The sequence below is a fragment of the Thamnophis sirtalis genome, unplaced genomic scaffold (assembly GCF_051295495.1).
Source record: "Thamnophis sirtalis isolate CommonGarterSnake01/CBP01778 unplaced genomic scaffold, rThaSir2_p1.2 scaffold_6, whole genome shotgun sequence".
NCBI lineage: Eukaryota > Metazoa > Chordata > Lepidosauria > Squamata > Natricidae > Thamnophis > Thamnophis sirtalis.
This window is the reverse complement of record NW_028261386.1, coordinates 85772770-85833717: the sequence shown is the minus strand read 5'-3', so window position 1 is coordinate 85833717 and position 60948 is coordinate 85772770. Positions and strand designations below refer to the sequence as shown.

Sequence of the window (60948 nt, the reverse complement as noted above, 5' to 3'; positions counted from 1 at the left end):
GAGAGAAGAATTCGAGATGTGTTTAAATTGCGTTATAGAGGAAGGAGGTATAAAAGGGACAAATCAAAGGTTTGGAAACAGACAGATATTTAGATAAAGAGATAAGGCCCCTAGCTAGAGAAGAATTCTACTTGATTAACTTACTTGGTTTTAATATAGTTTGAAATCCTGCAAGTAATTAATTAATTGAGATCAGGAATGATGTACATTGTTTAAGTTTTAATAATGATAAGAAGCGGAGCTCAATGTAGAGAGTTTATTGATTTTCCTTTTTTTTTTCTTTCCCCCTTTTTTTTCTTTTTCCTTTTTCTTTTTTCTTTTAACTTTTAATTTACTTGGTTTTAATATACTCCAGACTGTGTTTGATAAAAAGTTATGCCGGGTACGGGATCTGGGAAGTCGGAAGGGGGGTAGGGAGGGGGGATCTTAGGGGGGAGGGGGGGAGGGGGGAAACATAGTTTCAATTTTCAAAACAACAAGAAAGCACCTGTATACTGTTGCTTCCTTTTTATTTATTTATTTTCTTTTTTTTTCTTTTCTTTTAATTTTAGTATAAAATAACAAACCGAATATATTAATGAATAGTAGAAATACACCGAAGCGAGGAGTAGAGGGAAAGAAGAGGGAGGAGTAGAGAGGGAGTGAGAGCGGAATGGAAGGAGGGTGAGATGGAGGGAGGGGGAGAAAGGAACGTTAGAGGGGGAGGGGAAGTAGTAGAGGGGAATGCTGAAGGAGAGAAATGAAAGTTGGAGGGGGAGAAAGAAAGGGTGTATGGAGGGTTGAAGTGTCATGTTGGTTTTGTATTTTGGAATATAAGAAGAGTTGTGTTTATTGTTTCCTTAATCGCACAGTATATAAGTGATTGTATAAAATGAAAATTAAAATGAAATAAAACATATTAAAAAGAATAAAATGTTATCGGCTGATTTGTTCCTTAATGCTGCCCAAGGGACAGCACCCTCCATCATGTCTCAGCTATCTGAGGGGGTAGTACACAGCAATGTATTTAATAGAAATAAGCATCTGGAAAAAATAGAGAATAAACTACTGAAGCTGTTGCTCCTTTCTCCTCTAGCATATATCCAGGTATTAAAACCAGAGATAGCAGTCTCACTCTGCCTAACAGTAGGCCGGTCTTAAAAATAGTTACATTTATATGGCAAAGATATTCTGCTGACTGGAATTTGATTTCTAAGTGTAGATACTTTTAAAATATTGTATGACTCTTCCTCCCTTAACATTTCTTGTCTTCTATTTGAAGAAATGTATTCCCTTACTATTTGTATTCCAATCAACAAACCATGTAATAAATTTAATTTCACTTGCTCTCCTATAGTTAAAGAATTCCGTCTCATTTTGTTTTTTCCCCATATTGTGAGCAGTCGACAAACATTATGTGCTTTACAAGTCATTTTCCCCACTGATTTTTCACTGAGCTTAATAAGCCGCATTATAGAAACATTCCATTTTCCTTATCTTTACCTTTTTATCTGGTATCCTTATGTCAAGATTTGATCTTCTACATCTCAAAGAATTAAAAGCTCAGCACATTTAGTTAAAACACATTTTTATCAATCCTTCCGAGATGCAATTCATCCCAACCAGCAATTCTTCACTCATTTAACTCAAGTCATAGCTTCAGATGTCATATGATTTTAATTTATGCCATCTGCCTTCCCAGTTACACACTGGTGTTTATTCTTCTTTCCCTTTCTAGTTATCTTCTAGAACTGAATGGATGATAAGTCTGTCTGAGTCCTTGGTACTTGAATATCTTTCCTAGATCTTCCAAATAAATGATAAAATGGTAATTATTCTTTTTCATATTATATGCTCCTACGTGGGCTAGCAGGAAGAGAGGTATCATTGGTGACATCCCTGATCTTTGATCCTGACATGCAACACACTTCATAAATGATGGCTCCAATTAACACATATTTATTTGGCTCCTCATTGTAATGAGTGCCAGTTATAACAACTGTGCTTATTTTCTTATCTGGCAAGGTGTATCTCCTCTACTTTTCAGGGACCCATTATTAAGGCAGGAGAATCTGATCTAGCAGAAGTGAATTTTTTGCAAATAGATAAATATAGAGAATGTAACATTGTAAATGTCTTCAATAGATGAAATACATCTGTGCTCTTTTTGTTAGCTTTCCCCCATTAGGATGCATCTTCTCTATTTCTTATTTATTTAATTTATAAGCTTGTTTATTTATTTCTGTAAGTCTTCTCTGCAGCAGAAGGGAGAAGCACTGGAACTTTGAAGTAGAAGTCAGTACCATTTCCTGCCTGGTTAATGGAGACAGCCAATTTTCTGTTGTAGCTGCTGTTCAGAATGGCAATTAAGATATAGTTTCTTGTTGAATTCATCCAAGTTTCTGTGAAGCTATAGTCTAGTTTGGGTAAGCCTGACATTCATCATCCTGTCTCCTGTTTCACACTGTCTGTTTTTCTTCCCCTGAGGGCTTAAAACCGGTTTCTCCTAAGAAACAGCCGGGAAGCCATTCCAGCAGGACTCAAAATCAATGTTTTTTAAGGTCTACTACAAGCTTGCACTTGATTAGCCTGTCATGTCCATCTAGCCACTGTTGTCTGAAAACCTGGTTTATAATTACAAAACTGAATAGAGTAATCAGTTATTATGGAATTCATGGCTTAGCATGATAAATTTTATAAGATCAAATCGAGTATCAAGCTTGAACTTGCAATCTCACTTATATTAATTCCTTAATCAGCAGCAAACCATGATTACTTGAACTTGTCAAACCCCCATTATCCCTGCTTAGACATTTACTTGTTTGCATTTATGCCCTTCTTTCACAGAAGGAACTGCTCTGCCATATATATATATATATATATATATATATGTATGTATGTATGTATGTATGTATGTATGTATGTATGTATGTATGTATGTATGTATGTATGTATGTATGTATATATGTATATATGTATATATGTATATATGTATATATGTATATATGTATATATGTATATATGTATATATGTATATATGTGTATATGTGTATATGTGTATATGTGTATATGTGTGTATATGTGTGTATATGTGTGTATATGTGTGTATATGTGTGTATATGTGTGTATATGTGTGTATATGTGTGTATATATGTGTATATATGTGTATATATGTGTATATGTGTATATGTGTATATGTGTATATGTGTATATGTGTATATGTGTATATGTGTATATGTGTATATGTGTATATGTGTATATGTGTATATGTGTATATGTGTATATATGTATATATGTATATATGTATATATGTATATATGTATATATGTATATATGTATATATGTATATATGTATATATGATGTATATATGATGTATATATGATGTATATATGTTGTATATGTTGTATATGTTGTATATGTTGTATATGATGTATATATGTTGTATATGTTGTATATGTTGTATATGATGTATATGATGTATATGATGTATATATGTATATATGTATATATGTATATATGTATATATGTATATGTATATATATATATATATATATATATATATATATATATATATATATATATATATATATATATATATATATATATATATATATATATATTCGCAGCCCTATCTTTAATTTCTGCATTCTTCCTGTTTTAATATAGCATTTGTTTTTTTAAGACGTATTCCTAACTATGTTTTCTTTTGTGTGTTTTTATCCCACATGCAAACTTTTCTAAATTAGGACTGTGGTTTTTCTTGAGTATCTGATGCAAGCCTGGAATTTATTTGTTACATTTTTTCTACCATCTGGACGTTTCAAAGAATTATATAAACTCAGTATAAGGATAAAAGTTTGCAGAGGGAAAACCCAACATGACCATAGCTTTCAGTCTATAAACTGTAAAGGGTGTGCTACTTTTTTAAAGTTTGCAAAATCACAAATAAGAAAGAGGGAAGTCCGTTCAAGGCCAAAGTGAAAGGAGTAGGCACACACTACTCATTATACCACTTGCAGGAAATGAATAATTTCGCCACCACCGAAAGAAGAAAAAAAACCCTGCGTTTCCTAGAATTGCCAATATTTATTTTTACTATGTAAAAATAAAAGTCCACAGACTCTTAAATATGAGCAAGAAAATAATAACTGGAAAGATCCCTTAGCTAACCCTTTAATAAAACAAGTTTATGATGGGTCTAAAATTGATACTCTGATCTCTTCATGTACACAAGAAGTCTTGGTATATTTACTCAGAAATCTCACACTTTATTAGTGAAGATGATCTCTAAATAAATGGTCATAGAAATATAAGTTGATTGGGAAATAACTAGGTCACCCAATTGCATAAGCATACATAACTCAGCAGGGAATGTTTTAAAACAGGGGTGTCAAACTGAAGGCCCAGGATCTATATCCAGATCTCAGAGTCGTTATATCTGGCCCGCAGAGCTGCCCTAGAAACAGCGAAGGACCAACTCACAGTACCTCTGCCAGCGAAAACTGATCTTGGGAGGGTTACGGCAGAGGGTTGCAGGAGGCCACTGCATCCGAAAACGGAGCATGGGAGCCCATTTTTGCTGGCAGAGTGCTCGGGCCACAAACAGGAGCTCCCAAAACCAGTGACATTGAGGTGGCAACAAACACCCTGGCTATTCCCACCCCGGTCCCCAAGGTCAAACACAACCCTGATGCGGCCCTCAATGAAATTGAGTTTGACACCCATTTTAAAAGGTTAACACATAATTATTCAGTGGGAAAATGTAACTCTCCTAATCAAAGGTACAAAAACAATATATGGCAATGAATTTTTGATCATTGCATGACCTATTATGGTACTTGTAGAATATTGAGAATATTCCTAAAGGGCCAGCAACAGCCTATGCTGCGCCCCAATTGGCTGGGACGCAGCATAGCCTGTTGCTAGCCAGCTAACGCACTCTGATTGGCCGGGGTACTGCGTCAGCAGTTGCTGGACAGTACCCGGCTCCCTATTGGTTCCCCGTTTTACAAACCGCATATAAATGCCTTGGCGCGGATTCTGCTTCTTCGAATTCCTGTCATCTGTTCGTTCTTTGCAATAAACCCTTGCTGTTTCGAAGTCCTGGCTCTTGCGTCTTCTGTCCGCCTTCAATCCACAAAACTGGCAACGAGGATGGGATTCAGCGATTCCCGCAGAGCCTAGGACAACGAGCGAGAAAGAATTAGCCAGCCGCACAACCCGCCGGCGCACGAACGCTAGGAAATTTTTTTTCTCTCCGCTCCATCTTCTGCCATTGAACTGACTCAATCGGCGACCATGGCATCAGCCTTGCCACCTTTTGCACCGTTCGAATCTGCTGGTGAAACCTGGGAAGGTTTCATGGAGCGATTCGAATGTTACCTGATCGCGTCAAAAAATCATAACCAGCCTGAAGAAGAAAAATGTAGTTTCTTTTTAAGCTGCTGCGGCCCCGCAATGTTCGTGTCAGCCAGAGCCTTAGCCGCCCCTCGGCCAGCCTACACCACTGTTCCCTCTAAGGTGCGCGGCCGCGCGGCCGCGCACATGGCAAGAAACCCCCGCGCAGAGGTTTCTAACTCCCGCGCAGAGGTTTCTTTCAAAGCAAACGTGGGGGAGTCCTTTGCAGGCGGCTAGAACTGGCCGCCCGCAAAGGACCTTCCCAAACTTGTTTCAGCGGCAGCTCTCAGCCTGGCGGCAGCGTCACTCAAACTGTGGAAGGAGGGGGAGGAGGAGGGAACTAAAGAGAGCTTTTATCGAGTCTGCGCCCCACAGCCAGGACTGTCCTTGCGCCCCTCAAGCCGCGTTTCTTCCCCGCAAAGCCCTTCGGGCAACCCGAGAGTTCCTTTTGGCGCCAGAAGGGTTTTGCAGGAAGAAACGCGGCGTTTCTTCCTGCAAAGCCCTTCTGGCGCCAAAAGGAACTCTCGGGTTGCCCGAAGGGCTTTGCGGGGAAGAAACGCGGCTTGAGGCGCCAGGACGGTCCTGGCTGTGGGGCGCAGACTCGGTAAAAGCCTCTCTTTGGTTCCCTCCTCCTCCTCCTCCTCCTCCTTCTTTCTGGAGCCCCTTCCTCAAAGATTTGGTACCAAAGCAATGGCGGTGAGGAAGTTGTGTCTTTTGGATTTTGCACTGTTGTCTTTTCAATGGTTCTCAGACTGGTTGAACCTTTAGCAGCTGGGGTGATATTCTTTACTGTTAAGGTTACAATTGGATGTGTTGGACAAATCTTAAAAGATGAAACTTTTATTAAAACGTTTGACTTAACTAAAAACGTCTTCCTTTTTCTTCTTCTTCTTAAATATGATTTATTTATTTATTTTTACTTCAGAAGTTTGATGACCATTGTACAAACTAATCCAACCTAAATGTAGAGGAGGAGAAGAAGGGGGGGGATTTAAAAAGAGCAGAGGAAAAAGAAAAGAAAGCATGAAGAAAACATAAAGAAAGGGATGGGAGGGAAGGAAGGAAGGCACTTTATGTTGAAACAGAAAATATTATATAAGGAAGAAAATGGAAATAACTTAGGAAGGAAGGAAGGAAGGAATTGCACTTAATATTGAAGGAAAAGAGAATGAAGGAAAAAGTATTGGAAGGATTGAAAGAAGGAAGGAGGAACAAAGAATTACACTTAATATTGAAATGGAAAAGAAAATATAATGAATGAAAGAAGAAGTATAGGAAGGGAAGGAAGGAAGAAAGAAAGAAACAAAGACTGTTGAAACAGAAAAGATAATATAAGGAAGAAAATGGAAAGACGTATAGGAAGGAAGGAAGGAAAAAAGGAAGACAATGTTGAAATGGAAAAGAATATAAGGAAGAAAATGGAAAAAAGTATAGGAAGAAAGGAAGAAATGTACTTAATATTGAAACAGACAAGGGAATGAAGGAAAAAATATTGGAAGGATTGAAAGAAGGAAGAAAGAATGGAAGGAACAAAGACAATGTTGAAATGGAAAAGAATATAAGGGAAAAAATGGAAAAATGTTAGGAAGGAAGAATTACACTTAATATTGAAACAATTGAATATAATGAAGGAAAAGGAAACAGGAATAAGGGAGGGCTGAAGAATTCTGGGAACTGAAGTCCACCCCTCGTAAAGTGACCAAGGCTGGGAAAAGAATCCGCACTAGGGACAATGCAAGCTATGCTTCACCCCGTCAGTCCATCTTAGCGTGCAAGAAAGACATCAGACAACGCCATAGTTGCTATGGTAGCATTTGGCTATGCGCAGCGATGCTCTCCTGGTCTTTATGGGTGGGAGGGGGGCAGTTGAGCTATGATGCTAATCCCCTCGTGGGAACACAGAGGGTGGGAGAAGAGAACCAAAGAACTTCAAACTCCAAGGTTCTGGAGTGGAGAATAAGGGGATCAACTTTGTCTAAATGATATTGACATATAAAGAACGGTTGTAGGAACTGGGTATGTCCAGTTTGATGAAAAGAAGGACTAGGGGAGACATGATAGCAGTCTTCCAATATCTCAGGGCCCAGGGTTGCTCCAAAGAAGAGGGAGTCAAACTATTCTCCAAGGCACCTGAAGGCTGGACAAGAAGCAATGGATGGAAACTAATCAAGGAGAGAAGCAACCTAGAACTAAGGATAAATTTCCTGACAGTGAGAACAATTAACCAATGGACCAACTTGCCTCCAGAAGTTGGGAATGCTCCAACACTGGAAGTTTTAAAGAAGATTTTGGATAACCGTTTGTCTTAAGTAGTGTAGGGTTTCCTGCCTAGGCAGGGGGTTGGACTAGAAGACCTCCAAGGTCCCTTCCAATTCTATTTCTATTGTATTCTCTATATTCTATTCTTTCTCTGTTCTATTCTAATCTCTTCTGAACTAAATGTTTATCTAGAACTCAAATAAATAGCTGCTTTTTGGTTTTATTTTTTTTAATATTTATCAGTCTCTCTTTTATTCCATACTTCTGGTTGAAAGACTATTCTATGTCATGCTAAACAAATGCATATTCTAGTGGCGGCGGGAGCTCGTTGGCATCTTCAGCAGCAGCCCTGCCTCCTGTGAAAAAACCGAAGATGGAGCAGATCCACGCAGATGACGTTGCTGCAACATGACTGGAGGAGGAATTCTGGGAGTTGAAGTCCACAAGGCTTAAAGCTGTCAGGTTTGAAGACCCCTGGGGTTTTTTTCCTAAAGGGTTAGGGGTGCGAGGGTCTTGTAACTTGACAGCTTTAAGACTTGCACGCTTCAATGCCAGAGTTTCTGAGCCAACATTTTGGTTGCTAAGCAGGACCGTTGTTAAGTGATACTGATATTATATAACACTTTTAATTAAGCGGGTACCTTGAATAAACATAACTTTGAGTTTCAAATAATACTGATTTCGTTGTTGTCTTAGGTGACATCTGTGAAAAAAATTAAGGTGCTCAGGCATGAAAATGTGCCGCTCAAACACTATACTTTTCCGCTCACACTGAAAAAAAATTAGAGGGAACATTGGCCTACACCCTTGGCTGGGACACTCTGATGGCCAGGCTTAAGGGCCACTACGCCCCGGCACCTTCCCGCATCGCTCGCCGCTTCGCTTTTCGCCGCCGCGTCCAAAAGCCGACGGAAAGCATCAGCCAATTTCTGGAGTCGCTCCACGTAACAGCGGCTCAGTGCGACTTCCAGAATTTGGACGAGAATTTAGTTGAACAGTTTGTGTGCGGCGTGAGAGACATACATTTAAGAAGCCGCATGTTTAGGCACCACGACATCACCCTGCAGCAAGCCGTGGAGGCTGCCAGAGCAGCGGAGCTCTCTGAGCAGTCCACGGCCAACATTGAATGCCTGCAGCTGGCATCGCCTCTCCTTGCCCCGATGCCAGGGTGCCCTCCGTCTGCCTCGCAAGCCTGCCTGGTTGATGAACTGTTGCCGCCAGAAGACCCCTCCAATGAGGTTGTTGGCCAGCTTAGGGTGCAGCCTAGGCGCCCACCACCGCCACCACCACCTCCAGCTGCCTCTACTGCCTCCGGGTGCATTGGTTGTGGCGGCCGCCATGCCCACACGGCCTGCCCATTCAAAAACACCACCTGCCACCGCTGCAACAAAAAGGGGCACATTGCCCAGGTTTGCCGTGCTTCTCTGCCTGCGCCGTCCTTCTTGCAGCAACCTGACGCATCCCAAGCGCAGCCGCGCCGCCAGCCGCCGCGGCCCGCTCGGCGGGCTGAAGATTGCCACACCGTGTACCTGCCAGAAGTCACTGGGGAAACCGTGAGCCAGGCGTCCGCCAGAGCCCGGAAGGTTTTGGCATCGCTCCACCTGGAAGGTCAGCCTTGCCGCATGGAGGTGGACTTCGGCTCCTCCCGCTCCCTGATCTCCTGGGCCGCCTTCTCCCGTCTATGCCCCCACATCTCCTGTGCCCAGCTACTACCTGTGGACACATCCCTTAGAGACTACAAGGGGACTCTCATTCCCACCCTGGGGTCTTTTCCCATCCTTGTGGACTATGGGACTTTTCATGGGCGTCTGCCCATCCTAATTGTAAAGAATTCCCTCCCTGCATTGCTTGGCCTTCACTGGTTTCCTCCCTTGGGTCTCTCTATCGGGGGGGTGCATAGGGTGGTTCCCTCCTCCCTGGAGGACGTCCTCTTAGAGTTCTCTGACGTCTTCGACAGCCAGCTGGGCTCCTACAGGGGCACCCCTATCTCCCTCAACCTCAATCCCCAGGTTGCTCCAATTCGGCTCAAGGCTCGCCGGATGCCTTTTGCCTTAAGGGCTAAGGTTGACGCTGAGCTGGACAAGCTTTTGGCGCAGGGCGTACTCGAACCTGTCGACCATTCGCGCTGGGAGACCCCAATCGTGGTCCCAGTCAAACCAGACGGGTCGGTGCGGATCTGCGCCAAAAGAGCCAAGGTGGCGCAGTGGTTAAATGCAGCACTGCAGGCTACTGCTAGATCAGCAGGTCAGCGGTTCAAATCTCACCGGCTCAGGGTTGACTCAGCCTTCCATCCTTCCGAGGTGGGTAAAATGAGGACCCAGATTGTTGGGGGCAATATGCTGACTCTCTGTAAACCGCTTAGAGAGGCCTGAAAGGCCTATGAAGCGGTATATAAGTCTACTGCTATTGCTATTGCTATTGCTATTACAAGTCAACGATCAACCTTGCCCTTCAGGCAAACCCCTATCCAGTCCCTGTGGTGCAGCACCTGCTCCATTCCCTGGGGCAGGGCTGCACATTTGCCAAACTGGATATGGCGCAGGCCTACCAACAGCTCCCGGTGGATAACGATGCGGCGGCTGCCCAGACCATCGTCACCCATCGTGGGGCTTTTCGTTGCCGCTGCCTACAATTCGGCGTTTCCGTGGCCCCGGGGATCTTCCAGAGCCTCATGGAGCGGCTGCTCCATGGGCTCCCAGGCGTGGTTCCGTATTTCAATGACGTTCTGATTGCTGCTTCCAGACGCTCAGAACTCATCGAGATGCTCAGGAAGGTCCTCCTGCGTTTTAGGGGCACGGGCTTAAAATTGAAACGCAGCAAATGCTCATTCGCTGTTCCCAGGGTGGAGTTCTTGGGCTTCTTAATTGATGCCCAAGGAATCCACCCTACGCCTTCTAAGGTGTCTGCCATTAGGAACGCCCCTGCACCCACCTCTAAGGCGAAGCTGCAGGCGTTCCTAGGGCTTTTAAATTTCTACGCGCTGTTTGTGCCGCACAAGGCGTCACTAGTCGAGCCGCTGCATCAGTTGCTCGACCGATCAGCAGTCTGGTGCTGGGGCAGCTGCGAAGCGCATGCGTTCGCGGCTGTCAAAGCCACGCTTACGTCATCAGCTGTCTTAGTACAGTATAATGACAAGCTGCCGTTGACGCTAGTGTGTGACGCCTCCCCCTATGGTCTGGGGGCAGTTCTGAGCCATGTCCTCCCAAATGGCTCAGAAGCCCCTGTGGCTTTTTACTCCCAGACACTCTCCTCCGCGGAGCGCAACTATAGCCAGATAGACAAGGAGGCTCTGGCTGCAGTGTCCGGGGTTAAAAAGTTCCATGACTATCTGTATGGTCGGCACTTTACCCTTGTCACTGACCATAAGCCTCTCCTTGGACTTTTGGCAGGCGACAAGCCGACCCCCCCCCCCCATCCTATCTCCCAGAATGACACGCTGGACGGAGTTCCTCGCAGCGTATTCCTATATGCTGCTCTACCGTCCGGGCAAGCAGCTAGAGCACGCTGATGCCCTTAGCTGCTGCCCCCTGCCTGAGACCGACCCCGCCCCCGTGCCCTCCCTGTCGGTCCTCTTAATCGCCTCCTCAGGCCTGCCCATTACGGCCGCGGACGTCGCGGCCCACACCAAGGCCGATCCAGTCCTCGCCCAGGTCTGCTCTTGGGTGCTGAGGGGATGGCCCATGGACAAGGTGGCCGATTGCTTCCGGCCAGTCAAGGCCCGGCAAGCGGAGCTTTCCCTCCACGGGGGGTGCCTCATCTGGGGGGATCGGGTCGTGATCCCTACCGCGCTCCGGCCCCAAGTCCTGCCTCTGCTCCACAAGGACCACCCTGGCATAGCGCGAATGAAGGTGTTAGCCCGCAGCTATGTCTGGTGGCCTTTGCTGGACACAGAGATAGCGGCCTATGTAGGCCGCTGCACCATGTGCCAGCTCTCCCGGCCCAACCCTCCAGCCGGGCCTGCTTGAGAGTGGGAGGCTCCGAGAGGCCCGTGGTCACGCCTCCACATCGATTATGCCGGCCCCTTTCACGGCCAGAACTTCCTGATCATGGTAGATGCCTACTCTCGGTGGGTGGAACTGGTTATCATGACCTCCACCACAGCTGAAAGTACGGTCAGGGCCCTCCGCCAGTTGTTCGCAACCCACGGGTTGCTGGACGTCCTGGTCTCGGACAACGGGCCGCAATTCACCTCTACCACATTCCAGGAGTTCTTGGCCGAACAAGGGATCCAGCATGCGCCCACAGCCCCGTACCACCCGGCCTGCAGTGGCCGGGCGGAGCGGGCGGTCTGCTCAGCAAAGGAGGCACTGGGCCGTATGGACCAGGGCGATTGGCAGGCTAGGGTGGCGGCTTACTTACTAAGCCAACACTCCACCCCCTGCCCAACAACCAACAAAAGCCCCGCGGAACTCTTGATGGGTCGGCGCCTGCAGATCCCCCTGGATAGGCTTCACCCGCTCTATTCAGGGGACCAGCCGTGCAACTTGGGGGTCTCCCCTCCCCGTTCCTTCCGCCTGGGGGATTTGGTGTGGGCCCGATCTTTTGCGGGGGAGCCTAAGTGGGTAGCTGCTGTAATCAATTCCATGACCAGCCCGTGTTCCTACAGGGTCGGACTGGCCGATGGATCCGAGTGGAGACGCCACTTGGATCAATTAAGGAGGCGCCTCCCTATGGAGACCAGCGGGCCAAAGGATCCAGGGCCCAACAGCACAGCCGCCTTCCAGCCGGTGCCAACATCACAGGCCTTCCCACATCCAGGCCTTGCCTACCCCGTGTTGCCAGAATGTAATGCTCAAGCCGACCCAACGCACCTTGAATGGGCCTTCCCCAAGTCAGGCCCAGCCTACCCGAGCACCCCCTGTTGGCAAGCGCCCCTGCCGTCTCAAACCGCAACCGGAATCCCGCCAATCTACATCCCTCCGTTTGTTACCGCCCCCCGGCAACTTGACAACCCTATAACGGCCGCGCCCCATCGGCCCGGCCTACCTAGCTCGTTGAGCCCGCCTTCTGGGCAGTCCAAAGATGGCGACGCTCGGAGCTCCACTCCCTTCGGGGAGGAGCTTCCACGAGCAGGTCCTTCCCCTCCGATGACTGCAGGCGAACTGCGAAGATCGGGGCGGGTCCGGCGCCGCCCCGCCTACCTGGAGGACTACGCATGCTCCACCCTGGGGCATGCACAGAACTGGGGGGAAGGGGTGTAGAATATTGAGAATATTCCTAAAGGGCCAGCAACAGCCTATGCTGCGCCCCGATTGGCTGGGACGCAGCATTGCCTGTTGCTAGCCAGCTAACGCACTCTGATTGGCCGGGGTACTGCGTCAGCAGTTACTGGACAGTACCCGGCTCCCTATTGGTTCCCCGTTTTACAAACCGCATATAAATACCTTGGCGCGGATTCTGCTTCTTCGAATCGCTGTCATCTGTTCGTTCTTTGCAATAAACCCTTGCTGTTTCGAAGTCCTGGCTCTTGTGTCTTCTGTCCGCCTTCAATCCACAAAAGTACTATTCAATATATGTTAGGAAATAAGGATGTGCATTACAGGAAAAGCAAAATGTAATCTTGCGGGGATCCTGATACTTTTTAGAAAATATTATGTTATCTTTATGGAATTTGAGGAGAAAATACCTTTAATTTAGCTGACCTCATTCAACATTTTTTGAAGAATTTTACAGGTAATATATACAACACTCTCTTTAACCTTTATTACTTCTAAACATAGGAGTATTTATTCTATGTTTAGGAGGTCCTAAACATAGAATAACTGCACATTATCTTGTGGTTAGCAGCACCTGAAATTATATATAAAATATATATATTTATGTATACATTATATATAAAAGTATCTATATCTATATCGTATATATATGAATGTATGTATATGTATGTCTGTGTGTATATGTATGTATGTATGTATGTATGTATATACATACATACATATGTGTGTATGTATGTGTGTATATATATATATATAGATAGATAGAGATAGATAGATGATAGATAGATAGATAGATAGATAGATAGATAGATAGATAGATAGATAGATAGATAGATAGATAGATAGACTGAGACTGAAATGGACTCCAGAGGATGGTAAAGGACAGGAAGGCCTGGAGGAACGATGTCCATGGGGTAGCGATGGGTCGGACATGACTTCATAACTAACAGCAACAACAACGACAGGGAGAAATGGGAAATCAAAACAGAAACTAGTATATGCAGTTCTGATTTGTAAATAGTCCTTTTTAGGTTCCCAACAATAATGGTGACTTTTTCAAAAGGTTGGATAATTAACAGCGTTTTTATGTGAGATGGGTAGCCATATAAATGTGATTAATAAATATTATTCCAACAAAAAGAAAGGGTTGAGATACATGTACAGTACGCCTATTCTGATAATACTCCTTTCTCCTTTTAATGTTCCCACTTTTGTTTCCAAACAACTTAAGCATCTACCTAACCCAAGGAGTCTTCCAGAATAGAATCAATCCGTGAAATAAACTTTTGTCCTTCAGGGAGCTTTTTGCTGCACAAAAACAACCGTGGATTTTTTTTTAAAACCCAACCCAAAACTGAAGTAATCTTTACAGTTTTGTGTCCATCTTTCCTATATATCCTCTGCGGGTAATCGGGCAGTAATTTTGCCCGGCTTTTTGAAAGCGAAACTGAGTGGATGGGAGAATGGATGGATGGATAATGAGAGGAATAGAAGTAGCGCAGTTGTTGCCCTGATGCTGACACCCGGGCTTCAGGTTCACGCCTTTGCTGCGATGACGCCTCAGGAGATCCTCCCAAGAATTCCGCAGATCATCGATGCGGGCAACCCGGCATCTGCCGCGCCGCCGTCTTTCCAAGCAGCTTCCACCCACCCCGCTCGCCCTTCACAAGACGAAGACTCATCACTCCTCACATACGTACCAGAGCATCGCTCATCCTTGACACACTTAAAAAAAAAAAAGCAACTGGGGCAGCCAATAGGCTTCGCGCAGGCGGGACCAGGGGCGGGGATAAGACTCGCCGCGGGGAAACTCCCAGGATGGAAAGGCTTGACAGGTGCTGCTTCCACGAGGCAGCGTAGTCTTGACTGGATAGCGACCCGAAGGGAAGTCGATTACTCTCTACCAGGCTCCGGCGGTAAGTGTTTGCTTGATAGAATAGAACAGAATGACAGAATTGGAAGGAACCTTGGAGGTCATCTAATCCAACCCTACCCTGTTCAGGCAGGAGACCCTATACAATTTCAGACAAAGGGCTGTCCAGTCTCTTCTTTAAAAACCTTCCAGTGATGGATTTCACAGATGGGGGTTGTGGGAGATGTTCTCTGCTTGACAGGAGTTTTTTTTTTATTGCACAGTCCCAAACCATGACAATCGGGGGTTTTATCACCTGAACCGGGAGTCTATTTTGTATCTATGGACTAACTGCTGGCTGGTTTGATCAAAGTTTTGAGTCAAACGTTTGGAGTTCGGTTTGCGGAGGCATCAGCAACCTGAATCCTGATTTCTCAGGAGAATGGTGGAGAAATAGAGGATTCAAGTGCAATTTAATCATCACACCTATAGCTGGAGAAGAAAGGGCTACCAAAATTAGCAAAGAGGCTGAGATGGAAGTGAAGGCAGAGATATGTACAATTTGTTTTTTTGCTGGGAGTTGAGTAATAAAAATCACTCTGGCTGACCATGAGAAAGCTGAAAGCAAGCAAGAGGAAGTTTTAAAGGCAGCACAAAGTTCAGCTGTAGTAGCTGCTAGAGGGCTTTAAATTGTTGATAAAAATTCATGGAAAAATAAGATTATCTGTGGCTACTAATCATGCTAGTGATTACATAACTGAGTTCCTACTTTGGGAACAAATTGGACCTACAATGACTCTTTTTTCTGTTCTATAGAGTTTTGGTAGAAGTTTTACTTCTATATTAGGTATGTCCTGAGCACCCATGATTTTTAAAACTGATATAGTACTTACTAACATAACATAGCAATTCTAATGTGAAAGTTAATTATAAGAAAAATATTTTCTGTTTTTAGCTATTTTTAAAATGTTATTTGTTTAAGAATATTCATTCTGAAAGAGATGTTTTCACACATTACCCATGAAATAAAAACTTGCACTGGATATTTTCTTCAATAAATATATTAAACTCAGGCTTTTCAATAGGATTAAATTTATTTTTCTTAGCGTGTTACTTTCAAAGCTTCTCCTTCTAGTTTTTCATGCTTAGCAGGAAGGCCTATTATAGTTTTAAAATCTTTTGTAACTTTAAAGGAAACATAGAACACAACACAAATATGTGCATTATACTCTTTATAATGTTTTGACCTGGATATGTATTTAAACACTGTATGTTAGTATTATATTGTTGCACACTTTAATTTACACATTTATACATGATGACATTACTATCTTTTGGACATTGGTATTTTAGGAGAATATTTGGCCTTTTCCCAAACTGATTCAAAATGAACTTTTTCCTTTATTGTCATGAGCTAAATAGCTAAGGGGGATCTCATCTGGTCCCCACCAGATGTGTCAGATTGATTCTTCCATAATCCCCAGTTAGCAAGTTTTTGGCTTGCTTTTCTGGACATTTGTGTTTTATTTGGAGAATACTCATAAGTATCATTCAAAAATGCCAGGCCAGAATACTATACTCCTAGATACCTTCACCTTAAATAATGGTTTGGGACAACTATGACCTGAATGGCTGACACTCTCCATAGATAGTCAGTCAGACATACAGTTACAGATACTAATTTTGTTTTTATCTGTGCTATTCTTTTCTACAACAATACAGTGCTGGTTCCCAAATAAATGTTTTTAGTATTAGGGCAGCAGAATTAGGTTCCAGTGGTTGTATTGGTATTATGCTTGATCTTGGATTAAAATGAGATACAGGCTTGCACATACTCAAGAACCTTTTTAAAATAAAGTTCAGCACTTTGCTCTAGTATATCAGGATGCAATTGTAAAATATGGATTGAAAGTTGAGGGAACTGAAATGTTAGTTTTATGCTGCATAGTCTAAGAATTGTAACATGGAAGACTTTTATAATTCTGCTGAAGGGAAAGCTGGAGCAGGAAGTGAACAATCCCAAAGTTACCACAGACTAGCATCTATTAAAGTTACAAGTGCTTGCCATTTAATGGAGTACCTTCAAGATCAACTTTGTCAAAGATGCAGAGGTGTTACAGTTACCTGTCTGGGATATAAATTAAGGCAAATGTGATTAAAAAATAGCAAGTACCGGTATTACTCTTCCTGAAATTTATCAAAAATATGAAGAGGAATACAACTTGAATATTTTTTCTGGAACCCAATATGCGTTTACTAATTATTCTTACGTGATCGACCTCACTTAGATTACAGCTACTAATTTTAATTTTATATAACTACTAATCTGCTAGGGATTATGCTTCAATGAATTCAGTGACTCTTATTTCTGAGTATGGAAGATAGGATGCTTTGATAGTGAATTAAGAAGCAATGGCCATATGACAGTTTCTTTATGAGGAATAACAAAGCTGTTAAACTTTTAATGTAGTAATTAATATGTTTAATTTATTAAGATTTTAATTTATTTTAATTTTTAAAATTTTAACGTACAGTATTAAAAACAATATACTTTAAGGTTTTGGAACTTTCTTCCAAATCCTACCTTATTTTAAGATTTGTAAGGAAGGTCTCAGAATGTATTAAAAAAAAAACAGTACGGCAGAACTAGCAATCAATTGTTTTGTTATTTGAAGTGCTATTTTAAATTTTGCATGCATTTCTTGCTTGTTATAAATTGTTACATTTGCATTTCAGCATTTTGCATGCCTGGACATGAATATACATAGATATACATCATAAAAAAGGTATAGGATAAAAACAAAGAATCTGAGATATGCTGGGAATTTGTGCTCAGTAATTGGATATGTCATATTAGTATTTGTGTAATCAACTTTGTTATGCAATGCATCTAGCACTTGTGAGCAAGAAAATCATGAGGTTTTGTGTCACTTAATAGTATATAGCTTATAAGGGTGATGTATCAAGTGACGAGATAATACAGGTGCTGTAATTGAATGCAGAATGTACAGTGCTCTCTGTGCTTAGTCATAATATGTCAGTGCATATTTTGCTTCTTAACTGTTACAAGACAACTAGATATTGACTTGGAAATTACAAATGGTGTCTTATGACTCGTAGTACCCTGGTAATCTATGAGATATTGAAAAGGGATACGTGATGACATTTGGAACTAGATACAAAATGTAAATGCAGTTAAGCTGTTAATGTGTTTTTTTCCACACTTCCTTTATTAACAATAGACCACTGCCTTCTGTTTTGCTTAGATATGATTTAAATAGGGGAGCATAAGCTGTGGCAGCCCCCTAAAGCCTTGAGCACTGACCCTGAAGTGCCTCCTCCCATTTTCTGTGAAATGTTAATTTTCAATATGATGAGAAAATTATTTCATACGTGGACAGGGGATTGTATTCACTGTGCAAATCATTTGTATTAGCTTCTTTTAGTGATCAATGAAAGCTCAGCATGGTGCCTTTAAGACCTGCTGGAATCATCTAGGTAGGCATCTGCATGCTCAGAAGGCACTTTCACCTGGATAGCTAAATTATTTGACAAGCCTAATAATTATTTCATTTAATTAACTTTAGATGTAATATGTGTCCTGGTTTTTGCTACCTTTTGGCATACACCCTCCACTCCTATCATATCTTCTGCTTTAAGAAAAAGTTGTGTGCTCTTGGGCTAACTATCTTAGGCAACAAAGCTATTTATCTGAATTTCTTTCTTGCGGAAGCAAGCTGGTGACTTACTTTCTCTCAATCATGATCATAGGTACGACGGAGATGTGATCATCCCAGTTTAGCAAAAATAGAACCTAGGTTTACATTCTCTGCCAGATGATGTCTTCTTTTGAAAAGATCTCTCCTTTACCTTTACGTAGTAGGAAGACTGGTGACATGCTGCATGAAGAAAGGAGTTTAATGTTTTCCCATTAATCAGTCTCTGAGTTAAAGTCACTCACCCCACTCAGTTTTCCTCCAGAACTTCTGGCTGTCTCATTGAATAAAATGTGTGATCCAAATTAGAAAGAATAGGGATTTTCAGATGAAAAACAATGAAGCAGGAGAAATATGTAAAAACTCTTTCACAGCAGAGCTCAGATCCATGCAATCAACCGCAGATCAATAGTGACTATCTGAAGAAACCCTTGGAGACTTAAAAAATGATCAGCTAATTCTAAGGTGACCCCCAAAGGAACACTTACACAATTAGTCAAACAGAATTTAGTGTATTTCATAGAAATCCAAGTCAGCATTTGCTGAATTTTTGTGAGTCCCACATGATTACAATAGTCCAGTTGTCATCCTAAATCCAAGAGCCTAGTGATAAATCAAGTGCGCACTGATTCTATTTCTTTAAAATTGGTAACCCGATTAAGATTTGATAAGTGCTTTGGAAGGTCTTGGTCAGGTCTGTATGTAGGCCAATGGCTCTCTGGAAGTAGATATCCAATCTCTCCTGAAGTTGAACCCAAAAAGAACAATACTAAATCATAAGAGAGGAGAACAATACTAAACCATCAGAGAGGAGGGGGAGGCAGCTTAAAGTGACCAATTTGGCATGTGATCTGACAAAATGATTGATCACATGGTTGGCAAGGTGTCGTTGATTGTCAAGGAGAACAAATGCTATTGAGAAACAACAGTCATAACCCAATGCAAGCTCGCCTCTGCGGTGGGCTGGGAACAAGATAAAGACAATATCTCAAGGACACATTCTCTGAGAGCAGTTAGTGGGACATCTTTGTACCAGAGTTAGAAGGGTGTGACAATGAGTTCTATAAGAGCCTGCCCCAAAGAGCTCTGCATTCACAGCATTACTAGGCAAAGCCATAGACAAAGTAGCCTATTACTAGGCAAAGTAGCAGTTTAGTCACTTTGGGGCTTTTGTGATGAAAAACAGAACTGCCAGCTGTGAGCAGGAAAGCAGCTTCAGAGGAAATTCATGTATGATTATCTTAAAATTTCAAATTGAGAATGAGACTCTAGTCTAGAGGATATCAGCAATTCCTGTCCTAAAACATGGAACAAATTCTACTTCCAATGGGGAAGGTTTCTGAAGCAGAATGTTTCATGTTAAATTATTAACCATTTAAATCAGGAGTCCCCAAACTCTTCAGTTCATGAATCCCTTTATTAAGTTCCAGATTGCTCATAAATTCCCAAACATTTATTATAGGCAGAGGTGGTATTCAGCAGTTTCTGGAGAACCGGTAGCAAGAAATTTGGAGTAGTTAGGAGAACCGGTAAATACCACCTCTGACTTGCCCCATCCCCATTTATTCTCTGCCTCCCGAGTCCCAGTTGATCGGGAGGGCATGGAGATTTTGTAGTATCCTTCCCCTGCCATGCCCACCAAGCCACATCACGCCCACCAAGCCACGCCCACAGAACAGGTAGTAAAATTTTTTGAATCCCACTACTGATTATAGGGGATGTGATAACTATGAAAATGTATATGAAAATAATTTAATAAATGCTACTTTAACAAATCTTTGAAAACCAATAATAATGACTTCAGATATCTTTTTTACTGAAGCTGTTAATATCATAAATAGGTGAGATGTATCTGATGAACATCAATAAGGGTACTGATATAGGGATGATGATTTGTGTAATTTAGTTTTCACCATGCTCTTCTACTGTAGATTCAGTTTGCTTCTATTACCATACATTTACTGATTCCCCTTGACCCTTCCAGCCATTCACAGAATTTTTGATATTGACCACTTTGGGGAATTCCAATTTAAATTAATGCCAAATCTTATAGAATACAAGCTAAGACCCAGTAGAAAAGGATGGGATGAGATTAGTGAAAGGTCAGTTTGAAGGAGAGAATTCATGATTTCCCCCTCATTTCTGCTTTAATCAATTCTCTTCTTAGTTGATTTTCCTCTTGTTTATCCTATAAGCTGCACCTCTTCTATATTTCTACAAAAAAGTGTTCTTTTCATTACATTATTAGAGAGATCCACATGGTGGGCATCCACTTTTTAAAAACAGAAATATAATAAGAACAATAAATGGATAGAATTGTAACTATTCTAATTTTGTATTGTTCCTGGATTTTGAATTTTGGGAGGTCAATGCAAACTGTAAGTTTATCATCTGCATTTGAAGCTTGTCTCACTGAAACAATTCACAGACAGCACAAAATTTTTCAAATATTTGTAGCTGTTTTGTTAAGGCAACATAATCCTCACGACTTTCCAAAATGTGTACTGTGGCTGTTGTATAAGAACTGTGGGTTGTTCCTGCATGAATATGTGATTAGCAATGTTTCCTTTAGCTGATGAGTCAGGCTGCCAGTGGTTTACCTATGAATTTAGGATTTAATCACATGCGTGATGTATTGTGGATTGTGCCATCTCATAAAAGACAGAGGGGGGGATGGTTAGAAGCTTTCCTTTTGTTTTTCTTCTAAACCACATCTATCTACGTAGCCCCCACAGACCTCTAGAAGCTCTTTTCAAACTGCCATTTGTACTGTGACAAAAAACGCACACGATTAAACACTTGACAGGAAACTATCAAATATATAATTTTAAGTATAAGTAAAATTGAATTTACATAATGGCCCAACCAACTACGGTATTTTGGAATGGGATGAACTCAAAGACTTGAGGGTGAATCTTATTAGAAATTCCTTGATTTCAGTCTTTACAGTTGTAGAAAATAAGCTGTCTACAGAATTATAGCCCCATAGAGTTAGAAGGGGAGTTGTTTAGACCAGCATTTCTCAACATAAGCAACTTTAAAATGTATGGAACCTTGAGAATCAGTCCATACATCTTAAAGTTGCCAAGGTTGAGAATCACTGCTTTACACCATTGAGTCTTGTTGAAAATCTTGAGCTTAGTGCTGGATTCCAACTAGCATTCCTGGCAAATAGTTGTCTAACCTTCTTTTGAACACATCCAATGAGAGGAACCAACTCTCTGGGTCCACCTTTCAGCTGCTCTTATATTAGGGAGGCTTTGCTAATAATCTTTTGGCATCTGCTTCCTGTAATTTAAATCTGATTTTATGCCCTATCATCTGGAATACTTGGGAACATGTCTTGGCCTCATACAATATTCAGGTATTTAAGAAGTACTATCATATCCTTCTCAGCTTCAGTGCTAAACATTGGAAATGCTTTCATTCTTTATTGCTATTTCTCTTCTCCCCCCAATTTTAATCCTGAGTGGCCAATCATATTAAAACATTGACAAGACAATAAAACAATGATATTGTTAAAATCACTCCCATAACTAAAGCTGGACAAAGTGTTCCAACTACTCCCATCTGTTGGCTAAAAGGACTAGTTAAGATACAGTGAGTGTGTAACTTGTCTTAGTTTGACATCAGGCTTAATATCTCATGTCAAAGAATTCAATTCAAAATTGGGCAGAATTATGATACATTTTTGAGGGGAAATTTCAGGAATTTTAAGAGATGGAATGGCTGCTTTAAATTACAACAAATCTTCAGGCACCCATTTTATAGGACATTTATAATTCCAAAAATGGAAAAAAAAACCACCCAATCAACCCTAACCCAAAATGTTTCACTCACTTGGGGTAAGGTTTTCATTTGGGAACTTATCTTGGCATCATACAATATTCAGGTATTTAAAAAGTGCTATCATATCCTCCTCAACTTCGGTGCTAAACATTGGAAATGCTTTTATTCTTTTTCACCCCACAGGATTTAATTACTAGCTCCTGAATCATCCTGGTTGCCCTTCTGTGAAGTAGTTCCAGTTTGTCTGAATCCTTCTTAAATGATGGTCTTCTGAACTGTATTTAGTACTTGAGGTGAAATCTCACCAGGTATATTTGTAATGCCTTGCTCTGACAAATTTCCTGCTTGTTACTGTAACAGTGGTCATTTTCAAAGTAGTGCACATGATTCTTGTTTCAAAAGAATAAGAAACATGTTACCCTGTGAATACTGACAGGAAGGACAGAGAGGTTTCTTGAGTAACATGTCAAATGTAGAGGTAGCATAAAAAGTGTAGTAAGAGTAAGGAATGCAGTTTGACTGGAAAAATGGAAGCATTACTCTCAACTTGAAGTAACTTTACAGTTTATTTGTGGATATCTAGATCCTCTTGTACTCTATATATATGAATCTCAAATTCCACCCTGCTGTTGTTCATTACAAGGTTTTACTTTAAAGTAAAATACCCACCACTAATGTTTCATTTTCTTATGAAACATTAGTGGTGGATATTTGGTTGACCTAAAATAGAAGCCAAATGTTGGATAAATATTTTTAAAACAGTCATTTTACTGAAATGGTAAATTTGAAATAATCTAATTAGTAAAACTTTATTGTGAAATTGTGTATTTATTAACTACTACAATGTTTAATGAGTCTGTAGATGCGATTAATTTATGGTGCTGTATCTGCTCTCTAGTTATCAAGCATGTCAATGTTTTAAAAAGGAAATAAAATTAGTATATAAGATTACTAAATAAAAGCTGTGTTTTAAAGCAAAATTATGCTAAGGAGGGATTTATGCTGCAACTCAGCAGCAGATAAAATAGTTCAAATTTAGTCAGCATGATGGTTTCATACAAGAGTGTGGTGCCACAAATGGTTAGGATGCTGGGTGGGAGGTTAGCAAGCCCACGTTCGAGACCCGAGACAGCCCAAGGGCAGAGGTGGGTGGCTGCTGGTTCAGCCTGGTTCGATTGAACCAGTAGTGGAAGTCAGGCCTGGGTCGCAGAACCGGCAACTACACAGGCTTGCTACGCCCCCAAACCTGTTCCCTTGCTGCTGTTGGGCCACCATCATTTTGGATTTTAGTGACTGCACGTGTGCAGTTCACTGTCAATTGCTCTGCGCATGCGTGCAGGACAATTTACATTGAACAGCATGTGCATGCACAGTGCGGGTTACGAACTGGTAGTAAAACTAGCAGCAACCCACCCCTGCCCAAGGAGTGGGGTTGAGTTCTTGTCTTTTACTCTAGCTCCTGCTGGGCATATGAAAGGAGCCCCCAACTGGGCATCCCCAGGGCAAAGGTGCCTAATCCTTTAAACCCGGCTGTACCTCTGAGCTTCTGGCTCAAGTGCAAAAATATATAAAGCTTCATGGAATAATGTACTCTGGTTAAATATCAATTTAGCTGATAAGATTTAAAATGGTTAATGGAAGATATTTGCATCTTTGTCATTTTAATTCATCTATGCTCCTCACCCCATAGATGATGTTCGACTGATTGACTAGCATGACAATCCCAGTAAAGTAAAGGTCCCCAAAGTTATCAATATTGACTTCCAATGGTCAATGTGACTCAGGGGTGGGTTTCAAAAATTGTTCGAACCTACTCTGTGGGCGTGGCCTCCTTTGTGGGAGTGGCTTGCTGCCCATGTGATCGGATGGGAGTGGCTTGCCACCCATGTGACCAGATGGGAGTGGCCTGCCACCCATGTGACCTGGTGAGAGTGGCCAAGGCAATGTTATTACTAGATATTACTAATTACTAGATATTATTAATATTACTAGATCATTATTAATGCGTAGATAACTGCGGGACATTACACACCCACCCACCCACACACACAAACTATGACAGTGCTAGGAAAACACCAAAAAAATAAGAATCCCCCCTCCAAAAAAAAAGAGACTGCCAATGAAACCAGTTTTTTTTCCTAAGCCTAAGGACAGGAAAGACAAAGTCACTGGAATAAAAACAATCAAGGCAATGTGGAAAATTATAAAGGACAGGCGCTCACAGAACCATCAACTGCCCGGAGTCCTCCGGGAGTGGGCGGCATACAAGACAAGACAAATAAATAACCACCTCAGAATTACCTAAACAAGGTGGGTGAAACACACTGCCTTGCAACAAACCTGGCCTGCCCATAGAAAAGCAGCCACTTTGAGACACATAAACCTGGTCTGAACACTTAAAAGCAACATATTGCATCACAAATAAAACATTTGCAAAAAGGAATAACATTTCTTGTAATAAACATTCTATAAACAATAAATAAATAAAAATTCCCTAAAATAATTAAAAACTACCACGTTCAGAGAACACCAAAGGACCCCACAGTCCTCTCCCTCCTTATCTTTTTCTTTTTTGTCCTTTCTCCTCCTTCCCCCCCAACCCCACTCCCTTCTAGCACTGATGATGTTACCAAACTAGGAGTGCTGGAGAGGAGCTCTCACAGGGCGAAGAGCTTCCCGCTACAGGCACAATCTATCTGCAGCCGTAAATGACTGCAAGCAGCAGCTTTAGGCACCTGCTCACAGCTGACAGTTGCATTTGGGAGCGGAGGTGGCGGCAGCAGAAGCGGGCACAGATGGGATGTCCCTGCTTGCTGAGTAGAATGAGGCGGCGGGGATGCGTTGTTTCAGGGTGCCCCAAGCGCCAGCTCCTCTGAGTGCAGCCCATTCCCCCTTCCAAGAAGAACGTTTTCTTTTTAAAAACGCCTCTGCAGACGATCTTAAAAACCTGCGAGGTTGCTTTGGGAGGGGGAAGACAGGCAGCATTCCCCCACCCCATCTCTGGTTGCCTGCAGCCTCGGAAGCTTCCGCAACTTGCACAGTAAAGGCAATTAAGAACTTCTCTCGCTCGTGAGATTTTCTTTACTGTGCAAAGGCTTGCTTTAAGGCTGCAGGCTCCCAGGGAGGGGGGCAGAGGGAAATGCTGCCCATCTGTCCCCTTTTAAAGCAACCTTGCAGGTTTTCAAGATCATCCGGAGAGGCGTTTTTTAAAAGGAAAATCCTGAAAAAAGCCGAGGTGGTGCAGTGATTAGGGTGCAGTACTGAAGGCCACTACAGCTGACTGTTATCTGCAGTTCAGCGGTTCTAATCTCACCGGCTCAAGGTTGACTCAGCCTTCCATCCTTCCGAGGTGGGTGAAATGAGGACCCAGACTGTGGGGGCGATATGCTGACTCTGTAAACCACTTAGAGAGGGCTGAAAGCCCTATGAAGCGCTATATAAGTCTAACTGCTATTGCTATTGCTATTGAAAAGCCACAAGATTTGGAGAGATGGGCAGCTGGTCTTTTTTTGGGGGGGGAATCCCCAGAACCAGGAGCGCAACCCGCCGGCTCCTCTGAGTGCAGCCCATTCCCCCTTCCAAGAAGACCATTTTCTTTTTAAAAATGCCTCTGCAGACGATCTTGAAAACCTGCGAGGTTGCTTTGGGAGGGGGAAGACAGGCAGCATTCCCCCACCCCATCTCTGGTTGCCTGCAGCCTCGGAAGCTTCCACAATTTGCACAGTAAAGGCAATTAAGAACTCTCACTCGTGAGATTTTCTTTACTGTGCAAAGGCTTGCTTTAAGGCTGCAGGCTCCCAGGGAGGGGGGCAGGGGGAAATGCTACCCATTTGTCCCCTTCCAAAGCAACCTTGCAGGTTTTCAAGATCATCCGGAGAGGCGTTTTTTAAAAAGAAAAACCCTGCAGGCACCCAGCGACAGGGGCCAGGAGTGGTACCGGCGTTCCGGAAGTTAATTACTTCTGGGTTCACCGACGATCCGGTTCGTGCGAACCGGTGCGAACCGGGAGGAACCCACCTCTGATGTGACTATTCAAAGTTATTATTAGTCATAGTACTATTACTTAAAGTAGCATGGAGTTCAACGAACAATGTGGAATTTCATGAAGCGGTCAAAAGCTGAAAAGTGTGGGAATTTCTTCAGTAAATCATTAGCATATTTAATGGCCTCTTAATAAATTAATTCTGGGTTATGGGTTCATGTATAAGAGGTTTGAGCTTGTGGCTATTATCTTTATAAACTCAAACTCTGACCAGATGGAAGTATTTATTTTCCAGCTGCCACTTGGTGTCCAAGAGAAGCAGTCTATTGTAGTGGACTGAATGTAGTGCTAAGGTAAGACAGAACCTGAAGTCCAGCCCAAAATTTAAACTGATCCATTTACTATTCTCTCAGCCCAGCTTATTTTTCAGAGCTGAATATTCAAATGAATAAAAGTTTAATGAATAAATGAAATAGTGGAAGGCCTTGGATGATAAGTAAGGAGTAATATCTTAAACATTTGACTGACTTTTCAAAAGTGGACATAAAACAGTAAGTAGACAAGTTTATGAGATCAGTTCTTTTGATGTAGTTAGAAACTGAACAAATAGCAAAAATATCACCTGGAGAATCTTCTTAAAATAACTCCAATATCATTAAGATTTTCCCCAGGTTTTTGCTTTAAATTTCATATGGGAAATTCTGCTTTTGTACAGAATTAATGTACAGAAAATCTCTTGGTTTCTATATACATCAGTTTTGTTTTCTATTTGAATAGCAATGTACATTTCTGTGATTGACATTATTTCTCAGCCTAGTATACCTCTACGAATACCTATGAATAGTTACTCAGTAAGAATACTCTAAATTCATACTTGGAGGGCCTTAGAAAGGGAAAGGTTGAGTTAAATATTTCCTACTTATACAAAGTGGATCTATAAATATTCTAATTTATCAATAGGAAAAAGGGATTCCTGAAACTCAGTAATTAATCAGAAAGTTAGTGTCTTTCTGATAGATAGTATTTTTCTGATTACCGTATTTTTCAGAGCATAAGATGCACCAGAATATATTTGAAGAGGCAAATTTAAAAAAAAGATTTTTGCACTCTGCAGACCTCCCGAAAATGGGCCTGTTTTTTGTCAAAAGAAAAAAGGGTATACATAGCCTTTAGGAGGCTTGTAGACAGCTACTGGGGGGCTGGGAAAGTGCAGAAATGAGCAAAAAACAGCCTGTGCCCATTTTTGTCAAATAAGGGGCATGCATAGCCTTTAGGAGGCTTCCAGAGTGCTCCTGGGGGCTGGGGGGGGGGCAAAAGCGAACAAAAACAGCCTGTTTTTCTCTCATTTTTGCCCTCCCCAGCTCCCAGGAGCACTCTGGAAGCCTCCTAAAGGCTATGCACGGCCATTTTGGTGAAGAGGTTTTGGGAGGCCAAAAATGCTGTATTCAGTGTTTAAGATGCATCCAGATTTTCACTCTCTTTTTTGAGAGAAATAGGTGCATCTTATACTCTGAAAAATACAGTAATATGGAATATGTCTGATTAATAAGGAAATATGTGGTATATCAAACTTCAATGCATATATGGTAATTAAAAGAAAACTGTCTTCATCACTGCTATCTGACTTATTTGCTTTTTCATCCTAGGACAAAAATGAGAGACAGACTCTTGGAGTTTTATGAATTATCTAGGCTGTACAGCCAACATACTGGAGATGCCGAGGATGACTTCCAAAGACCTCACGAAACACTTTTTTTTGAAACCGACCATGCCGTAGCAAATCTTTACAAAAATATTCAAGAGATTCGAACAAACAATCACCATCTGAAGGAAGATGTGAGACGCTTGCGCAAGCAAAACAGTCGCTTCCTGACATCCATTCGTCGTTTCAGTAGCATAAAGCGAGACACAAACACCATAGCAAAGGACATTAAGGCCCGTGGGGAAGAGATCCACAGAAAACTTCAGGTTCTGAGAGACCTGAGTGAAGATGCAGAAACAAAATATGGTGAAAACGCAATTGTAACCCGTGTATGCAAGGACCATTATGTCGATCTCATGCATGCTTTTCAGGAAGCCATGTTTAATTACAATGAAACTGAGATGAAGGAGCGGGACAATTGCAAAGTTAGGATTCAGCGGCAGCTGGAAATCATGGGCAAAGAAGTGTCTGGAAACCAGATAGAGGACATAATTGAGCAAGGCCGATGGGATGTCTTCTCTGAGAACTTGCTGTCTGACACAAAAGGAGCTCGCTCTGCCTTGAATGAGATAGAAACCCGGCACAAAGAGCTGATGAAACTTGAATCTCGAATCAAAGAGGTCCATGAACTTTTCCTACAGGTGGCATTGCTGGTGGAAGAGCAGGCTGACACCTTTGATGTCATTGCGTTCAACATGCAGAATGTCCAAGAATATGTTGGGGAAGCTAAAGACGAAGTGAGGAGAGCACTTGAATACCGGAGAAAACATCCCTGCCGAACAATCCTTTGCTGCTGTTTATCGTGCCTTAAAGGCTAACTGCCGTCTTCAAGCCCCAAATCAGTATTATGGGAATGCTTATAATTTGTGCTCATCTCTTTATGGTTATCATATTTTTATTAATTATATATGTGTATGTTTCTTATGAAAACCAAAGGATAGTAGCAGTATGATACATACCAAAGTTGGGAACCTATGACTCCATAGATGTTGTTGGACTACATCATATTTGACAATTAGCTATGCTGGTGGATTGAAATTAGAGTCTGAAAACATCTAAAGGACCACAGATTCCTACCCACTCATATAATTCAACTTAAGTAATAAGAAACAAGATTACCAACCCCCATATTGCTACCAAAATGAAAGGCATACCAGAACCTATGTAAAACCATGGGAAATTTTGATGAGGTGGGTAATAAATTATTTCCAAATAAATACATCCTATGGATTTTAAGGAAGCAATTGCAATTGCCAGTTTTTTTTCTTGGAGAAAATAAATATGGAAGAAATTATGAACCCTAATTATAAATTATATATAAACTGTATTACATGGATAATGCAGTTTAGACATCTGGCAGTCATAGTTGAGTTTAGAGTTTTGCTATAAGATTTACTATAAGGTTATTTACTATAAGTATACATTTCTAAAATGCATTGTTATAAAATTAAATGAGAAAAATATTTATTCTAATTATTATATAAAGAAAGTCCTTTGCTTTTTACCCCATAGTTTAGACTGTCAGGGAGAAACCTGTTGATAATGGAACCAAAGTACAATCCCCAACATTTGAAAATGAGGTTTCATTTACACAATATGTCAAAGTTAGATTGGAGCTGTTATCTCTGGAGCTAAGAGCAGTCTGGAAGTCTTACAGGAATGACAGATAGAGAGGATCAGAAATTAGACATTGTGAAATTGCGTGGTGGTTTCTTGTGTTGGCATGCAAAATGTGCAGCCAGGGGACTGCCTGCAACCTGCTAGCATCCCTTTGATGGCCTCAACAGATCCCTAAAGGAGCTAGGATTTGATTCATTCTTTAGCCTTTGTCTGAATTTTAGCAATCTGTGTCTGAAGAAGCAAAAGGGATGCTTTCATCTCTATATTGGCTGGGGTGTAGGGGAGATTAGAAAAATTACATTAACCCATTAAGCCAAAAATGGGTTAAAACATCCAAAGCAATATATCTTCCATGCTTAAGGTTTGTTTTAGTCATGGTAGTTTATCTGTCTGTTTTTTTAGGATAATCAGAGCAGAAAAAGTTGAAACCAAGAGCCTCCTTCATTTAATTGTTGAAAGATCAGCTTAAAAAAAGATTCAGTTCATAAGTCTGAGACTTGACTGTGAAATTCATGTTTTTGGTGTATCATGTTTCTTCAGACAAATGTAAATAAGTAATGTAAATTGGGTTGCAGTATTTTGTAAGTTTATGATAACTAAATCACTAATTAAAATATTTTTCAAAAAACTGATACGTTTTTCATTTATATGCTTGTATCTTCTTTTTTAAAATGAATAATCACCATTTTTAAACAATGAATTTTTCAAAGAGGTCTGTTACTGAAATTTATGCTTTTCTGTTAAATAGATGAACAAAACATTAGAAATGAGAGTCTTACTCTCTCTTACATTTGAGAAAATCAGATTCAGAGCAAAACATTTGTTGTCATTATGATAATTACTATCATCTTAAACTATACATCTTTGGGTTATGAATTCTCTAGAAGAATAGCGGGGTAGGCATCTGTGGATCCAATTTGTTTTTTTAACTGAAACACTAACATCCATTAACCAATAAATAATGATGTTGAAGGAAATGCATATCTCTCCTTCCACACATGCTTAATTACTTTTCTCTGCCCCCACCCTTTATTCATTTCAGCAGTAATACACTATTTAAATGCAAAGATTGTGGGGGCTATATAGCTGCTGATTAAGTAATGAGTCAGAAATTCTTGCTGATCTGTAAAAATCCTCCAGAGATCTATTAGCTGCCCACATTGTAACACACAGGATCTTATTAACATATTTTGCTAAATTGTTTGTTTAGTTTTTTGCATATTGTGTCAACCGAACCATTCGTGATTTCTTCTGTAGGCCTTGGTTAAGCCATTATTCCATGTAATGTGTGTGTTCACACTGAGATGAATTTATGCAATGACTAAGACATGTTTTACTTAGAACAAAGTACATGTGGCTGGGTTTGAGTAAGAGATTAAGTTACAAACAAACCATATTGTCAGCCAGTTTGATAACTGAACCAGGTCTTGGTCTGAATGTGTATTCTGTATCATATCTGAAATTCAGTGTGTGTAGTAATAAAACATACATATATTATTTCTTCATTTTGGCTTGCAAACACAAAATCAGTCCATTTCACATTTTAGAATTACATAAAAGAAAAGTAAAATTGCTTCAGCTAAGGGAATGACAAGAGAGCTGTACTTCCACCTTGCCCCTTTGACTGAGTAAGTACTTTCCTCTAATCAAGGGAAGAGAGATGTATATAAAAACAGGATTCAGTACGCATACATGAAGATATATGAAGCTGTGAAATTGTATCAGATGTGAATAAAATGAATGAATTGGGGCATCATGTGTTTGCATGGAATGCTTAGTTTCTGTAAATTGTGGCAGGACTATTAATTACATTTTTATGCTGCCCATCTCCCCCTACAAGGTGACTATTTATCTATCTAGCCAATTAATATAGCCACCCATCTCACAAAACATGTAACTCTGGCCAGCAAATAACAAAGCTTAAACAATAGATACCCCAAATCATCATCATCATCAAACATTAAACATATAAAAAAAAGCTAAGACCAGAAATAGTAGGCAAAGGGATGCTAACAAGAACAATAATAGCAATAATGAAGCTACTTCACTAGTTCTCCAGTCCCCTGGATTCCTTAGGCTAGCTGGCATAACGAAATCTTGAAGGGCTTTTGGGAGTTCAGAAATGATGGAACCAGTCTTATTTCCCCAGCAGTCTGCAGCTGTTTAATCATGCTTAAAGCCCAGTGGTGGGTTGCTGCAGGTACGACGTGGTATCGGTAATGGCCGGGAGCAGCTGAGAGCATACCAGTACGGTGGCTCATGTGGCCAACCCGCCCGCCTGTGCTCTATATCTGTTTTTATGGGAAATGCAGTATGCAGCTCCTGCACGAGCCCCAACAAGCAGCTGGTTGACACAGGGGCGGTGGATTGCGCACGTCCAGGGCGTGCACAAACAGACCGCGAGCAGCATATCAGTAGCAACGGTAAGAGCAACTCACCACTGTTAAAGCCCAGACATGATCTCTCTATAGCAGTTACCATAATTGGTTTGCAGGAACAACATGTGAAGCTTGAGGCATACATGTTACACAAACACAAACACTGCCATTTTCAAAGAAAGATTCACACTGTGGTAAGTCAAAAATCATAATCATGGTTTATTAGAGAAAGAGAAATAATTAGAACTAAACATATGATATTTAGAATTATGCATCAATCCAATCAATGTTTGTATATAAGCCAGTGTGTTTTTCACACAGACACTGTATTGGGATAAAAAGTCAATACAGTAATGGTCACAGTGGCACAATCAAGACCCCTGCTTATGTTGTAGACACATGGATGTTGCATAAATACACAAAGATGGGTCATCTTGATTTTTTGACTCCCCCCCCCCCAGCTCTACTGCTTTTGTCTATACTGTCATTTATTTCCTTATATAAAAAGTTGTGTCTTTATTCTTAGCATTCTTAGCTGATTTTGCACAAATCTGCTTGGTAACCTTCTCTGAAATGCAGTGGTTTTGTATCACCCAAGTAAAAAAATAACATAATAAACACTACTTTGTTTTTCCTGGACTCTATCCACAGAACCTGAAGGCCACACACAATTGTGTTGTTCTCCTTAAGGAAGGATTAGATCTAATTTATCTGTCAAACAAATCAATATGTGTCATTCCCAAAGGGGATTACTGTAACAGAAAATTATCCTGGCTCTATTAACCTTCACAAAGTCACAAAGACTATAAAATGCAGACCACAGAACAAAAAAGACATGCACTTTAAGAAACTCTTAGCAATTGGGAAATGATTTGAAATGACTTCTGTGATTGCCCAAGTTTGCTTCTTTTTTGTCACTTTCTTATTGAAATAATTCAGAGATGGAATAAAAATATGACTAATAGAGTCATATATGTATGTTACATTTGTATCTCATTGTTCTTGTATCTTAGGGCTGAAAAACATGGGGTCCTATAGCCACCTTCAATCTTTGACTTAATTTCATAATTTTAATGTTTACATTATACTTTAATATAGTCAACATCCTCAACATCCTAGATCCCTCTTACAGGTATTAGTTAACTGGTTTTTAATTCTGTCTTAAACTTTATTTTGTTTATCATTTGTACTAGTCTATGAAATGCAATAAACTGAATTGATTGACTGAATTGATTTAATTTCATGTGGGCCAACATCACTTCCAGAGTTCTTTCAACTAATTATGTTTGACCTTTAGAAAAGTTATCTGATAGCCTCTTGAATGTAGAAGGAAAAAAGAAAGGAAAAGAGGTATCAGATATCAAAAGATGTTAGAAAAAAAAGTAAATAAGTGCCCCCCATCATCTTTGGTTCTGACTTTCTGATTTCTGCAGAAAGCATGTGATGCAATTCCAAGCATATTGCCCATGCAGCCGGACGAATGGCAGGTGGCTCTGCTCATCTGCCTGGACGCTTCTGCGTATGTGCAGAAGTGTTGCATACACATATGAATGAACTGGTAGTAAAAAAAAATGGAAACTCACCACTGATGGACTTCATCTCCCAGGATTTCTCAGCAGGCAGGCTGCCTGGGGAATGCTGGGAGGTGAAGTCCACCGATTTTAAACTTGTCAAGGCTGAGAAACTCTAGTCTAGTAGAAATGTGAACTTTTAAGTTTTCTAAACTGTAGCTTAACAGCTACACAATCCACTGAATGGTTGACATTCTCATTTTTTAAATGTATCGATAACTGCAAAAATGCATTTTGTATGCATTTTTTAAAATTTCAATGAGCAGCTCAGAAAATTGGAGTATGCATGTGATGGGAGAGGGCTTAATCTCCCCCTCTGCGTATAGAAAATTCACTGTGGAGATATTTTATCCTGCCTGCTATTTGCATTGGAAGTTGAACCTCAGGAAGTGGCCTGTAACTATAGACCTGTTGCTGTTTGTCATTTTTTTAAAAATGTACATAATAAGCATTCATGCTCTATCCGTCATTTGATTTGAACTCTGTCACTTCAACTAAAAAGTGTTAAAACTGAAGGTAAATTTAATTCTGAAGTGTCACATTACCATACAAAGTAGCATAAAACCATCTGTTGATATTTAAAGCTCTTTGAGGTTTTTAGGGCCATTTCCTAACTGCCGAGTCACAAGTTATATTAGATAATTGGGGGATGGGAGAGGGGGCAACAGCTTGCAGCCAGAATTAAAATAGCAATCTTTACATCGGATACGGAAGCAAAAGCTGGAATCAGTTGTGGCTTCTTGCTTACAGAGTGGAAAGTTTTACTCACCTCCATATATTTTATTTGTGTTTGTATCAGTATTTCCATTAGATTATGCTCTACTTATTTTTAGATACATTTGTATTTCACTTATTTGTAGTTCTTTCACTTTAAGAACTGATTGGAGAACCAGATGTGGTTGGTTCAGGGACGTGCAGTCAGGGGAGGCAGGGGAGGCGGGGCCTCACCAGTCTCATGAGGAAAAGAAAAAAGGTGAAAAATTCCGTATGCAAAGGAGGCATGTGATTCTCCCGCCTCCTGATCTGGGAGCAGCAAATCATGCCTTGGCAGGCTTGCCTAAGTAAGTTGCTTTTTTATATAATTTTTTACACTTTCATCATGGCGGGCGGATAAGAGGAGAGTTGAAATCCACAGCTGGAAAAGGTATGTGGATCGGACGGAGGGAGGGGGGATTCAAAATTATTTGTAATGTAAGTAATTGTAATTTGTTTTTATTATGTGTGTGTGTGTGTGTGTGTGTGTGTGTGTGTGTGTGTTTTACCCGCCTCTGCTGGCACACGGGCTGGCACATTTATTTTTATTTTTTATTTATTATTTTTTAAAGCCATGCTGCCTCAGCCCGTCATAGAGCGAAACATGTCCTGGTTTGTGGATGGGAGGCACGCTGGCACTTTAAAGTGCATGCCGCCCGGCCACAAACCAGGACGTGTTTCGCTGTATGGCGGGCCGAGGCGGCATGCACTTTGCCGACACTTTAAAGTGCATGCCGCCTCGGCCCCGCCATACAGCGAAACATGTCCTGGTTTGTGACTGGACGGCATGCACTTTAAAGTGTCAGCGTGCCTCCCGTCCACAAACCAGGACATGTTTCGCTCTATGGCGGGCCAAGGCGGCATTTACTTTAAAGTGCCGGCATGCCTTCCGGGCCGGCCATGAATATAGCTGCTGTCGGGGGGGGGGGGGGGGCTTTTGAAGAGAGGAGGGGCGAAGGAAAGGGAGAATGCAGAGTCGCCTTTCAGGGATGCCAAAGTGGCGGGAAACCAGCACCGTCACCAGAATCTAAAGCTTTTGGCAGCTCCAGACAGGTGAGGCAGGGAGCGGAGACCCAGGTGGTTTCCTTCACTCCCCTTGCATTCATTTTTGCATTCCTGCGTTCGCTGGACTTCGCGCTCTTCTCTGCACCTCCCAGCAAGCAAGCAAGCAGGGATCAGGCTGCCTGATCCCCCATCGCTCGCTCGCTCGCTGTTTTGCCCGCCTAGACCGCTTCGGCGCTGCTCTGGCTACCTCTGTCTGTCTGCGCAGCAACATCATCAAGATGAAGAGCGAGAGGGAAGAGCCCGGCCGGGAGAGGGCCCTGGCGGCAGGGCTTTAAAGTCCCCACGCCACGTCCACCATAGAGTGGGACCGGGACCCGCTCTATGATGGACGCTGCGGCGGGGCTTTCGCGCTTGCCTCACTGGCCATGAAGGTCACCACACGTCACTGGGTTGGTTAGTGTAAGAAACCAAATGTCTGATACAATAGGACTGTTCTTATGATAGTTCAAAGTAGTTAATAATGAATAAGGTAATCCCTAAGAAAAAACAATGAAACTAGGCACAATAATTTCTTAAGTTATGAGCATGTTTGCATTACTATGTCCAGCAATATAGGAGAATATTGGAGGAAGATGATCCTATTAGTGACAGCAGCTAAACCATCATTTCGCATTGTATAGAAGAAGACAATGGTAAACCACTTCTGTATTTTACCAAGAAACCCCCCACGAATAGACTATAAAATTGGAGTTGGGTGGCCAATAAATTTAAATAAATAAATGAAATTACTGATAGTGCCAGGTGATGGACCTGTCAGGTCAAATGATATACTACATGCTACTAGAGGAGCTGAGGATCTTTTGGAGTACTAATATGATGCAGGTCTACTAAAGCCTTTCTGGCATCTGGTTGCTAATGTTACCATGCAGAGAAAGAAAACCAAAGTTGCAAAGAAAGAATTACAGAGCGAACGTGGGACGTAAGAAGTATGAACATGGAAAATTCAACTCAGAGATAAAATGGATCGTATATTGAGATACTAGGCATCAATACACTGAATTGGATAAATTGGATACTACTCATTACATGAAAAAGAAAGAAGGAACAGCATTGCTTTCATAAGGTTATAGCAAAGACACTACTTCAGTGATGGTGAACCTTTTCAGCACCAAGTGCCCAAACCGGAACATGCGTGCATGTACTGGAGCATCGGAAACTCAAAGACAAGCTTGCCGGTGTACATGTGCGTGCCGTCTACCTAGTCTTTGGATTCCCAGCGTGCACATGCGTGCCAGCCAGCTGGTCTTTGCACTTGCTGGAAACCCAAATACAAGGTGGCTGGTGCCGGAAACCAGAAGAGTAGCTGGCGACAGCGTGCATGCCCAGAGAGAGGGCTGTGCATGGCACTTCTGGCACGCGTGCCATAGATTCGTCATCACGGCACTACTTAGATTTAATGCAGTCTACGACTGAATAATATTAATCAAACTTCACAGGCAATCCTTAGAAAAGAAAAGATACTCAGATGGCCTAATGTGTCTCTAAGATCAGAACTGCACAGAGCTAGGTATGAAAAAAAGAAAAAAGAAAACACCGAAAATGCAGGATAAAAAGAATACTAGCGCTTCTGAATTTTGGTGTTGGAGAAGATTCTTGAGAGTATCCTGTATAACCCAAGAAAACAAATTAAGAGAGCATAGAAGAAATTAATTATTTTTAAAAATTATACATTTATATTGTGTGTGAATAGAGTTCTGGGTATCATTCATATTAATCCAATTCACAATAACAATAGTAGTAATCTCTATCACATTTCTCAAATGTATGTAATCCTTATTATATTGTTCAAATATATATATATTTTAAAAATGCCTAACTCATCTTTACCATCTATATCTTCCTTGTTCTATCTAAACATTTCTCTATTATATATGACAAATTTAACTAAGTTTCATTTATATTTATCCAATTCACGCTACATTGTTAATAATCTCTATCACATTTATCAAGTTTATATAATCCTCATATTATTTATACATCTCTTTAGTACTTCAGTTCTTATCCATTTTTCCATTTTAATCCAATTCACAATAACAGTATGAATAAATTTAACTAGATATCATTCATGTTGATCCAATTCATATTAACATTCTTGATTATCACATTAATCAAATTATATAGTCCTGTTACATTGTTTAAATATACATTGAAAGAAAAATACCTAACCTCTGTAAAGTTCCAATCTATTATTTTTATTCATTCTATAAGCAATTTATGTTTTAATATTTTCCCTAATCTTATTCCTGTGCTGGAATTTTGATCACGCTGGGGGTGCTGCTATACAGTTGTGTGAAAACTGGTCATACATCACTTTTTACAGTGCATTTTGAACAATCACTAAAGGAATGGTTTTGAGGATTACCTGTACAGTACAGCCTCTAATATATCTATTATCAAAAAGGTGGGAAGGGAAGAATAAACACCTCCTCAGGTAAGAATCATGAAAGCAAGGTGGACTAGATTAGGTTCAGGAAAAGACTTCTTCCAGAAGTCACCAAAGCTTCACAGATTCTCTTATGCCATCATGGGATGTGTCTCACCTTAACTGTCTCAACTCAGCCAGGCGGAGTTTCATTCAAACCATCACTAAACCAACTTTAGTTTAGCTTGCTGTGCCCAAGCCAGCCAGGGGTGGCACAGTCTTTCAAAACAAACCTGGGCTTTATACAATGTGTGAACTCAAACATTTCACTACGTCACTGGCCATGTAATCAGCCCAGCCTTCCTTCGGCGGCAGAGCACGGTTGTGCGACTTGCTTGGCAGCGAAGGAAGGTTGTAGCTTTTTAAAAAATCTGCTTTCGCCAAATCTGCTAAAGATTCTACTTTGCTTGAGGAAGGTACTTGAAGGAGGCTACTTCCGACCGCTCGCGCGCCTTTTTATTCCCTTGAAATCCGGGTTGTACTTTCCTCTCTTTCTGCGCCCTCCCGCGCGCTGAGTAAAGAACGCTTAGAGCGGGCGGAGAGATAAGAGAAGGAAGAAGTAGCCGAGCGCGGTTAAATCTTTCCCCTCGCTCGTAAGTTCCACTCAGGCGGGGCCCGCCGTAGCTTGACAGGAGCAAGCAAAAAAAGAGAGGAGACGGTGACCCAGCTGCTCGCTCTATGTAAGAGTGCCTGCTGGTGGGGTTTACAACCGTACCAGGATGGCCGAGTGGTTAAGGCGTTGGACTTAAGATCCAATGGACGCATGTCCGCGTGGGTTCGAACCCCACTCCTGGTAATGGCTTTTTTTCTGCCCAGCTTCTCTTAAATTAAAAGAGGAAACAGAGAAACATCGCAGAAGACTTCAGGTGAGGCTTCTGCCTTTGAACGGATGCCCGGCAGGACCTTAGCCGCCATTCGAGCGAGTCCTCCTCCACCACCTCCCGCTGGGTGCCGCTTCTATGCAAAGATAACCGAAAGCAAAGCCAGGCTGGGTTGCACGAAAATGAGATCGCGTCATTTTCACGGTTCCATGTAAACATATGAACGAAGCTGCTTCTCTTCTCCCCCTTCCCCACTTCCTTCCCCACTCTGTGCAAAGCGTGGTGGCTAGGGGCGCACCAACATGTCATTTTATTCTATTTTATATATTTATGTATTAAATTGTATTTTACCCTATAACTATTGTATTTTACCTTACTTTTATTTTAAATTGTTTGTATAAGATTTTATTGGTGATATGTGGCCTATAGGCTTATCAATAAAGCTATCATATCATCATATCATTTTGTCAGCCACCTGAGAAACATGCTGAAGTTTCTGGAAACCAAATAAACAAGAGACCTACTTTTAAAGCCTAAATATGACAAAAATATGACAATTTGAAAAGGGTTTGATCTGGGAAGAGAGACTGGCTAAGGGATTTTTTATTTTCGTGATCTTCAATTTTCCTGGACTACAACTACCATCATCTCTGGCAAGCCCAACTACCCATAATCTAATTTCACCTGGAACAGAGACGAACGATTTTCTTACAGAATTTCGAGAAAGAGAACTGCCAGCAGTTTGATTTTCATTCAAAGAAATAATAGGATTGGGTTTTTGGGGGGGGGGGGTGTCCGATATTCCTCCCTTTCCTTCTGCCCTATCAATAAAGGATAATATTAGTAGCTCAGAGTTGGAATGAGGGGTCCTTGGTGCTCTGTGAGCTTGCTTTGTTGTCTTGCAGACGTTTCATTACCCAAACTATGTAACGTCATCAGTGTTTAGGAGATAGCCCACATCAAAGAGGCTGACATATTTCTAACTGATGAAAGAAATGTCCTTCTGGGTTCAGCTCCAAGTGGGGAAAAAGACACTGGAGACATGGAGGCTGCTTGGAAAGATGGTTTATTGGTGGACAGGGCCACATGGCTTGAGTCCTGAACAGAAAAGGTGGTCACATGCTTCAATGTTGGTGGAGAAGAAGAGAAGGGCTGAGGGAGGGGCTCGCTAGGCTTTTTATAACCTGTTTAGTCCCACTTCTCTGTTTCCTGTTCCTGTGTAAGAAATGTATTCTGATTGGTTGTCAGACTCCCATGGGATCATGCAGGGGCTACTCTCTAGGCTGTGTTTTGAATCCAGGTTTGGTTGAGTTCTCAGATGCCATGTGGTCAGTTGAGTAAAGGGCCAATATTATCATGCTTTCCTGTAGCTGGTGGAGAAGTCTTTATTATGTAGAGTGGACTAGCTTGGCCTTCTGCCTTTTCAATATTTCCTAGGATATTTCATTTTTCTGGGAGAGGGCTGGATGATAACTTCCCACATAACAAAGGCCTCTTACCTCAGAATTTATGTTGGAAACACTTTACTTTGAACTCCTGGTAGATCTTGGCAGATCTGCAAAATATAGCCACGGTGGAATCTGATTGTGTTCAGATCATTATATTGTGTTTATATTGTACATATATATTATTTTGTAAATAAAATGATGAAATGTACTATAATTATGTGATGCATAATTAAATTCTGGTTCCCATTTTCTTAGGACTACCTGTCTTTTTTATCCTCACTTTCCCAATGTTTCCAGTGAACCACGAGAAGGATGGAGGACTGAGAAATAATGGAGGTGATCATGAGGTGGGGGCTTACCAATCATAAGCAAACAAACATTCTCCCTCTAATATAGACACCAAAAAGAAACATCTATTTATTATTTACATTACTGCACGTTAGTAGGATCTATGAAAAACATGAACCTTTATATAACATGACTACGATTATCTTTAGAACAGGTTACTTTAATAGATTTCAATGAGTCCATGGCAGTGGTGGAATTCAAATAATTTAACCCGTTCTCTTCCCTAATGATTTCTTTCAACAACCAGTTCACCAAACTGCTCAGAAAGTTAACAACCGGTTCTCCCGAAGTGGTGCGAACTGGCTGAATCCCATCACTGCTCCATGGAAAGAAACAACTTCTACAAATCTTTAGTTGAAATTTACTTTGTCTTCTTGTTGCTTTAATGCATTAATAAAGACACCCATCTCTCTCTCTCTCTTTCTCTCTCACACACACCATATTTTCCAGATTGGGAAAACTGTGTTTGAGTGTAATAGATTTCCTTTGTAATGCCTTGATACAATATAAGGTCTGCAATTAAAATGAAACATCAGGGAAGTATTTAAATAATAAGAATGCAGTCCAGAAATATCAATGTGATGATACATCAGTGAATTATCCATTGATTATCTAATCGATTTATATTGTGAAGCTTGTCATGGAGTCTTAATTATGAATAGCAAAAGGTACAGCATGAGACAATTGACAATAACAGTTGGCATTTAATAATGGAGATGAATTTTTAACTAAGTTGCAACTTAATCACCTTTACTTATATTTCACCCTATGGGTGAGGATTAGTCTGACATTTCAACTGGGCTATGGCTAAACCATAATGAGCCATTCTGTATATTAATTCCTGATATAATGCATATTATGATGTAGGAGGATGTAAATGTTTTATGTTAATACTTTTGCTGTAGGCCAACATATGTCAACATGGCTCTGCTACAGGGGTGAAATCCACTTATCTTTGCTACTGCAGGTGTATTAGCGCAGGTGTGTGCAGAGCATCAAAGTGATACCCAAAGTGCAGGTGGGCGGAGCCTGCTACTGAGCACGGCTGGCAAGTGAATAAGCGAACAATAAGGTAAGTCAACAGCGAGTTGGAGGGGAGAATCCACTATGTCATGCGATTTAGATTAGCTAGAAAGCAGGAAATCCTGCTTTCTAGCTAATATAAATCGCAGGCCACAGCTGATCATTGGAAAAACCTGTTTGTCCGAACCGGTGGCATTTTTTTTACTACCAGTTTGGGTGATGTAGGAAGTTATCACCCAGCCATCTCCCAGAAAAATGAAATATCCTAGGAAATATTGAAAAGGCAGAATATTTCTCTAGATGTGAAAAGAAGGAAACATGTTTTAAAAGACAGAATAGCTCCCTGTAGCTTCCTGCCCATCCCCACTTTGTCAATGGGCCATTAAGAAGGCCAAGCTAGTCCCTTTACATAATAAAGACTTCTCCACTGCAGCTCCAGGAGGATGGGATTAAAGCATGATAATATTGGCCCCAACTCACCAGATGGCATCTGAGAACTCAACCAAACCTGGATTCAAAACACAGCCTAGAGAGTTGCTCCTGTATGACCCATGGGAGTCTGACAACCAATCAGAATACATTTCTTACACAGGAACAGGAAACAGAGAGGTGGGACTGAACCGGTTATAAAAAGCCTAGCAAGCCCCTCCCTCAGCCCTTCTCTTCTTCTCCACCAACATTGAAGCATGTGATCACCTTTTCTGTTCAGGGCTCAAGCCATGTGGCCCTGTCCACCAATAAACCATCTTTCCAAGCAGCCTCCATGTCTCCAGTGTCTTTTTCCCCACTTGGAGCCGAACCCAGAAGGACATTTATTTCATCAGCGAACAGCTGGCATCTTTGCTACCAGTTTGGGTGAACAGGTCCGAACCGGTAGTATTTCATCCCTGCTCTGCTAGTGTTCTTTCTTTGGGAGAAGTTGGAGTTGGAGTTTATTCAATTTGTAGGCCGCCCTATTCCCCGAAGGGACTCAGGGCGGCTGAACAAAACCAAGGGAGGGGAAATTACAAAAAGTAAGACAAAGACAATCAGACAATACGAACAGTTTAAAAGCACAACAGACACAGCAATTTCGAGTAGGGGGGGGGGAAACTCAACCCCAGGCTTGCTGGGACAGCCAGGTCTTCACGGCCGTCCGGAAAGCCTGAAGGGTGGAGAGGGTCCGAATCTCCATGGGGAGCTCGTTCCAAAGGGCTGGGGCAGCCACAGAGAAGGCCCTCCTCCGAGTAGTCGCCAGCCGACATTGGCTGGCAGATGGAATACGGAGGAGGCCTAATCTGTGGGATCGAATGGGTCTGTGGGAGGTAATTGGCAGAAGGCGGTCTCTCAAGTACCCAGATCCAATACCATGTAGGGCTTTATAAGTAATAACTAGCACCCTGAAGCGTATCCGGAGACCAATAGGTAGCCAGTGCAGCTCGCGGAGGATAGGTGTAACGTGGATGTACCGGGGTGCACCCACAATCGCTCGCGCGGCTGCATTCTGGACCAGCTGTAGTCTCTGAACACTCTTCAAGGGCTGCCCCATGTAGAGCGCATTGCAGTAGTCCAGTCTTGAGGTCACGAGGGCATGAGTGACTGTTGTAAGATCCTCCTGGTTCAGGTAGGGACGCAATTGGTGCACCAGGCGAACCTGGGCAAACGCCCCCCTGGTCACAGCCGACAACTGATGATCTACTTGAGAGACCGCCTTCTGCCAATTACCTCCCTACGGCCTATAAGATCTCATAGGTTAGGCCTCCTCCGCATCCCATCGGCCAGCCAATGTCGGCTGGCAACCACAAGGAGGAGGGCCTTCTCAGTAGCGGCCCCGACCCTTTGGAACGAGCTCCCCGTAGAGATTCGTACCCTCTCCACCGTCCAGGCCTTCCGCACAGCCTTGAAGAACTGGCTCGCCCGTCAGGCCTGGGGATAAGGACCACTACCCCGCCCGAATGTTGTATGCATGTTGCGTATTATTTTATTATGTGTTGTTGTCGTAGTATTGTATTGTATTGTATTCCCCTCTCCCTGGTTTCTGTGAGCCGCCCTGAGTCCCCCCAGGGAAAAGGGCGGCCTACAAATAAAATCAATTCCAATTCCAATTAAAGTCAGCTGTGGGTCCAGGAAGACTCCCAAATTGCGCACCCTGTCTGAGGGGCGTATAATTTCACCCCCCAGCCTGAGAGATGGAATACTAAGCCAATTTGTGGGAGGAAAAAACATAAGCCACTCGGTCTTGTCAGGATTGAGAGCCAGTCTGTTCACCCCCATCCAGACCTTCACATCCTCCAGGCACTGGCACATCACGTCAACTGCTTCACTGAGTTGGCACGGGGCGGACAAATACAATTGAGTATCGTCCGCATATTGGTGGTATCCTATCTCGTGCCGTCGGATGATCTCTCCCAGCGGCTTCATGTAAATGTTTAACAGGAGGGGGGACACGACCAACCCCTGTGGCACCCCATAATTAAGGGGCCTAGGGGTCGACCTCTGTCCTCCAACCAACACCGACTGCGACCTACCCGAGAGGTAGGAGGAGAACCACCGAAAAACGGTGCCCCCCACCCCCACCTCTCGTAACCGCCGCAGCAGGATACCATGGTCGATGGTATCGAAGGCCGCTGAGAGGTCCAGGAGAACCAGAACAGAGGCACAGCCCCCGTCTCTGGCTCTCCAGAGATCATCGGTCAGTGCGACCAAAGCAGTTTCCGTCCTGTAGCCAGGCCTGAAACCAGATTGGAAGGCGTCTAGATAATCGGTTTCCTCCAAGGACCGACGGAGCTGAGAGGCCACCACTTTCTCAACAACCTTCCCAACAAAGGGGAGGTTGGAGACTGGATGATAGTTATTTAAAACGGCTGGATCCAGGGACGGTCTCTTCAGTAGGGGCCTCACCACCGCCTCCTTTAAAGGGGGGGGGGGGAAAGACCCTTCCCGGAGAGATGCGGTCACAATCGCCTGGATCCAGCCCCGTGTCACCTCCCTGCTGTTCGCAACCAGCCAGGAGGGACACGGGTCCAGTACACAAGTGGAGGCACTCACTGCTCCGATGGCCTTGTCCACTTCCTCAGGGGTAACAGACTGAAAATCAATCCAACGATGGTGCTCAAGACCCTCCCTCGGTACCTCGGCTGGCTCTGCGCAATTGGAGTCCAGGTTTGCCCGAAGCCGAGCCACTTTATCCACGAGGAATTGACCAAACTCCTCAGCCTTACCTTGCAAGGGAGTGCCCGTATCCCTCCCTTTAAGGAGGGAACTGGCTATCCTAAACAAGGCGGCTGGGCGTGACTCAGCGGAAGCTATCAGAGCAGCAATATGAGTTCTTTTTGATGTCCGGATAGCCCGGAGGTAGGCTCTGATGCAAGATTTTAATGAGGCTCGGTCTGACACGGACTTACTGACTCTCCAGCGGCGCTCTAGGCGTTTCTTTTGGCACTTCATTTCCCGGAGTTCCTCAGTAAACCAAGGAGCCCTCCTGAATCCACTGCCGCGGATCGGCCGTAGAGGCGCAATCCAGTTAAGGGCCCCTGCCGCCGCCGAGTTCCAAGCAGCGACCAGAGTCTCAACTGAATCGCGGGCGAGAGTATCAAGTATAACACCAAGCGCCGTCTGAAAGCCCATAGGGTCCATAAGGTGCCTGGGGTGGAACCACCTAATCGGTTCCTCCTCCCTACAGTGGGGGATTGGCCTCCGAAAGTCGAGCCTCAGTAGGCAGTGGTCCGACCACGACAGGGGCAGGATCTCAATGCCCCTCAGACCAAGATCACAATTCCACTGCTCCGAGAGGAATACGAGGTCAAGTGTGTGACCCGCTGAGTGGGTCGGGTCCCGAATTACTTGGGTCAAGCCCATGGCTGTCATGGAAGCCATGAACTCCTGCGCCCCATCAGAGTGCTCACCGAGCGAAGGCAAGTTGAAATCCCCCAGCACCATAAACCTGGGAAACTCAACTGCCAGCTCGGCTACTGACTCGAGGAGCGAGGGGAGGGCTGCTGCAACGCTGTTGGGAGGCAGGTACGTTAGCAGCATGCCCACTTGACCCCCAGGATCCAACCTCACCAGCAAGGACTCACACCCAACAAGCTCCGGAGCAGGGGTCCTACGAGGAACTAACGACTCTCGGATAACAATGGCCACTCCCCCACCCCTTCCCTGGGGTTGCGGCTGGTGAAGCACCTGAAAACCCTCTGGGCACATTTCGGTGAGGGGGACTCCTCCCTCCGGGCCCAGCCAGGTTTCAGTAATACATGCCAGGTCTGCCCCCTCGTCTAAAATTAAGTCCCGGACGAGGGGAGCCTTGTGAACCACAGACCTGGCATTTAGCAACAGCAGCCTGAGACCAGGGCCCTGCCTACTCACGCCATCTGGCCTTGGAGTGGGACTAATAGGGCCGGAAGGAAGGATCTCTGTAACATAGCGAACCTTCCTTCCCCGGTAATGGCTCGCCCTAAAGTCCCCGCCATATCTGCCCCTCTCAGTTAGGACCGTAATGCTCCGGCCCACTCCCGTGTCCATAAGGCCCCCACCCTCCCCTTCAGCAATCGGTATCCCTGGCAAGCCCTTCGAACCATACATTCTAAGGCTGGGGGTTGAACCAGGCCCCCCTAACACTTCTGCAGAGCACTCAGTGTAGGAGGTACCCGGTTATAGTCCCAGCCCTCTCAGGAGTACACAATCATACAACAGACACTCCCCCATGAGAATTTAAAAACACAAATACAACTATATAATAAAAAGTGGGCACATACATACAACACAATCATACCCACAATCATACCCCAAGCACTCACCATACATTAAAAATATACGGAGCACTGCGCAAGTGCGTTAGCAAGCAATAATATAAAAAAGGAGAGAGAACTGCTCCGTTCCTCTCTCTCCTCTATGTCCCGGCGAGACGTCCTCGGCCACCAGATCAAAAGTCAGTGGTATATAAGGCGGCTGTACATAGGCAAGGATAAGATGTAAAAGTCTAGTGTTCATAAGCAGCAACTGTTCAGTCTCACCCTTCCAAAGAAGGTCAGCGGGCCGTGTGCCTAAAAGTCTCCTTCCTGAGGACATTGCTTTTATTTTGATTTTCTTTTATTTATTTATTAGAGCGGTGTTTGTTAACCTCAGCAACTTTAATCTGGGTGGACTTCAGTTACCAGATGTCTCCAAGTAGCATACTACTGGGGAATTCTGGGAGTTGAAGTCTACACACAGTGTGGACATTCTCTAAATACTGATTTAGCAAATGAGCTAGATAAAAACGAATTTCATTTAAAAAGGATATTTGGGCAAGTATAGCTTTACACATAGTATAAGCCTAACTACACATTTAAGCAGATACATGACGACTCCTTTCTTCTCAAATATATGCCCCAATGATAATACTGAGAAGAGAGCTGTCTGTCCCATTTAGTACCATTTACTATTAACGGTTGTCAGTTTTAGAAACAGATTCAACATTTAGGTAGTATTTGCTCCAGGGTAAGATGTGTGGCTTCAACAAATAAAAATCTGTTTAGAGGAGTGACCCCTAGTGGCCCTTTGTGGTTATGAAAACTTCACAAATGTTTTGTGAATCAAGGATTTGCAATTTGGGCAAAATGTCCATGAACTAACATACCTACATTGAAGTGATCCAGAATTGTTCATCATAATAGTATAGTACAAAAACAAAAAGTTTTTGTTTAGAAGGAGAAACAGAAGAGCTTGAAATGTACAATAAACTCTCATTTTGCTTGAAACGTTTTGAAACCCACTGTAATTTTCTTTACAGGTACTCCTCGATTTATGAGGACAATTGAGCCCAAAATTTCTTTTGCTAGGGGAGAATTTTTTAGGTGAGTTTTGCCCCATTTTACTACTTTTCTTGCCACAGTTGTTAAGTGAAATTGTTAAATTAATAACAGTTGTTAAGTGAATCTGGCTTTCTCAGACTTTTTTTGTCCTAAGGTTGTGAAGGAAGTTATTACTCATCCCTCTACTAGACAAAATGAAATATTAAAAAGGCAGAGTATTATATTTCCCTGGATGAGAAATGGCAGAGTATTATATTATATATTATATCATGTTTTAAAGACAAAGCAGCTTCCTGCAGCTCCCTACCATCCCCCTTCAGCTTCAGGGTGATGGGATTAAGATATGGCCCTCAGGACATGATAGGATTAGCCCTCTACCCATCTAGCTGTAGAATGTTATCACCCAGCCCTCTCCCAGAAAAATGAAATATCCTAGGAAATATTGAAAAGACAGAATATTACATTTCCCTGGATATGAAAAAGAAGAAATGTTTTAAAGACAGAGTAGTGTGGAAAGTTATCATCCAGCCCTCTCCCAGAAAAATGAAATATCCTAGGAAATATTGAAAAGGCAGAATATTTCTCTGGATGTGAAAAGAAACATGTTTAAAAAGACAGAATAGTTGCCTATAGCTTTCTGCCCATCCCCAGCTAATGGGCCATTAAGATGGCCAGGCTAGCCCACTTTACATAATAAAGACTTCTCCTCACTGCAGCTGTAGGGGGAAGGGATATTACTCAACTGACCACAAGGCAACTGAGAACTCATCACAGCCTAGAGAGTAGCCCCCTGCATGGCACCATGGGAGTCTGATAACCAATCAGAATACATTTCTTACACAGGAACAGGAAACAGAGAGGTGACACTAAACAGAGTATAAAAGCCTAGCAAGCTCCTTCCTCACTCCTTCTCTTCTTCTCCATCAACATTGAAACATGTGATCACCTTTTCTGTACAGGGCTCAAGCCATGTGGCCCTGTCCAACAATAAACCATCTTTCCAAGCAGCCTCCATGTCTCCGGTGTCTTCTTCCCCACTTGGAGCTGAACCCAAAAGGACATTTCTTTCAACAGTAGCTCCCTGCAGCTTCCTGCCCACCCCCCTTTGTCAATGGACCATTAAGATGCCCAAGCCAGTTCCTTGCCAGTCCCCATAATAAAGAGTTCTCCCCTTCAGTTCCAGGGTGATGGGATTAAGGCATGATTAGCCTTTACCCACTCCCCACATGGCATCTGAGAACTCAACCAAACCTGGATTCAAAACACAGCCTAGAGATTTGCCCCTGCATAGCCCCATGGGAGTCTGACAACCAATCAGGATACAAGCTCAAGATCAAAGGCCAGAGGGGGCATAAAACCAGGGACTTTCAGCATCTCAGCCCTTCTTCTCCTCTTCTCTTCTTCTGCACCCAACATTGAAGCATGTGATCACCTTTTCTGTTCAGGATTCAAACTACGTGGTCCTGTCCACCATTAAACATCTTTCCAAGCAGCCTCCATGTCTCCAGTGTCTTTCTCCCCACTTGGAGCCGAACCCAGAAGGACATTTCTTTCAACATAGCAACAGAACTCACCACATGGCACCTGGAGAGATTGCATCCCTCAGCAGATTCAACCAAGCATGGGAGTCTGACAACCAATCAGAATATATTTCTTACACAGGAACAGGAAGTTCCAAGGTGGGGTCCAAGAGAGGGTATAAAACTAAGACTCTCTCAGCACCTCTTCCTTTTTTTTCTTCAAGATCTTCAAGGCATGTGACCCCACTCTTTCCCCAGAATCTCAAACCATGTGGTCCTGTCCACCATCAATAAACCACCTTTCCAAACAACTTCAATGTATTCAGTGTCTTTTCCCCCACTTGGAACTGAACCCAGAAGGACATTTCTTCCAGTTTCAAAAATTGATCACATGATCCTGGGACACTGTCATAAATATGAGTTAATTGCCAAGCACATGAATTTTGATCAGATGACCATGGGGAAGCTATAACGGTGGTAAGTGTAAAAAACAGTTATAAGTCACTTTTTCAGTGTTGTCTATGGAGATTCTCAGTCATCCAGGTCATGGTTGTCTCAAAGAGGCTTTTTTTTTGGACTTCCATTCCCCACCATCCAGTCAGAGCTGCAGAAATTTCTTAGATAAGAAGCAAAGCATCTTCAAAGCAAAACCAGAAAGTCCAGGTGCCTCTTGAAAAAAAAGCTCCTTTTGATTTTTCAGTGATGTCATAACTTTGAAAGATGAATAAACAAACTGTTGTCAGTTAAGATCTACCTGTATAGGTGTCATTCACATTCCAGTTTGGCTTGGCTTTTCTTTCCAGAGACATAGCTTTATTTTGCCAGATTCTACCTTAATTGGATTAGAATGAGGCTTCTCCCACTTTACAGCCTTCAGGGGATTGCTAGAGTTCCCTGTGGCCAGTTTTTATTCATTTATTTTGTGTCCAGATCAAGCCTTAAATTACGAAAACGAGGCCACCTTTTTGGCTTCATTGTTGGCCAGAAACAAATAACTTTCAGTGGATACTACTATAGCAATCCACAGACCAATATGCACTTGGTTAGTGTGGTTTGGGTTTTTTTTTTTTTTGATAGGTTTGCATTTCTGATTTGGTATCATCTCCTCTGCTGACAAGGATATCCAGGAAAAGGGTAGCATGTTGTTGTTTTCTTCTTTCTTTGTGAATTTTAGTGCTTTGATGGAGGTAGTCCTCGGCTTATAACCATTTGTTCAGTGATCATTTGAAGTTGAAAAAACAAGACTTGACCATTTTTTACATTATGACTCTTGCAGCATTCCCACTGCGATGTGATCTACATTTGGTTGCTTGGCAACTGACATATTTATGACACTTGCATTCATGTAATCACCATTTGTAACCTTCCCAGTTGGCTTCTGACAAGTCAAGTCAATGGGGGAAGCCGGTTTCACTTAATGACTGCATTATTCATTTAACAAGTTCATTTGCTTAATAACAGTGGCAAAAAGTTGTAAAATGAGACTGTTGGAAGACTGTTGGATTCAGTTCCAAGTGGGGAGAAAGACATTGGAAACATGATGGCTGTTTGGAAAGATGGTTTAATGATGAACAGGATCACATGGTTGAGGTCCTGGGCAAAAAAAGGTACATGGGTAGAGAAAGAGTTATATCCTCTGTTGGGCTTTAAATTTGAGCTTGTATTCTGATTGGTTGTCAGACTCCCCTGGGGCCATGCAGGGGTAACTTTGTAGGTTGTCTTTGAGTCCCAGGCTTGGTTGACTCTTGTTGGGTGATGATATAATATAAGGGCTTTAAGAATTTTAGGACTTTGATTTAATAGAAGCCCTGTATTGGGGAGTTGCAATGGTATGTGCAAAAGACCTTGGGAGATGGGGGGAAACATGCTGCCTAGGAAAGATCAGATAGTGGGGTGGAGAGGGCGGGGAGTGAGCCTGCAGCTGCATAACAAGCCGGAAAAGCAACCCAGAAAGGATCCTCTCTTAACTTATGGCTGTGAAGAGATGGTGGGATATTTATACAGTATTTTCAAACTTGCAAGACTCTACAAGTAATCCTCAACTGAACAGGAGGAAATGCCTATGTAGGGTAATTATCTTCACCGCACAAAGTGCCTTTTTCCTGGATGTCCATGGGGATTGTGAGTCATCCAGGTTCTGGTTGTCCCAAAGGTGCTTTTTCAAGAGGCAACTGGATTTTCTTTGAAGATGTTGTGCACTTCTCATCCAAGAAGCTTCTTCAACAACTCTGAAGAATTGAAGAAGCTTCTTGGCTGAGAAGCGAAATGTCTTCAAAGAAAAACACCTTTGGGACTTTCCCCTGGACGTTTGTCTTCCCAATCTTGCCTACTAGCCCTGAGATTTCTTAGTGGTCTCCCATCCAGGGACTAGTCAGGCCCATCTTTTCTTGGTTTTTAGTTTCTCAAAGGCATCATCATCATCATTAGGATGGTGTGTGTGTGTGTGTGTGTGTGTGTGTGTAAACCGTTTCCTCCTGGCAAGGTGGTTTCCTGCTTGAGCAGGGGGTTGGACTAGATGACACACAAGGTGTCTTCCAACTTTATTCTGTATTCTAAGGGTTCGATGACTTCGGACCAGCGGCAGCACCTTCGGCAGAGGAAAAGGTCAGCGGCCTCGGTGATTGACAAGACGAACGGTCACGTGGCTCCTGTCACGCCATCTCCCTCCGCCGGAGTGCAGGTCTCTCTCTCTCTCTTTCTACCAGGGCGGGGGAGCGAGAGGATAAGAGCGCGGGCGCAGCGAAAAGAAACTTCCCAGCGCAGCGGAAAGTTCGCCGAAAGAGTTCAATACCCGGAGTGCGGACGGAGATTCTTCGCTTCCGCCAGCTCCCTTTCCCTTTGCAGCGGAGGCCGCCGGGGCCGAATCCGAGACAACTTTTCGCGGACTTCCCCCCCTTTCCCTGCTCCGCTCTACCCTCACCTAATAACAAAGGGGGCCGGGACGAGCCGAGGGACCGCCCCGTTCGCCACCGCCCCTTTCCTCTAAAGTTCAGCTTGTCCGGCTGGTGAGAGAGAGAGAGGGAGAGCGAGAGAGGCGCTTCCCCCCCCTCCTTCTCTCCTTCCTTAGGGCGAAGCGGCCGGTGGAAGCGGAGGAGAGAGGCGACCAAGGGGTTCGCGGGGCTGCAACCGAAGTCCAGCCGAGCGCGTCGGGCGAAAGTTGCCTTGTTTAATAAGCTGCGGCGGGGGGCAGTTTGCCTTTGGCGTTTGCTTCTCCAGGGGCGCTTTGGGTTTCTTTTGGGGAATTCGGGGTGGGGTGGGGGGAAGTCTTTAGAAAAAGAGCGAAGCCGCAGCTAAACCGCCACGGAGCGGACCTGAGGATCGACCGTCACACCAAAGTCTCTGCCTCCTCCTCCTTCTCCTCCCCCACCCTCCGGCAGGTAAGCTGGTGAATAATTGGCGGTGAAGGGGAGAAAGGGAAAGGGGGAAAAAAGGCAACGCGATTCCTCCAGGCAGAGGGCTGGGAGGACAAAAGGGCACCCGAAGAATTCAGTTCTCTCTTCCCACCTTTCTCTCCGCCGCCGAACTATAATCGATTCTCGGTTTGGATGGGGTGGTGGTGGGAGGGATACTTTCCGTTGAGTAATTGCTACGGGGTGGGTGTTGATCTTCGTTTAGGGTAAAGCCAGAGGTTGGAGCTGAGCAGATTTCGCTGCGAAGTGACAACTTTTGTGGAGAAGTTTTGCTCCACGTGGGAACGACACTTTGATTATTAATTTGGCTTGCTTAGTTGGTTCCAGCGCTCCTTTAAAAGAACTTCTCCGACTCTTGTTTGTTTGGAATGTCTTTCCCCCCTCCTTATCCTGGTTCCTTGTAGCAAATGAAAGAGGCGAGGTCTTTACATTGTTATCTTTGAGAAGGACCTTTTGGGTGCACGCTACTAAGCAACCTAACTCTTCAAAAGGCCCCCTTCCCTTTGGCATAAACTTTAGTGATCTGGCTGTTAAATGCTTTTTTTAAAGAATGATCTAGTGTTCTATTTGAGCACATTTTGTGGGATTTATTACCTATCTATAGTGTTGGTAATGGATATTGGAGACAGCAACCTGTAAAACTCAGGGCAGCCACTAGGCAAATCTATTTGCTGCCATCAAGTGATGCCCAGATTTTTGTAGCCTTTTAAAAAACCGCAAATAGCTTTTATTGGGTTCTTATTTATGCTAGGTAAAGGTTAGTTGCCTTTAGAGTCAAGTTTAAATCCTCCTGACTTTATGGATCTCTTCAAAGTTTTTTTGGGAGGTGGGGAGAGCTGACCTTTATTAACCTCTTGATACATAGTAAATTTCTGCAAATTGATTTCCTGTCCCACTCACTTTTTAGATTTCTTACATGTCAAAACTACTCTGAAATATTTATTAGGTTTCAGAAGAACAATATTTGCATGCATTTTTTTGGGAGTGGGGAGAAGGGTCAGGTAACAGTCCTGAGACTTAACATTAGCTATGTCATTGGTACTTCCTGAATTGTTTTAATATAGGAGGAAATACCACTGGAAGGGCAGCTTCTGTTTGTGATTGAGTTGTAGTGCATCTTTCCCAAACCTTCCAGCTTTCTTAGGCTTCAATTCCCAGAATTCCAAAATTCTGGAGTGCACCAGTTTGGGAAAGTGAGTGAAAATAAAGTGAGTGAAGAAGACAGCTGTTGCTTTCACTTGAAGTGGAAAGTAATTGCAATCCTCTTTATCATCCATCTTAGTCTGCCTCCTTCCTGATACATATCTGGAGGTTTTTTGGGATAGTCACTGGTTATTTTAAGGACGAATAGCATGACCTAATCTCTGTTGAAGTTTTCTAATTTCAAATCCTTGCAAGTTCTGGTTGAAAGTAGGGTGGAACCTGAGTAGGCATTAACTTGCTTGCTCTGGAGTGTTTGGAGGACCTCAGAAAAGACTGAAGCGGGCTTCTGTTTGATGGGAAAGCAAAATAATAATAACTTGAGATTCATGAGCTTGGCTCTGTTGTTAATTTTGAGGGGGGATGATTTAAAATACTTTCTGGAAGAAAGTCACAGCGACACATTTGAATGAGCAACTGAGTATCCATTACATGCTATGTGCTTGTAGAAGAGTGTGTGCACATCCAAGTTGCTTGCAGAACTGGAAAGGGCTGAAAGGTAAATTGGATGGAAGCCAAATTCTGTGCTATGTGCAAAATTTAATTTGGATAGTTCTGCTTGGTAACATAAATGATCATGATCTGAATAAAATTCTAAATAAATTTTCCCTATCTTAAACATTATTTCCATATCTTATTACTTGATCTGTGTCTTGTTTCCCATTGTAGTTGTATACTTATATTAGCAGAGATCTCCTGAGTCATGTTTTTATTCCTAGTATGACTTAAGTTACCCCCATACATTCTTCACTTTATTCCCAGACTTTCTGAACTTTACAAGGGGTAGTTGTATAAACATGTATAGAAATGATTCTGAGGCCTTGAAGAAGGGTGCAGAAAATGATTAATTGTGCATTGTGCTTTTGCTAATGTATTTAACTCCTTTTTATAGAATTTAAATGAACAAATGTGGGGTTGATAACTAGTGTTTAGATAACTAATATTCCCCAATGTAACCTTGCAAGAGTTATCCAAACTCCTCCGACAGGCTTTGGGATAGAGAGTAAAGTGCTTTCTTTGCTACTTTTTGTTAGTAACAAATCAGTCCTGCCAGTCTAGACATTTTCTGTTTATAGTGCTAGTGATAAGAAAAAGTGTGAGGTTGCAGGTTTGTCCATATTTTTATGGAAATATCCACCGGACTCCATTCAGAGAAACACTCCATATGTTGCATTAGAATGTATATGGAATACAGTAATATATGGGTTCCAAAATAAGTATATTTATGTTTTTTGCATGTGTGTTTACATTTCAGATATTAATTTCCTAACAGCCAAGAGTGTGAGTTCAGCATGCAGAGATTTTAAATAATTCTATATCGTCATTTTGAACTGGGAGAAAAAAAGATGGCCCAAGTTTTGGATATTGATAAAGGATCTGAGGGAGGTAACAATGAATTTAGCAACATCATTAAATCCAGATCTGGTAAGTTTCACTTGCAAGTAATTCCCCCCCCCCTCCCCAACATTCCACTGTAAAAACAAAGGAAGTGCTGTTTATTTGACTGGAATTGAAGGGCCAGTATGCAAGTTATGTACACGTGCTTGCTGATGTCCCTTTAAACAGGAAAAACTTGTTTAAGAAGGGTGTGATTCGGAGCAGAAGTGCAGGGCAGAGCCATTTAACTCTTTTTTTTTTGTCCTCTGTCTTTTTGCCATTATCCTCAATTCTGCTGCTCTTTTTCACTCTCTTCCAAACAACGTCTCATATTTGCAGTAGAAGTATGTGTATTATACAGTGCTTTTGAGATAAATTTCAGTGCTTCAACTGACTTTTCCAACCTGTGATTTTAACAACAACAAAAGAGACCATGTAATGTGTGTAATGAGCAGTTTGTCCTTCTCGTTCCTTTCTGATTCATCTGCTTGTCAAAACTTTTGTTAGGGACTTGAATCCCTGCTTCAGTTTGACAAACCTCTTGAGGCAATTGTAATGTAATAATAATAATTACAGGCCTCTGCTTTTCAGCGGTGCAAGTCAAGTCTGTTTATTTAATCTCCTTCCCACTCCATATTCCAATTGCACTGGGTTTTATAAAGTGCCATATGTCCAGTGTGCCTTTATAGAATTATCTAGCAGCTTTTGCTGTTGCAGGCTTGGAAAATGTACTGTGTGCACTATTTAATAGGTTTAAATATACTAATGAGAGTAAAGGCTGCATAAATCTCCAGGGGCAATTTCATGGCTCTCAACATATTGCCTTATTTCAAAACCAGAATGGTAGAGGAAGTTTTTGTGCACATTTTGGATGTGGGGATTTTTTGCTTCTCAAGGTTTCTCAAACTATATTAACAAGGCAGAATTGCTTAAATTGAAAACGTATAAGTGTAGGCTGATCCTTGCATGGATCTTGCACCATGCAAGGATCGGCCTAAGATAACTGATGTGCATTAATGTAGAAAATGTGGTAAAATGCTTTTTGATTCTTAAAAAGTAATTCTATTGGGTATGTTTTCTGTGAATGTCCTCTCCTTATAACCTGATGATTTAAAGTCTAAGCGTTATTTTTCACATCTTTGTAATGGTATAGTTTGGTTAAAATCCAGTAAGACATTAGTACAAAGTACTCCTATTGATTGAAATAGTTTTCCTACCAAGAAGATGTGTGTAAAGTTCTCTTGCTTCAATTGATTTAACCAGAAAGGAAGTGTTAAATTCTGTTTACAAACATCAAAATAAGTTTGTCTATCTTATTTATTTATAAAATTTATATTCTGCATCTTGACATCAGGTGACTCTATTAATCTTTGTGAATTGTCCTGTCCTCAGTTTATTTATTAGTTTATGTACCTGAGACATGAACCAAACCTTTGGGAGAATTTCTTAGGAAGTGCGGTAGCTCATCAGTTTAGGATGCTGGGCTGACAATTACCAGGCTCATGTTTGAGACCCAGTTGCTGCTGCAGGACGGGATGAGCTCCTGTCACATGCTCCAGCTCCTGCCAACCCAGCAGTTTGAAAGCAGGCGACCACGTGTAGATACAGGAGTAACACTTTGATGGCCAAGTTCATGTGGATGAGAAAGAAACCTCCATTGCTACCATTCCCCCAGGCGATGGTGACATCAAACTTTTCAATCCAGAAGCACTTCAGTGCCCCTAACTGTATTAGTAGAAGAATTTATTGATGGTAAATTCTCCATCCTTTATAGTATATTAGGCAACAAATTAAAAACTTGTTGTCAAAATAAGACGTTTGTATATTTGACCTTTATTTTAAGATGTGCCAAAAAGTGTATGTGTTGAGAGAGGGCTAAAAATAAGAAAGAGGTATGGGAATTCCTACATAGAAATAAAATGTGTTCAGTATTTAACATTGTTATATAGAAGTTATTCAATGTCTAATTTTTACTGTAATAATTCTCTTTGGTAAATTATATGTAAAGAAACTGGCTGATTTAATAGAAATATATTTTTTTCTAAGTTGTATATTTATGCTAACTTTTCTGAAGACTCAGATGCACAAATTTCAGCTCTCAGAATTCTGAGTGGGCATGCTAACTAGGGAATTCATGATCTGCAAAGTATCTACATTGGGTGACCTCAACAATCCTTTTTGGCCTGGCATTTTCATATATATATTGACTACAGTACTCATAATTCCAGTGAGAATTTCAATGAAGTATACCTGGAGAAGGCAAATTAGTGGATTATGTTCAAGAATTACAGAGTATCTGTTCACTTGAATAATTGATAACTCAAAACTTCCTGTTGTCATAGTAATGATCCCTGGAACTAATTGGGGCCTCCAGCAAATATTTAACTAGAGGTGGCTCAGCAAAGAATATTTCTTAAACCAGGCTAGGTTACAGATCCAGCTAGGCCAGTATTGTCTGTTCTGCTTTCAACAGCTCTCCAGATTGTTGGTTCTCCTTTTAACTGATCTCTGACATTTTAAATTAGATACAAAGTGAATCAAAACAGGCAATTTTGGGGGGAGCAAATCGGTAGCTCTGTCATAAAACTATTGTTGCTGACCAAAAGAAATATTGGCTTGAAATCAAATATGCATAGCAATAAAAAGTCCTTTCTCTTCTGCAGAGCAGTCTTATCAAACACAGATGGTCCCTTAACTTTTATAAATGGCTTTTTAGGAATGCAGGGGCTGAAGTGGGAGAAGGAGCCAAGAAAACTGCAGAGTGAAAATGTTTTTCTTCTTTGTTTTGAAGCCAAATCATGATGTTTACAATTAGTATTTTTCAAGCAAAACCTAAACGGTTACAATCTCTTTGAAATCTTTGTACTAGTGACATCAGCAACAATCAAATGTACTTCTGGTATGTGTTTTGCTAAATTCTGATGTATTTTGGTACAGCTACATAACGGCTACAAAAATCCAGGTAGCTACAGGATGACATCACTGAATAAGAATTTTCTGTTCCTCTTGTCTGCCATTTTGTTATTGTTGGTTGTAGGAGCTATAGTGTGCCAATAGATAATTGAAGTTCTTGTCAGACAAAACTAAGCTGCTATGCTTGTTAATATTTTATGTTACTAATTTTGGATATTTTTTAAAGCAAGAAAGACCAGAGCCAGAGTGGTATGGAGCAAGGGTGGGTTCCGGCTGCCGCTACTGCTGATTCATTCAGGGATATGCTGTGCGCATGCGCGTGTGTGCTTTGTGCTCTGCTCACTCAGCGCAACAAAAAATGTTCTACATGTGCTCAGAAGGCAAAAACAAGGGCCAGATGCAACACATGAAGACCACACCCACACCAGCTCTGCGAATGGGAAAACCGTCGGGAAACATCACGTGACAGTAATGCGACATGGCGAGTTTGGCACCTGTGATTTAGACTTATTAAATGGGAAGAACCATTAGGAAAAACAATCTAATGTGTGGGAAAATCTTCAGATAATTTACAGAAGTTGCATGGGATATTTTTTTCAGGAGGAAAAACTGCAGCATAGTATATGACTGCGATTTCCTCATTCTATTTCTTGCCCTGATTAATCGTTTTAGTAGCATCAAACTTTTGCGTAAATTTGATTATTTTGTATGATTGCTCAGGAAAAGAGTCATGTGTTCTTATGTAAGAACATTAGAAATGCTCTTATACAAAGTTACATCCTGGTGTTTAGGGGAATTTCCCCAAATGTACTTTAAACCCAAGAATTAACTCTGGGTCCTTAATTCTGCAAAGTGGAAACTGTTTCACTGAATGATCATCCTTTTGGCCATCGTTGAAATATATAGAACATTCTTGAGAGTACAGCAGAATCTGATTCATTTCTTCTGCAATGGGACAAAGGAATATAATTGGCCAAACATCAAATTTGGTTAATCAAGACATTAGAGTTCTCTTTTGAATAAAGTCTTCCTAGGATGAAAACCATCAGGCTCTGAAATAGATTTGAGAATTAGCTTTTCTTCTTCTAGCTACTATTGATACTTAATATTAGGCAGAGGTGTTCTTGGTCAGACAAAAGGCAGATCAAGGAATTGCTAGCTGTCTTAATTGGCTTCTAATCAAAAAGAACATTGTTTTCTCTCATTTTGCTTAGCTTGCATTCCATTGCAGACTTTCTGCTAGACTTTGATGTCTTTATAATAATTTTTTTACATGAAAAAACCATTAATTCTGAAGCAATAGCATATCATACCAGACTGCATCTTTAGCCTCCCCCTACATGTGTGAAATTCCCCAGAATGCTCAAGCTAACAAGGCCTTGTTGAGAATTCTGGAGGTGGAAAAACACACAGCTGAAGTATGCCATGGTTGAGCGAAGGCTGCCATTTTGCCTCAACACCAGAAGTGGCTCTATCCAAGGTCAGAGAAAAAATTTATGATCCTTTCTTAAGCTAGTACATTGATGTCAGAACCCCCTTCAATAATAAACAGCACAAATGTTTACAATTCTTGCATCGCAGACTTGCATCATGCTCATAAACTTTCCTTTTTTAAACAGTTTATTTTTTATGTTTTGGTTAAATACACCAGTTAAGAAAGTTTCATATTTCCTAGAATTAAGCCCTGAATAGTAACAGAAAAGTATTCTGTGCTAATAATAATTTATGATTCATTTGTTCATTCTTTTTACCTGTCCCTCCTTCCTCTGTCCACTCTTAGTTGTGCATTATATTAACACTCCTTTTTAATTTAAGGAAAATGCTGATAGGATGGATTGCACTTTTTATATATAATGCTGTTCATATATTTGACTCTTCTGAACAAGACATACTTTTGGCAACTGCATGCCGAGGGCTGGGAATTTATGCAGTGTTAGTTGTGTCCAATGGCAATCGATTGCATATTGCTTGGATTCTTTGTAATAGAATTTCAGTAGAGCCTGCAGACAGAATTTCTCAGTCACTTGTGTAGAATATAATCAAACCTCTTATTTCAGACTGTCATTTTGCCTGCGTGCTGTTTGTAAGTTGTAATGGTCAGTTGGAATGACCTTGGGAGATGGGGAAGAGATGCTGCCTAGGGAATGATCAGATGAGAGAGGCCTTAGCCTATATATGAGCCATAGTAGTGCAGTGTTAGAGTGCAGTACTGCAGGCTACTTCTGCTGACTGCCAGCTGTCTGCAATTTGGCAGTTCGAATCTCACCAGGCTCAAGGTTGATACTTCCTTCTGAGGTTGGTAAAATTAGGACCCAAATTGTTGGGGGCAATATGCTGACTCTGTAAGTCACTTAGAGAGGGCTATAAATCACTGTAAAGCAGTATATAAGTCTTAAGTGCTATTGCTATTTTGCATTTGTATACTGGGTGAAGGAAAAAAAACTTCAAAAAGAAACCTCTGTAAAATATCAGATTGTAAAAGATACAGCAGGTGATTTGTATTATTAAACTTGCAAGATTCTGCCAATCTATAGTCTTTCTATAAAATGAAGTTGTGTTGATCTAATTGTGTTGCCTATCTGAGAAGGCTAACGTTGTTCTAAGTTAGATCTATAATATTTGGAGTGGATGGATAGGTCAGATGGGAAGCAGAAATGAAATCTGTCTATGTAAAATCTCCTTTCACTCAAGCTTGACTTTAGGTGTCTTCAGAACATATCTATGGAGCTCTCCTAGCAACAATACAGAAAGAATTTGTCACTATTGCCTTTTGGTATAATTTTTTTTAAAATTTCTCAGTGTTACCTGTAGCAATATAGGTCCTCCTATCCAGGCCCTAACCAACTCTGGTTAGGTTTCGAAGTTATACCAGAGTTAATAGGATAGACGTTTGCTGTGTCGGGCTCTTGCTGTATAGAAGCTATTGACAAAAAAAAAATGCTTCCCTACAACTGTTCCAGGTCTTGTCCAGGATCATGAGGAAGGTTCTGCTGCTATAATGATCAAGTGATTGCTTAATCTAACATTGGGTCTGGTTTCTGTGCTTTTCTTTTTCTTTAACACATGCATAGGATGCCGATATTGGACTGGATTCTCACATGGTGCAAACCTATTGTATAATTTGTTTAGGCTCATCATGTGTGAAACCTGATAATTGTGATTTGCTCAATAAACCATAGTTAAATAAACCACGGAATAAATTGATAGGCAAACCTATATATACTCCTATATTTATACTTTTCATATTTTAATGTTCGGGCTTCTGAATCTATTTCAAACATATACTGTATATTGGGATTAAGGTAGGAAACTTTTCCTTCATCTCATCCTGAGTAATTGAATGTTGGCATGAAATGCCCCAAACTGTTGGACTACGGTAAGCATATGCCCTCATTTTAAACAACCACTCCCAAGT

General features: G+C 42.0%; 2 protein-coding genes and 1 non-coding gene across 6 annotated transcripts in view; all 3 read left to right on the top strand.

Moving 5' to 3' along the window:
* Nucleotides 1–22409: 22409 nt before the first annotated feature.
* STX11 (syntaxin 11) lies at nucleotides 22410–29642 on the top strand. The gene is made up of 3 exons (XM_014057817.2): nucleotides 22410–22517; nucleotides 26487–26544; nucleotides 27838–29642. The coding sequence occupies exon 3, from the start codon at nucleotides 27845–27847 to the stop codon at nucleotides 28709–28711; it is 867 nt and encodes a 288-aa protein (XP_013913292.1). The 5' UTR covers nucleotides 22410–22517; nucleotides 26487–26544; nucleotides 27838–27844; the 3' UTR covers nucleotides 28712–29642.
* An 8773-nt stretch (nucleotides 29643–38415) lies between these two features.
* On the top strand, nucleotides 38416–38498 carry TRNAL-UAA (transfer RNA leucine (anticodon UAA)). The gene has a single exon. It is a non-coding gene; the product is annotated as a tRNA-Leu (tRNA).
* Nucleotides 38499–51644: 13146 nt separating this feature from the next.
* The window catches only part of UTRN (utrophin), a 468873-nt gene continuing 459569 nt past the window's right edge, over nucleotides 51645–60948 (top strand). For 2 of the 4 annotated variants that reach the window (XM_087718331.1, XM_087718332.1), the window contains exons 1-2: nucleotides 51647–52010; nucleotides 54499–54668. In XM_087718331.1, the coding sequence (XP_087574457.1) occupies nucleotides 54590–54668 (79 nt within the window). In that variant the 5' untranslated portion in view covers nucleotides 51647–52010; nucleotides 54499–54589. Of the gene's footprint in view, nucleotides 52011–54498; nucleotides 54669–60948 lie in introns of all 4 variants that reach the window. The other 2 variants (XM_087718333.1, XM_087718330.1) reach the window with 2 other exon arrangements.

Bases quoted from the DNA above. Each gene is read 5' to 3' on its own strand.
- STX11 (XM_014057817.2), top strand. From the start codon at position 27,845: ATGAGAGACAGACTCTTGGAGTTTTATGAATTATCTAGGCTGTACAGC.